Source organism: Echiichthys vipera (genome assembly GCF_963691815.1).
Source record: "Echiichthys vipera genome assembly, chromosome: 22".
In the NCBI taxonomy this organism is placed as follows: Eukaryota; Metazoa; Chordata; class Actinopteri; order Perciformes; family Trachinidae; genus Echiichthys; species Echiichthys vipera.
The window spans coordinates 5,889,399-5,961,487 of NC_139847.1; the positions used below are offsets into that span (position 1 = coordinate 5,889,399).

At 42.5% G+C, this 72,089-nt stretch overlaps 1 protein-coding gene across 1 annotated transcript; it reads right to left on the reverse strand.

Moving 5' to 3' along the window:
- Nucleotides 1-2,882: 2,882 nt before the first annotated feature.
- arhgef40 (Rho guanine nucleotide exchange factor (GEF) 40) lies at nucleotides 2,883-50,704 on the reverse strand. The gene is made up of 27 exons (XM_083937459.1): nucleotides 50,564-50,704; nucleotides 40,664-40,753; nucleotides 39,146-39,253; nucleotides 35,431-35,716; nucleotides 33,893-35,030; nucleotides 33,378-33,616; nucleotides 33,103-33,291; nucleotides 32,904-33,018; nucleotides 32,005-32,098; nucleotides 31,778-31,864; nucleotides 30,333-30,449; nucleotides 29,336-29,434; nucleotides 29,067-29,218; nucleotides 27,097-27,235; nucleotides 24,839-24,958; nucleotides 23,113-23,304; nucleotides 22,484-22,993; nucleotides 21,981-22,378; nucleotides 21,366-21,615; nucleotides 19,829-19,918; nucleotides 17,536-17,742; nucleotides 14,570-14,749; nucleotides 14,303-14,483; nucleotides 12,279-12,389; nucleotides 10,359-10,468; nucleotides 8,093-8,136; nucleotides 2,883-7,373 (listed from the first exon to the last, which is right to left on the reverse strand). Exons 1-26 carry the CDS (start codon nucleotides 50,564-50,566, stop codon nucleotides 8,110-8,112), a joined length of 5,232 nt encoding a protein of 1,743 aa, XP_083793585.1. The 5' UTR covers nucleotides 50,567-50,704; the 3' UTR covers nucleotides 2,883-7,373; nucleotides 8,093-8,109.
- Nucleotides 50,705-72,089: the final 21,385 nt, after the last annotated feature.

The window sequence follows — 72,089 nt, forward strand, 5'->3', positions numbered from 1 at the left end:
AGATGGCACAGAGAGAGGGAAAGAATAGGAGAGATGAAATGAAAGATGAGGAAAGTGTGTATGTGTGTGTGTGTGTGTGTGTGTGTGTTTATGTGAGAGAGAGAGATGGAGTGAGATAAGGGTGGAGGGGAGAGGGGCGTAGATAGAGAGTGGGGGTGAAATCTGATAGATGCTTGAGTAAAAACAAGGGAAAGAGAGAAAGGAAAGAGTGAGGGATGAGGCTGGGGTGGGGGGAGGAGAAGGAGGAGGAGGATCAATATGTACATATTCAGTGAGATATGGTGGGAAATCAATTGAAAAGAGGGGAGGAGGAATTGATTCGGGGGGAGGAAGAGGAGGTGGTGGAGGTGGGTGGGGGGGTCGCAAGGAGAGAGGGAGGGAGGGAGGGAGGGAGGAGACGATGAAGGAGGAGGAGGAGGAGTGCAGAGGTGGAGTGATATGTGGCTACGGCTGCTGTCCTTTTTTGTCGCAGTGTCAGGGTATTGATACTGTAATACACCCCCCCCACCCAACAGACACACCATCACATCACCCCCTTCACCCCCCCATCACAATGCTGCCGTGACAACGGCTGTCGCGGCGACGCCTACTGGCACAATGCAGCCACAATACAGAGGGCACTGAAGCATCACACACACACTCAGAGAGAGAGAGAGAGAGAGAGAGAGAGAGAGAGAGAGAGCAAAGCAGGCCAGAGAGAAAGAAAAGGGGGAACGGAAGAAAGGAGGAGGAGGAGAAATATAAGGAGGGAGAGGTGGAGATTAAGAGGGAGGGAGGAAGATGGATGGAGAGAAAGGGAGAAAGGGATGGAGATGGAGATGGTGATGGAGATGGAGATGGAGAGAGTAAAGAGGGAGGGGAAGGGTTTGGGGGGACGTGGATTGATGGAGAGACAGGAGGGAAGGACGGAAGGAAGGAAGGAGGGAGGTGGAGGAGGGGAGATGTGGCGGGATAATATTACATGTGTAAAATGCCGGAGGGTGTGTGTGCCCATAGAAACATGTTTAATGGCTTTTATTATTGCAGGGACGGTTTGTGTGAGGTGTGCGTGAGTGATGTATGCACTCTGTGTGTGTGTGTGTGTGTGTGTGTGTGTGTTTGCGTGCGTGTGTGTGTGTGTGTGTGTGTAAGGTGATTTGGATCCATTTTAGACGACACACACTTACCTGTGTCTAGACGTTATTTATGTGCAAGCGCGCGCGTATGTTTGTTTTTAAAATAATATTCCGTTATTGGAATTTAGGATGAATTGGATATTATCGGCCTTATGTATTATTTAGTATTTATTTATCTACTTATTAAAAATGCATTCATCTGCTGATCCAATTTTGGTTTACGTAAGTTAAGGAGGGGGATTTTTCTCAGACCGTATGGAAACATCGTCTTCTTTGGACATTATTATGACATTTTATCAGTTTATCATCACATCTGCTCGGCTAACCCCGCCTATATATTTTGATTTATATTCTTTTTATTTCTTATCTAACTACTACTTCAACGCCACTTCATGTTCTGCCACTCCGCAATATTTTTCTGCTTAAAGCGAACGAAAAAATGGGCGATTTCGAGGCAAAACTTTGACGAAGACGCGCCCGAAAAACAAATTTGCGCGAATTCGCCGAAAAACTCTCTTCGTGTTTGCGGTTAAGAGATCATTCGGATGGCGGCGCTTCGAAGTCAGTCTGTCAAAGTTGAATTCAAAGACAAAAAATAAATAATAATTTAAACAAAACAACACACACACACACACACAAACACACACATTGCTCTGACCTCCCTTTGCCAAAAATGTCTGTGCCGGCATATTACTGTATCTCCCTCCAACATGCACTCTCATTTACAAAAGAAACGCTTGGCTGGCTGCCTATAAGTCAGTTTATCCGCGTGAGATGACCAACGTCCCTCTTTTTCTTTTTTCACCCTCTCTCTCTCTCTCTCACTATCTCATACAGTGTGTGTGTGTGTGTGTATGATCTATGGTTCCCTGCCCCCCCGCCCCCTCCCGTCCACCCTCCCTCACCCTAACCCTTCTTAATATGATGTAAAAAGCTAATCGCATGCAAATGTCTGTTGTCCCGGTAACCGGGCCTGAAAAATCCCTTTGATGTTTCCCCCGACTCATTCTCTTCACGTTCTCTTTGTTCGCCACAGTCTCGCTGCTTTGTCAACATCCCCCCTTTTACCCCGCTCGCTCGCTCTCCTTCATCCGTGCTGCAGCTCTCTCGGCCCTCGCTCTTAGTTCTCTCCATTAGAAGGGGGAAAAAAGTTCGAACTCTACTTTGTGTCTCCCTCTTTCTATAAGCCCCCCTCTCTATTCTTCCTCTCCCCCCTCCCTCGTTCTCCTGCTCTCCCCTTGACTGTGCCTCTCTGTCTGTCTGCCCCTTCGCCCTCGCTCATTTCCCATCATTCCCACCTACTGTCTCCTGTCCTTCTCCTCTGTCGCTCCCTTTCTCTCTCCCTCAGTTCTGCCCCTTCCTGTCCCCCCTCCCCACTCGCCACCCTTCCCTTCCTCCTCTTCACCCACCCTTTATCTCTCATTCCTCTCTCTATGTCCCCTCACATGCACAGATGGACACACAGACACACACACACACACACACTCTCTGACCTCCCTCCCTTCAGAGAATTTGATCCCTGGAACTATTTGATATGGCGCTACGCTGTAGTTATCTAATCATTCTGGGTTTCCTTTTTTTTTGTAAAGGCCTGGTGGAAGCAGCAGCACAGCTGGCTTTCAAAGAAGAGACCCCTCTCATTACAGCAAGTTGAAGGTTAGGAGGTTACGAGGCCTCATTTTGAGGTTAGACCTGCGACAAGGGTTCAACCTCTAACCCTCCTTCCTTCTCCCTCGCTTAAATCCTCTCGGAGAGATTTGGAACTTGCATCCAGTTTTAATTCAACACAGAAAAGTAAAAAAAAACAACAACACAAGCACAATTATCAAGTAAGCATAACATGCATTTCATAACAACAGTCCTTCCAAAAAAAATGTAAACATCAGGCAGAGTGCGTCGTAGAAAAAGAGCGAGAGTCTCCGTACATTAATACTGCCTCGCCACGGCGTACATACAAAAGTGAGGGATTCTGCATATGACAATCTATACTGCGGTAAGAATGAAAGATGGTGTTCATTACATTGCTTCCAATATAACGCAATGTACCAAACAGCTCAAGGCTATCAAGTGTTACAGGCCTTCTGCAAGCCAACAAATTACATATTGATTCAGGAACGGCTCAATAGCCATTTGCAATTCTTTGAATTTGAATGCAGATATGAAACGTGCTAAATCTGACAACGGCAACAATCTGCTGCTGCTGTTGTCTGCAGATGCGGGTTTGACCCCCCGCCGCAGCTGCTGACGGCTTCCTCTACCCGATGGCTTCATCTTGTACCTTTTAAGCGTGATGTCGTTTGATAGTGATACACGCGCTATCTAATCAAAGAGGATGGTGATTGGTTTTTACTGACGGTTTGCCTGTTGTGATACAATATGAACTACGTCATCGTATGAAATGTCAATGCCTTTTTGATTTGGCTGCGTCGTAACGTAAAATGGCAAATTCTAGCTGTGTTTTCAGCACTCCTCAGAGAAGTGTAACATGTATTTCTATAATGGACCCACGAGTGAGTCTGCCAGAGTTTATTTAAAATGCATGTTCCACTAATTTTGAGATATCTTTATGGAATAGTTCAACATTTTGGGAAACTTATGCGCTTTCTTTGCAGCACAAAGACTGGAATCAGGGGGAAACAGCTAGCCTTCATCTTTCTGAAGGTCACAAAATGTGTCTCTTAAAGCCCACTAAAAACATGTCATGTCAGCATCTAAATTGCTTAATTCATACAAAGAAAATGTTTTTTAAGGGGTCTCATAACTGCACTTTTTCTTTCAACCTCATGGTGACAAAGACTCCAGCAAGTTACTGCGTCCTGCCAAAAAATAGGGTTATGTTCAGGGGCGTTTCTAGGGGGTGGCCTGGTGGCCCAGTCAGAGACCTGTTGGGTCATCTTAAAGAGGCTGTAACTGTGTCTAGCTTCAAGTTAGAGTGCATATATTTATATCATAAAGGGCCAATTGATCTAAGGAATCCATCAATACCATCCACTTCATGCTAGCTTGTCAGGAAGGAGGCTACATAATGCTCCAAATTTAGGCTAAATGTTGGCGAGGGCAAAAACTGGCATGGCCATTTTCAAAAGGGGTCCCTTGAACTCTGACCTCGATAAATCTGGATGAAACGTTTCTATGGGTACCCACAAGTCTCCCCTTTACAGACATGCCCATTGTATGATAACACAGACAGTTTGGGGCACATGCAGTTTGCCTCGTGCAGTACAAATGTGTTGTTTGTCCTATTCTAAAATGGTGTATTTGAATATTTCTGCATACTGGGGTCCACAAACAGTGTTGGCTGTCATAACGTGGGTCTGACTGGAAAGCTGAGACTCTTGTTTATTCAATGAGCCCAACTGCATTCATGTGTGATGATGTTCATTTCATTGTAGTGAGAGCATTTTTTGAAACTTGAGCTCACTGTATAAACTGAGCTGCTGTGACCTCTAAGATAATCACAGCCTCATGAAACTTTACAACCACAAACTACAGATCTGGGGCATTCAACAAACATCTTCACTCTGGATTTACAACTGAGCTCACTACAGCCTCTGAAAGAGTAAAAGCCGGTGGGTCCGCCAGCGGCCAGTTGGGACGTTTAGAGTTTAATGTTATGCTAACGTGTTTGCACATGCACAAACTACATGCCACCCCTGCATAAGTCAGTGTCCAACTTGGGCCACCCGATTTAAAAAAGTCTAGACACGCCCCTGGTTTTGTCTAGATGGTAACCCTAGATTTGAAAACTCTCACGAGACTCAATGCCAGATGACCTATCCCCATTCATTGTCACAGCCTAACCTCAATCGTTTAACTTTAACCATTCAAGGTCAATACCTAACCTCAATCGTTTAACCTTAACCATTCGAGGTCAGCACCTAACCTTAATTGTTTAAACTTTACCATTCAAGGTCAATACCTAACCTCAATCCCTTAACCTTAACAATTCGAGGTCATGGCCTAACCTCAATTCTTTAACTTTAACCATTCAAGGTCAGCGCCTAACCTCAAATGTTTAACTTTAACCATTCGAGGTCAGCACCTAACCTTAATTGTTTAAACTTTACCATTCAAGGTCAGCGCCAAACCTTAATCGCTTAACCTTAACAATTCAAGGTCATGGCCAAACCTCAATTATTTAACCTTAACAATACGAGGTCATGGCCTAACCTCAATCGTTTAACTTTAACCATTCAAGGTCAGCGCCTAACCTCAATCGCTTAACTTTAACTATTCAAGGTCAGTGCCTGACCTCAATCATTTAACTTTAACCATTCAAGGTCAGCGCCTAACCTCAATCGCTTAACTTTAACTATTCAAGGTCAGCGCCTAACCTCAATCGCTTAACTTTAACTATTCAAGGTCAGCGCCTAACCTCAATCGCTTAACTTTAACTATTCAAGGTCAGCGCCTAACCTCAATCGCTTAACTTTAACTATTCAAGGTCAGCGCCTAACCTCAATCGTTTAACTTTAACCATCCAAGGTCACCGTCTAACCTTATCCATCTCACAAGACTTAAGGAAATCTAGGGTTACCATCTAGACAAAACCAGGATATAGTCTTGCACACCACCCCCATTAAACCACAACTTGTCATTTTTACTCATAGTTTTTTTCCGCAGATAAAACAACGTGACATAAGCTGTTAGAGATCTTCAGAGTTGCTGTACAGGACAGAGCCAGGCTAGCTGTTTACCCCTGTTTCAAACTTTAATGCTAAACTAAGCTAATCAGCTGCTGACAGTAGCTTCATGTTTAACATACAGACATGAGAGTGGTGTCTATCATCTCATCTAACTCCTGTAAAGACAGCAAACAGGTAGCCTACATTTCCCAAAATGTCAAACCTATTCCTTTAAAATTTCACAACTGCATCCAAAAGCTGCAAAGAAACATTTTGGGGCATCGACTGTAGGACACATTTCTCTCTTTGAACAACCTAGAAGTCCGATTTGAGTAAATTATCTGTTTAAGAATAATTAGATGGAGTTCATGTCTTATGGCCCCAAGCACATGAACCAGCAAAACCGGAATATAGCACATCAAACAGACCCACCGTTCTCCATTTTATGGAGATCAGCAAAGCTAAGACTAAACGTAACAACAACACCTCTTTGTACATAAATCAACATTGCACAGACACCCATTTTATACCTTTGGCACAATATGGAACTTAATATTCAAAATAATAGTATTGAATTCATCATCAGTACACTTATAAGGCATGGAGAAGCTCATGTTGCTGACATAAGTTACACTTTAGAGAGGACTAAATACAATTTCGGCCATAAGTCTTTTCCACTGTTAACATAATTAGCTTAGCTATGATGCTGTACGAAGTTCCAGTTAATTATCAAGGCAATGCTTGCTGTTTGTGAGCGGACGTAACCTTGCCTGACGTTGATTTACCCACTGTACCAGGCTCTAAAAAGTCCACAGTGAGTGAGTGAGAGCATGTGAATGTGAATAGAGCTCCGCTGTCTTATAACAATAAGAATGACAGCATGTGTTGAGGGGACAGTGTGTGTATTTGTGTGTATGTGTGTGCATGCTCATACCACCCCTGCCTCATTTGCATAGATGCAATCACACCTAGCCTATGCCACACATTTTTACACAGGCAGAGGGGAGGGGGGGAGGCGACAGTACTCCATTCAGCGTTATGAAAATAACAAAGTACATAATACATTCTAAATCTGCAATCCTACGGTGGATTTACGCCCTGCATATTACTTCCTGTTTATTATCAGATGCTGGAGCATGTGATGCGTACAGTCAGCCAGCCAGGCAGTCAGTGGTTCAGACCAAGTGGTTTGGCCTAGTGGGGAGCCGCGGGGCAGACAATGGCCGCTCTGTGTGGCTGAAGTGCCTTTGGTGTCAATGACTCTGCCAGCAACTGAGAGTGGCAGATCCAAAATGGCGGAGCACAGAGAGCCCTGCTGGTGCTTGTCATGGCTTAAACAGGGCAGTTTTGATCCTTTTTTGGAGGCAGCTTTTCTTCCGAGGTTCCTATCAGAGCTGGGAGGTTTAAATAAACATAAGGAAAGCAGTGCTGCGCTGCTCCGGCTAATCTGCTGGCATTTTATTTGTTTTGAGGAGATGAAGGGGGCAAGGGGGGGGAAGGAAATCAAGCATGTGAGCGAAGTTCAAATAGAGTCTGAGGGTGTCTCTTTTGTCTTCTTGCTCCTCGAAGTCCAGTTTGGCTTGCCCAGAGGGGGGACTAGAGACGTTTGACTCTTCAGTCCCGGGTCCAGTTTCTGATTGTAAAAAGTCAAAGGAAGACACACAAAGAAATTATAATATAAAAAGTAAAATTTTTACATTAAGTTTTTTTTTTTTTACATGAACGTTAAAGGTCCCATATTAAATAAATTATCAGGTATTTGGGGTTTCTACTAGGACACGTTTACATGCTTTGATGTTCAAAAAGCATATTATTTTTCTCATCCTGTCTGTCTGAATATACCTGTATCCACCCTCTGTCTGCGCCTGTCTCTTTAAGACCCCCTCCTGAAAAAGACCAGTCTGCTCTGATTGGTCAGTGTTTCTACATCTGCGCTTTCGTTGTCTCTGCACCGTCATTGCAGTCGGGGAATGACTGTAAAGTCACTGTAGCTGCACTTTCTACCTAGATATAGTAAAGTTGTGACATCACAACCGTGCAGGAAGTCCTGACGGCTTGTTTAAAGACACAGTTTCTGATTAAAGGCTGTGTTTATTTCTCCGTGGAATAGGGTTTTGGTACATTCACAACATTAAGTACCTCAACCTGCTATAGAATAAAAACAGACGTGGAAGTCTCGCTTCTTACAATATGGGAACTTTAAACATTCTTCAGGATATGTTTTGGGATTCATTTTCAGTGGTAAAAGGTGTAGAATCAGAAAGTGAGCGATGCAGGGATGCTGTGACATGAGCAGCAACATGAAAAGAGCAACAACAGAGAGAGAAAAGAGATGAAAGCAACGTAACTTACTCTTACTGAGATGACAGTTACACAGCTGTAGAGGGAGAATGACTCTGAGGAGGAATAAAGAAAAACAGAAACAGTCACATTTTTGTATTCTGGTATGTGTGTGTGAGTGTGTGTGTGTGTGTGTGTGCGTGTGTGTGTGCGTGTGTGTGCCAAAGCAAGCGTGGGCGCAAGCGGCAATCCTCCCTCTGTTGTTGAATATGTGCGTATCGCTGTCTGTGTGTTTGCCCTATCTGTTTGGGCTGCGTGTGTCCGTCTGTCTGTCAATCTGTTCCCAGTGCAGTCTGTTTGCCAATCTGTCATATTCTGTTTGCTAGATAAGGAGATCGGGAGTGTGTGTGTGTGTGTGTGTGTGTGTGTGTGCGCACACAGCGCAAATTCATTTAAACTCTACCATGGAGATGGCAGGCAGGTATCACTGTTGCGTTACAGCTAAGAGGATGCAAACTCACTGTGTTCACTTTACTAACATATAGAAACGTTCATGCTGTTTGACACCTTTTTATATAAATCACCTCAGCGTCGCACTATGACTTCAATAATCTCAGACAGAGGTTACATTCAAATGGCTGCAAAAAAAAATTCCACAGCAGCTGAGGGACTGTCAAGTTTTCGATTTTGCACGATTAACAAATGCCGTCTCTTATGCGTAATATACAAATACTGCATAAAATTGGACGTATTCTCCATGAAGTCACCTACGGATTTCTGAAGCTCAAAGTGGGAATGAAGCCGACAGTCTCCTGTGATGGCACCCACATGTCAATCAAAGCGGCCACGCCTTTAATTATGCATAACTTTAGATCTTCATTTAAAACAGTTCTTACCTTTCTCGCATGTCTCACAGCGCTTCCCTCCAAACTCCCACCCTCTTCCCCCTGCCTGACCTCTGACGCTCCCTCCTCCCCCGGCACATGCGCTGAGAGAGTAATGCTGCGTTCCAGTGCCATGGGAAGCCCGAAGTTTCGGACCTCCAACTCGGTAAAGTCAACCTCCTATGGAATTCAGGGGGGGGGGGGTTGAACTACCCTGAATCCTCTTGTAGGAGATTCCACTTTGACAGGCATTTCAGTGCACTTTGCCTCATTGGAGGTCCGACACATCGGACTCTCCATGACACATGAACGCAGCATGAGCAGCGACGGAGCGACCGACCGAATCAAATGATTGGTCTTTTATCAGAAATATATGAGAATTGAAAATTGATGAGTCTCAACACCTGGAGGATTTCTTTTACATTATAGTGCAATATAAGCTTATTAGCAGCATTTTAAGACTACAAAAGTGTAAAAATGCCAGAAAGGTAAGAATTGATCTAACTAAACTGGTGAGTTACATAACAACTCACCTCCTGTACAGATGTCATAAATGGGAAATTAGCTTAAGAGACCCAAACTGTTTTTTTGTAGCCGGCTATAAACCTGCTTACCTGTGTTGCAGAGACAGTTTATGGTACTTCCGCATGAAGATCAGAGAGACAGACAACAGACAGATTCAAACCGGGGATGTTGTGGTTTTGTGGTCAGCGTTTTTAACCTGGTAGGTGTTTTTCACACATTCGATAAGAAAACAAACAAAAGCACGGCAGAAACACAAATTTCTGCGCATAAGATTGAAGCATGAAGTTAAAATAACCGTGTTCCTGACTTGCCCCAAAGCATCCCAACAGCACGGACTGCTGTGCCGCTGCTACATTACTGACTGAAAGTTGAGTAAAGTTGAAAGTGAAAGTTACTTTTTTATATTTTGTTTCTTTCACTTACTTTCTGTCTCATCAGCCCACTCTTTAAGACTGGTTGGGAAATGCTATCATTTCCTGCTACTGATGGTACCTGTGTTCCCGGTGTTTGGACAATGACAAAGTCAGAGCCAAATATGAACACTGTACATATTCTACATTCACTTAATAATCCATACGTTATGAGCTGGCCCACTGACCCGACACTACTGACAACCAGTGCATGGTTTGAAAGGACACCGTGCTCATTAGAAGTCTCAACAGTCCACTTTGACCATGTTTAGCATTGCAAACTGCACCCTGGTAGTTCCCGGGCCATCAAGAAAAGTCACATCGGGGACTTTTTTGGGAAATCATGAGTTCCTAAAAAAAGATTACTTCTGATAATCTGAAGGGGGGAAAAAGAGCTCGTGGTTCCACTTCACATTCCACACATTTTTAAATCTATATTTAACCACGGTGAAGTGTTGATTCAGTTTCTGTACATAGAAATCCGGCTTGTGTGTCACCACGGGTGCACCGTGACCCCACCTGGGAGTAACTTGTGGATCCGGAGCTTCTCCTGGGGTCCCTCCCCGACGCTGGGGATCCCCCCTCCTTCTGACTGCCGACAGAGGAGGAGTCTGAGCAGCTACTGTGGACTGAGAGAGAGAGAGAGAGAGAGAGAGAGCGAGAGAGAGAGAGAGAGAGACTTGAAATTTTTATTTTCTCTTTTTATTCCAGATCAATAATGCTATCATCCTGCATTCAGGCATGGTGTTCATGCATGGATCCTTTGCCATTAGCATTGTGCGCATGTACTTTAAGAATGCACAAAGAAAACACTGCATCATAATGGTTTCTTGAAATGAAACTGGGGTGTGGGAGAGACAAAGGGAGAGGAGTCAGAGAGAGAGAGAGAGAAGGCATATTTCTCATCCTGTTCAATGAATTTCTAACACAGCGTTCTGTCCCAGAGGACAATTCATGCATTGAAATCCTGAGCTGCTTGCACTCAATGAGACACCTGGTGAGCAGTATGTGCATTACACCAGAGCTATGAATGGGAAACCACTCCGGCTCTAGGGCAAGGGCGGCCTTTTGGAGACTGGATGGTGGGTCTGGAATCTGAAGAATTCTATTACAGATTGTGTGTTTTTATTCCAATGTTAACCCCTCGATTGTTACGTGTCGTGTTGGGATCGTAAAGCTCCGGCGTGCGATGCATCACACTTCGCCCTCTCGTCTCTCGTCGCTCTATCAGGCGGCAGTTTTCTGACTGTGCTCCGTGTATTCTGCAGGGAGCTGTTGTGAACCTGTTGCTGATTGTATGTGTAGGTGGGGAGTACGCTAATGTTGCTGACAGCATTAAGTGTACTAGCAAGAGCAACATAATGATTTTTCACTGTCTCATTCATTTTTTTAAATGGATTTTCATAGAATGGACAGATTTACCTTGATTCATATCTTTCCCTGAACACAGACGTTTTGGGATATCGATGATCAAACCGAATAAAAGTTACTCAGAAAATATCTCAGTATGTTACCCAGGTATGTACAGTGACAGGAGGGCGACATTGCCAAAATCCTTCTTACATTAGTATTAAAATTGTACTATTTTATGGATTTAATATAAAAGTAAAGTACAGTCTGAGGTACTTGCATTTTACTTTGAAATGTTATGCTACTTTCTACCTTTACAGTATGTTTGATACTTTAGAGTGATATTCTGGTGTAAAATCATCTCAGGATCTTTTTTCGGCAAATACACTCGTGTAACACCATGTAACAACTATTAACGGAGAAATCCCGGACAGTCGCTAACAGTAATTAATGTAATGTAATGTGGCTGATTAGCTCGGGGCATCACGGTGAACGCATTTAATGGCTTTTTTAACCACTAATATTGCTCCAAATAACACCAAACCTCTGCAGTAGCATGATAAGAGTCCCTACACAGAAAACGAAGCACCAACAACGTAGTTAGTGAACCCAGAGTTTATTAAAAGAGCGTTTTAAAGACTTACCTACTGGCCCCTGTACCAGCTCCTCTCATAGTAAAGTCCATTCAAGTGGATCACCAAAGTCAATCCAAAAGGAAGGAGCCCTGTTCTCATGCTACTGCAGAGGTTTGGTGTTATTTTGAGAAGTATTAGCGATTAAAAAAGACGGCATGTGAGACCCCTCAATGAGAACCGACACCTTAATGGCGTGTTTTTTTTCTTTGGTTTTGCCGATAACAGAGCTGAATTACCCCCTCACCAAATCGCAGATTTTCTCCTCCAAACACTGCACCATTTCAAAATGTCCGGTCACTATTCTCTTCTTCATCGATTCGTTGTGATTGGTTGGACATCACTCCGGACTCGTAAGCTCTCTGGCGACGCACCCACTAACGGACGAAACGACCTCCGGGACCGTACGAAAAGGGTTCCTATCCGTATTTACCGTGGGGTTGGGAATGGGCCTTACCTCTGTCATTGAGACTGTAGATGGAGTCCAGTTCTGAGCCTTGAGTTCCTGACGCGTCCAGCAGCAGCTTACTGGAAAGTCCCATGCAGAGCGACTCCTTCAGACACAGTTCTGGGAGATAAGATACAAAAAACACAATTTTACACAGGAATCACATAATGTATTCAACTGCTTTTGGAGATGTTCTCATAAAGTACATTACAGTATCATGACTGAATATTTATATTTTTAAGGGACTAGTGTAACATGGTGAGGGGAGAACTCTGTGTTTCTGGGGAAATACTGTTTGTGTATTGTTTGGGTACACGGCGGGAACAATGACGTTTGAACACCAAGTAACGGTGCCTGAAATGTGTCAGCGCCCCCCCCCCCCCCCCCCTTTTTTTTATGTGCCAGCTTCGGAGCATCTTATCCAGTGTGATGCTGTAACCTGAGCCAACTACAGGAAGCCATCCTGAGACTGCGAGGTTTTTATGGATACGCGGTGGAGGTGGATATGACATGTGATAGCCGGCAGTGCCTGGAAAGTTGGGCGTCAACGAACAACGGCAGACTGAACTGAACTGAACTGATGGCGCTCTCTGCTCAGAGGAAAGTAGAGAATCCTGATAAAGTTGCAAAGAGAGGGATCAGATTTGTTGAGGATGAACAAATTGTGAGTCTATGTGGCTTTGGTCCAGTCCCCCCTTTCTCCTTTCAAACAAATATTAAAAACTTCTGACTTAAATAAACTCAGGATCACCGGGTCCTAGACACCGGGTCCTGATGAAGGTCACTAAAACCGAAACGTCGACCAAAGACTAATTAAAAAAAGAGCTTCAAGTGAGTGCGGGATCAAATGTTTATTTTTTATATGTTTAATAAACTCTTGCAAAATGTATTCACCCATAATTTCAATAATAATTGGATTAATTCGGGGATTGTGTCCAGGAACAGACCAAAGATCGAGACAATACCAGTGACAAAATGACGGACAACTTGAAAAAAATGTTAGAAAGTCGATTTGTTAGAACATTCGACTTGACAATTCACTGTCTTTTTAAAATTTTTATTGGAGTGTTTTATTATTTATTTAGTGTTAAAACCTAGGTAGGTCTCGTAGGTTGTGTGGTTGGTGTAGTGGATGTAGTAATGATGGTTGTAGATTGGGGGGTAGTTGTCTGGGGGATGGTGGTTGTAGTTTGTGTGGTTGGTGTAGTTGATGTAGTAATGGTGGTTTTAGATTGTGGGGTAGTCGGCACCTACATTACCCACGATGCAATTTGAATTCCAACATTTCAGCCGGATATTCGAGTGTGTTTTGCTAGTAGCGGCTAATGTAGCCTTACGCTGCTAGCCTTAAGCAAAGATGAGTTAGGTCACATGAAGCAACTTATCAGGCTTTATAACACTTTTTCACGTGTGCAGCAGGACCCCCCCAATATGCTTTTGCCCTTTATAATCAGACCACGGTTGATTAAAGGTCCCATACTGTAAAAAGGTAGATTACCATGTATTTTCTTTTATTATAAAGCAGGTTAAGGTGCTAAATACATACTGTGAAAGGATCTAGCTGACATGCACACAGCTTGTATTCAGAAACTGTGTCTTTATACGATCCGTCAGCACTTCCTGTACAGTTGTGATGTCACAACTATACTATATACAGGTGGAAAGTGACGCTACAGTGGTGTTACAGTCATTCTTTGCCCGCAATGACGGTTCAGAGACACAGAGAGGGCAGATACAGAAGACCCAGAAACACTGACCAATCAGAGCAGACTGGTCTTTTTCAGGAGGGGGTCTTAAAGAGACAGGTGCTAAAATGGAGCGTTTCAGACAGAGGGTGAATACAGGTATATTCAGACAGACAGGATGAGAAAAATAAAGTGTCTTTTGAACATTAAAGGATGTAAACATGTTCTAGTAGTAGCAGAAAAGAAGTACAGACCTGAAAGTGAGTATGATATCGGGACCTTTAAGTTTTTCTAAATATGTCTGAGGGTCCAGGGTTGAGGCCTCTGAGGTCAAAGGTCAGACTGTACCTGTGTTGTTGATGGCGTGCGTCCACAGCAGATGGGCAATGTCACGAGTCCAGGCCGCCTTGTCGTCCCTGTCCTTTGCTTGCAACGTGATGCAGTCTCTGGTTCGAGGAGCCTGTCGGACCCAAACCTCGAACTTCACTCCCTCCCCACCCACGTTCTGAGTCAGACCCATCTCACCGGTCTGCAGGGAGGAGAGGATAGACATGTCAAGTCACGAGCACTGAGTGGCTGAAGGAAGGGATTGTGTGTGTGTGTGTGTGTGTGTACCTTGATGCTGTGTTTGTAGCTGTAGGTGGTGCGTCCCGGGCCGGGGCTCTTCTGTTTGGCGAAGATGACGACGTGCTGGTAGAGGAAAATGTTCCTCACGCCTGCGCGCTTCCTCCGAGCACCCCCGCACACTGTCAGCTCACCCTGACGTACCAGTTCGCCGCGCTCTGCCACGGGGATCTAAACTCACACATAACACACACACACACACACACACACACATAAGTTATAGTAGGATCCACTTATCTTGGCCTGAGGCCCAGGCCCAGGGCTTTAATCTGCAAAAGATATCATCTTAATTTATATCTTGAGAGGCCATTTAGCTTCGAATTGAGTTTTAAATTATGCTTATTCGGGGGGGTGCAGTGGGTGGTAATATTTCACTTCCAGTTTAATGCAAATGTCTTGAAATCAGTAAAATATATATATATAAAAAAAAGGCAGATTACATTTCTGGATTCTGAAAACAAATGGCTTTGGAAACGAATGACTCTTGAGAACATTTTAAAGCTCCAGGGTGGGAGTCACAGAGTCACTCATGTTTCGACATTATCACGATATGTCACCCCCGATGTAACAAGGTTATCGCCATGCAGCAATTCTGCGACACGTATCATGTTAGGCATCTACGATAGATCACAATGTCTGTGTAAGTGCTTTGCGGTGTCAATTTCACAGAATTTGAGATGAAACAACTTACATTGTGTCTTTATAGTTTACAGAAAACTAAAAAAACAAATAAATGAATGCAAAATAATGCACTTTTTTTCCATCTTTAATGAAAAACATCTATATTTAGAGCGTGTGTATCGATACTTTATTGCAAGAGGACATAATATGGTATACTGCCGCATCGATATTTTGTACGTACAAATTTGAATAACTGTTAAATCTGAAGGTTATTGACATCTTTATTAACTGACGGGAGCTCATTTTGGCGCTTTAAACACTCACTGTTCTCTTTCCGAGCAAAATAACCTCTCCCTCACCTACTCCAAGTTTCAATTTGGAGTTGAGACATTTCATCTCCAAAGACTGAAAAGCCTTCACGTCTGGAGTCAATAAAGAAAAAGACAGAGCTTTAATATAATTACAGAGACTTTTGTGGTGACGTGCTGAATTCCCTCTTCACAAAAGATGCTTCTGTCTTTTGGATCTTCGCTCAAATTCGCCATCTGACTCACGTCTTTTGTGGAAATGTGACTTTATTGTTCACGTCAATTACAGGGTTAAAGGGATTGGTGGTGATGTAGTCGCTGCTCCTGTCAGACTCAGATCGAGGTTGATAAAATTCAATCTTACGTAAAGCTTCCTTAAGGGTTTACAACACTAGACTAGACTCGCAACAGGTGGCGAAGCAGTTCTCTCAAAGGTAACCGCTCTGCCAATAAAAGGAAAAGGACTCACAATTTATCAGCAACCGACCGGTCCCGCAGAACCTTTATTTTTAAACCTCTAGAGATGTGAGGGTCATGATATAAGTGATGCTTCACACACAGTATGAACACCCACATACACACTCACCAACACGCACACACCTGCACTTACGGTCTTTTCACTTGGAGAGCTTTTGCGGCGCAATTTGAAGTAGCTCAATGGGAGTGTTTGTGCTGCCGTAATCTCTCTCCTCGCTCAAAGGGGGGGGGTAGAGGACAGTGTGTGTGTGTGTGTGTGTGTGTGTGTGTGTGTGTGTGTGTGTGTGTGTGTGCGTGTGTGCGTGTGTGTGTGTGTGTGTGTGTGTGTTTGTGTGTGGGAGTCAACCGTTTGTTACGACTGGCTCTGAATGGCACTGCTGTATCAGAGTAGCACAATATGGGCCAAGTGGATGGAGTGTTTTCTGATTTATTGTTTTGTTTTCTAAAGGTTGAAGCTTTTTTTTTGTTCATCTAAATCAATAATAACAACAACTTTAAAAAGGGGAGGTGTCTTTCTAGTCGTGTGCCAAAAAATACATCTCCTTTTTCTCCCCCCTTTGTTTTCTAGTATTTGCAGCTATTGAAGATCATTTAAGTGTTTTAAATTCGGACTTGATCGGTTTTTGCCTCACTCAAAAGTTGTTTTATATCGATAAAGTATGTTTCCTGGTCATTTAAAAAATAAATTGTCTATTTATGTATACTCCTGTGTGAATTAAATACTTAACAAATTACATTTTATTAAGAAATATGGCGCAAAATTAAAATAACGTGTAGGCACCGGACCTCAGATAACCGCCACGCACGCCACGCACACCACGCACGCCACACACACCACGCACACCACGCACGCCACGCACACCACGCACGCCAAGCACACCACGCACGCCACGCACGCCACGCACGCCACGCACTCCATGCACGCCACGCACAGGACAGTGAAGAGCGAGAGTTTGTTTTATCCGACTGCGTTGAACCTGTGAGCAAGTGGAGTATGTGCGTGTGTGCGTGTGTGTGTGTGTCTGTAAGGGTAGCCGGGCAGCAAGGCGTGTGAGCAGTTGTAAAATAAATTGTGTTTTTGTGCTGAGGGTAACCCACGGCAACAAGTCTTGCTACACAGGGCTTATCCAGCGATCCAGTTAATATTGTCCACGCGGAACTGTGTGATAATGTAAAGTTTGATTATAAAACCAAAAATGATATTACAGATAACATTTCCTGAGAAATTTGAGTAAATACTCTCGTTACTGTCGATTTACTGTATTAATTTGTATATTATCATATTGCGTTATCACCCAGGCCCACAAGGAGATGTTAAGAGAGTCCATTTTAACCTGAAGAGCATTCATTTTCTAAGAAATACCAATAATTTCCCCTTTCTAACAAACGGGAAACTCTAAATAATTTACTCTAATGATAAAAGCGGTCTCAGTCGCATCTCCTCCGACGGCCTGACCTCATCAGGATGAGTTAGTTTCGTCTCCTCTGAGAACAGAAAAGTGGGACTTGGTTCACAGCGGCTCCGTCATAAACTGGGACAGGCGCTCTCACCGGACATCCGACGATGAGGTCACTGGCCCTGAGGTCCTCGCCGTGCCGCTGGGCGTGTCTCAGGATGGAGAGGGCGGAGTCGGAGGCGGGGTTGATGCCCCCCAGCTCCTCCAGGGCCTCGCAGTACTGCTCCAGTCTGTGCGTGGGAGACTGAAGACAGTGAGGGAAGGAGAGAGGGGAGAGGGGGGAGGCCGGGGGGAGTTTGGACTGCGGGGAGAGGGGAGAGAAGCAGGAAAAGGTTTTTACTTAGTTGTCATAGAATACATGGTCACTAAGCTAGATTGATTAACCATAATGCATTGCACAGACAGAGAAGAGAAGGTGTCGAATGAGAGGAAATGAGTTTGATCTTTGCCCTCTGACGCACTTTATAAGGCTCTTTATTATGAAAAGTGAATAAATAAGTGATGTCAGACACAGCCAAGATGTCTTTTGGACATTCATTCATTCATTCATCTTCAACCACTTGTCCCTGTCGGGGTCGCGGGGGGGCTGGAGCCGATCCCAGCTGACATCGGGCGTGAGGTGGGGTACACCCTGGACAGGACGCCAGTCTATGACAGGACACATAGAGACGAACAGAGACAGACAACCATTCACACCTACGGGTGATTTAGAGTCATCAATGAACCGAACACGTGCACGTCTTTGGACTGTGGGAGGAAACCGGAGAACCCGGAGAAAACCCACGCAGACACGGGGAGAACATGCAAACTCCACACAGAAGGGCCCCAGCGGGGATTCAAACCGGGAACCCTCTTGTTGTGAGGCGACAGTGCTGACCACCTTTTCAAAATGAAGAAAATGTGCATGAGAGACTTACTTTCACATGCACATTTTCTTCATTTACACACATATTATAATGATTTTGTATAACTGGAGGAAGAAATACATAATGTAAATAAATATGTGTTTAAAAAGAAAATGAGGAAGCAAGCCGATGTTGACGTTGTTGGTTTTCTTTTTCACATTAAAAGGTAATGTTAGTTATGTATGAAGAGGAAGAATATAGTCGTTTAAGATGGACGCAGTTGCTCTATGTAATTGATTTATTGATGATAAGATACAAGCTTAGTGCCCATCCCTCCCATCCCTCCTTTCCAAACACCAAATGTCTTGCTTATTGTTTACCGTAATTATTGGCTATTTTGTTTCATTTTTCTGTATAAATATGTAATATAAATTAATTATGATGTCTAATTTCAACTGAAAAGCTGTGAAAATGAAAGAAAGAACAAGTGAAGCTTTGTTTTGTGGTCACTTATTTGACTCTACTTACAAAATAACACTAGTTATGAACATGAAGCTTCTTATTTCACAACATAAATAAAAAAAATTACACATCACAGTGCAGAAAACCCAACAAACCGGAGCTATCCTAAACTCTATTTGTGGTAAAAGAGCTCTTCTGGATGTGTGCAATACGGATATTTACTTTTCTTTGGTTATTATAATTAAAGTGACTTGCTTTTGCACACAAAAAATATGTCAGCTCCGTTTGTTTTCTCTCCCATTCTCCTCCTGGGTTTTCCACCGATCACAGAAACTATGTCACAGTAGCCCCACGTGCTGTTTCCCCATCTTCCTCCTCATAACGATCATCACCGCCATCCCCCTGGAATGATCGCCATCATCACGTCCATCACGATAACCATAACCCCCCCCTCCCTCCAGAAACCATAAATGTGCCCTACAGCTGCTGTGAGACGTGACGTGAACTCACACCGCCTCCTGGTGGCGGTTTCTTCCAACTGCTCCTTTTTTTTTTATGAAACACTTGACAAGTTGAATGAGATCTTAAGCACCGTGATCTCCCCTTGTAAAGTCCTCCTAGTAATCTCGACGTGCCGTAGATGTATTAGTTATAGTTAATTGTAGCTTGCGCGCTCAAATTACTTTCTCCATAATCCGCCTTTAATTGGCTTTTCTAGTGTACATTAAACATGTAATTAGCTTTACTGTATACAGCTCATTTTTAATTGGAGCAACCGTTGAATAAAGCAACTTTAATTGCTTTGTGCTTGTGATGTGATCGCCAAAAGGACTCGTTGTGCTGTTCTCACATTGTGGTTGAACAGCTTTTCTAAAAAAAAAGAAAAGCAGCAAATAAAAATAGTATGACCCTGACGCATTCATCATGTGTATGTGGATACAGGAATGTGATCACTTTCCTGTAATTGAAACATTGAGTTGCAAGAGGAAAGGCAGGATCCAAAAAGACCAGGCTGTGACTCCAAAGAGCTGATGTTTTACAGATTCAAGGCTTTATTTGACAAAATGATTCGACTCTTACCTTAAAGAAGTCGGCAGCCTGCGTGACCAGCGGAGAGTCCATCTCTGGTTTATTCCTGATGTAGTGGGAGTACTGCAGAAACTGCTCCCGCTGTGTGACAACAGAGATGTGGACAGGCCAAATGTAAAAGAGGGGACTACGGGCTTTTACTTGGATAAATGTAAAGGCACAATCTGCAACGTTCTTTTATAAAAATGTCTGATACTAACTCCTGTAAGAAATCCTCTGATGCTCAGGTAGTGATGCATTTGACTGCCATGTTAACATGAATTCTTTGACTCGAAACACGTCTTTATATTAAGACGTTTTCTTGTATCAACTTCTTGACAATGTCTGGAACATCAGGTCCCGAGTTTCCCTTTTACAAGTCAAGTAAAGTTTATCTATATAGCACAGTTCAAAGTGCTTCACACAGAATATTAAAAACATTGGAAAGAAACATATAAAATGACATTTAAATCACACATAATGACCTGCCTAATAAGGCCATTTCTAAAAAAGGTAACTTCCGCCTGTCAATTACATGTAATAAAAGATTAAGGTGCATCATAAGCGGTTGAAATGATTTACTGGAAGGCAACGGCGGAAAAGTCTTCAGTCGTTACTTATTTATTTAGTTATTTTTGGCAGTTTTCGGGCCTTTATTCATTAGGACAGACAGGAAGTGAGGGGAAAGAGGGAGGAGGGGAGACATGCAGCAAAGGGCCGCAGCCGCTTCGTAATTTGGTCACAGAGTCTTTTGTCAACAATTAAATTTGTCTGATGACAAAATTTTGGCATCTCTACAGTTAAAAATTTGACATCTTTGTTGAGATACCCCTCTTCTTCTCCTGTTCGTTGTCTTTTTTCATACTTTTGGGAGAGAAATCTTGTTGGGTAATAAAACTATTTTATTAAGTTTGGTAAAAATCAGGGTTTGGGTTAAATAAGACCCTGAAGTCTCACTCGTCCAATGTGTGTATCACACCAGCCGCATGGTAAAAGCATCATCAATCACACATGGGCTCAATCTGACATTACACAAACTTTGAACTCGGGAGCCGGCAGGGCAACACAGTCCGCTTCTCCGGGTAAATCTAAATAACGTCAGGATTGCAGTGTGAAAGGGGCTTTAGTGTTTCCAACCAAACGCGAAGAAACCTTTTCCTGCCGAGCAGCAGATGACAAAGGAAAGCTTTTTATTACCCTTATTGACTGAAAATGTCAGACAATTAGATTTACGTCAAAGATGCTTTCAATGATAGAGATAACACTGCTTCAAAAGGGATTGCACTGCCCAGACATCCAACCTGAGGGTCAGGGCAACTCAAAGGGCCTCAGGATAAATCTGAGCGTCCACGAGATTTTTAAGGGTATGGGAATTAAAAGACGTAATTTTTGAGAAAAAGCTATATAAGTTTTTGACTGTTCTTTATTCTTTCCTTTATTTCCTCTCAAATACTAAGTAGTTTTGCCTTCCTGGTCTTCTAAAATGTTGTCTTTTGTGGAACTCCTTATACCTTTTACCTGTATTGTGACTGTATTCTTTTGAACTTACATATTTGCTGAAGCAGTCCTGTTGCAACAAGCTCTGCACAAGAGCGCCCTCCATGGCAGGGAGTAAGCTCTGTGAGTGAAACGTGCTGAGGCTGGTCCAGTTGGGGAAAAGGGTGTCCGCCTTCCCCCTGATGGGGGCCGGCGTGTCTGAGAGCTCCAGTAAGGGGAGGTATGTCTCCTCGACCCCCTTCAGGACGGCCACATACTGTCTCTCTGAACTCAGCATCCTACACCAGAGCAGGTACAGCTTACTGCAGGAGATGGTAAGGAGAGGATAAGTAGGAGGCAATAGGAAGTGGGAGTGAGGATAGCAATAAGTTATGGCAGGAGATCAACCAGTTGGGAATGATCGAATTATCTGAGATTGCATGCTGACTGATAAAATCCTTCTGCAACAGACTTAAATGATCCCAAAAAGGATGAAACATGCCTCGCTTTCATCTCAGCCTGGCCTCTTCTTAATGTAATTTATCATGCTGGTCTTGATTTGGAGCTCTGGATGAACTTAGACTTCCTTCCACTTATTTATTATTATAAACGGAAAAGTACACACAAGAAGGGCATTATATAGGAATGAAGAAAAGTCAGAAAAGAAGCAAAAGTGACACAAACGCACCTCTGTGCAGTTGATCCGGCCCTATCTGTCCCCGTCTCCCTCTCAGTCCTCCCTAGCAGCACGTGTTGACGTGGTGACCCTGTGTGGTCCACCACCTCCTTGCTGCTGACCTCCACTCCTCGAATTAACACTCCGCTGCCACTGCCGCCACCACTGACTCCGCTGCCGCCGCCGCTACCCCATCCAGGGATGGCTGCAGCCATGCTAGTGGTAATCACCGGGTCAGCTACCGCCCGTCTCCCCAGCCAGGACATGGGGGAGTTGCGGCTCGCCCCGCCCACCGGCGACTCAGCAGGTTTGGGGTTGGCCGTGCCTCTGCGTGGAGCCAGGAGAGCCTGGAGGTCAAAGCTTGGGTGGCGCTTCCTGGGGGGCTTGGAAGGGAGCGGGGCCTCTGTGGGCTGAGAGTTGAGGGACATTATTATATTACTTAAAGGACTACAATTCTTTCTTGTACATTTGGCCCCTAACATGACACATCAATACAAAATGAAGCCCAAACTCACACTTTTCTTTGCAGGATTTAGAAGGTTGTGCAGGAACTTCCCTCCTCCAGCTCCGCCTGCTCCTCCTCCCCCTGCTCCGTCTTTCTTGTTCCCTTTCTCCTCTCCTATCTTCAGTGTGGAGCAGGTCTGCGGTCTGAATAGTGATGCAAGGGATCCCCAGGACTGCAGCCCCCCATCGCCTCCCCCAGCACCCAATCCCCAGTCGCCCTCTCCCTCAGGACCCATCAGGTCCCACAGGCTGCTGGCGGACGGCGTCTTCGGCTTCCCCTGGCCCTGATTCTGGGCCCTGTCAGGCTGGAGGAAGCGGGGTTTAACCTGTGCTACAGTCCGCTGGTAGCGCTCTACCGTCTGGGTCCAGAGATCCAGAAGCGCCCCGCCGCCCAGCTCTATGGCTAAGGAACGGGCGTCCTGGAAACGGGACGGGGGGATCGGTGGGAGGGAGGCGAGAGGACAGGTGGAGGACGAAGGGGACGAGGAGGTTGAGAACACCACCTCGCACCACTGGGTGGCCTGCACAGGAGATGGGAAAGAAAAGATGACTCTTGCTTGCCCTTCGGAAGATTTGAAACCATTAATGTGAGATCATTGCTTCCTGTGTGCATAACAGATGGCTTCCTGTGCGGCGTTACCTCGGTCAGTGTGGACAGCAGCCTCTGTGTGTTATCCAGGGTTGTCCAGCAGTCAGACAGACAGTGGGACATGTCTCTCAGCTTCTCTCTGACCGGAGGAAGTCTGATCTGGACGACTCTAAGGCCCGCCCAGTCCAGCTCGCACCAGCCCTCCAAATCGCTGAGCACTGACAAAGTCTCGCTGTGCAGCTCCTAAAGGATTCAGGGAGATCCACTGTGAGGTCCTGGAAAAGCCCTGAAGTGTTTACTGTAGAGCCTCAACAAGATACACTTGGGAAATCACATATGGAATAACGGTGAACTGCTTCTGCCGGGAACATGCTGAGAAAACTTCTTCTGACATAAGCCTGCATCCACAAGAACGACACAATAATAGCTGAATAAAGAATAAACCACTGAACAGCAAAGTGGGTTAAAAACACATCTGTTTACATTTTAAACTTTTAGTTTAGTTGTTCAGTGTGTAATTCAGAGTAATGTGTAGCTCCGGGGTTTGCGCGGCTAACATGATTCATAATTGTTGAAGTTAGGATGACAGTCATATTGCTTAAGTGGAGGACATAAGAGCCCAAATGGAAACCAAAACCTCCGTGTTATGTTGCAGAACGGAGAAAAACACATTCAAAATCACATCAGACATCTGAAAATAAAAGAAATTCTATATCAACATTATAGTGCTTGTCACTATGTTGGGCAATTCACTCCATTTGTGTAGACAGGGTTGGTAAATTGTACGTTAGGCGATATTACCAGTGTAACCCTATATAACACATGCTAAACAGCGTCCACTTTGACCACAAGTGGCAACTACAGGATCATGGAAAAGCTTGTAACAGAAATGCAAGTAGGGATTAAAAATTTGCTAATATTAGCTAACATTAGCCACCATAAGCTACGTAAGCTAAGTAGGGCTGTGGCAGCAGAACCACTGAATATATTGGATTGAAGGAAGAACATGTTTATCCTCTTTTAAATGTTACATGGACAAGATTTAAAGCCACTGTGTTCGAGTTTTATTCACTGTTTTGCTAGCCTGGGTATGTATACCCATGCTGCCTAGTGCGCAATTTCATTTCGCCCTGCTCGGCAACCTGGATTCTATGGATCCTATTTTCGCCTCAGTGAGGGAACCAATAACAGTACGGGGCAGGATGGCAAGACGTTGACACTGACACGACACATTGAAGCTTGTAGTTTGTTTACATCTACGGATACGTCCTCTGGTATAATTCAAACAACTGGCTATGCTCTACATACAGACGCATTTGAGAGACATTCCTAGCACCCAATAAACAGTTCCGGGCAATCGCAAACCACGCCTGAAATACGAGAAAATTAATGGGTGGGTCCTTGACCAAATCTTTCTGAAGTTTGGTCGGGTACCCAGGCTACTGTTTTTGCTGTCTTTATGCAAACAGGCTGAACCAGTTTGTCTTTATAACCCATTTTTGGAAATCTGTGCCAACGGAGTTGCAATCTTGCAATAGTAATGAGCAATTTGACAACATCATACACATAATTTTGTCAAATGTTTGTTAATAAACAGACACTAGTCACTAGTGTATAACAGGCACTTTGCAATTCGCTGCTGAGCCGAGGCAACATGAACAAGATCAGATAATACTGACTAGACATGAATACAAACAAACATACACATATGCAGACAATGCTTTGCCATAGAAAAGTTTTGAACAAATTCTGTACCAAGAAAATGAGTAACACTCACATTGGCTGTTTCTTTGAATGTCTTGAATTTTTGCTGTTTGAGTGAAAGTCTGCTGAGGGACAGAGGAGGGTCCTTGTAGTCTTCCAGCTGTGACTGGACTTGCTCAATCTCCTTATCACACTGGGGTATGAGAGAGAGAGAAAGAGGGGGAGAGACGGGTCAGTGAAGGACACAAGGCAATTACTGTACAGAGAGAGACGAGTGAAACGCAGTAGAGGAGCAGAAAGATGGTCATCACATCACATTGAGGTGCATATCTTTTTTATCCACTATACTCTATTGCATTTTTCATGTTGTATCTGTCTTGTTGTGCTGTGTGCGAGCCACACAAGGGCGTAAAGTGAGAAGAAGCGTATCTTAGAGAAAACACAGCCATCAGTAAACACCAGCAAATCAGGGAGTTTCCATCCAATCCCTGATGGGAACAGCGCAGAGAATTGAGGAAGGGTGGAGTCACAGCAGTGGAAATCCTTTATGTGCAACGCAATGCTGGACACTGAAAAGATGCTCAAAGTGGAGCTATTATGCTTTTTCCTCATTTTCTGTCACATATAATGTTACAATGTCGGATCTTCATATCAAACGTGGCCAAAACATCAAATAATGAGGTTAACAGATGTGAAACTAACCTCCATAGCAAAAGTCTCAGATTTCAGACTGTCCTGAAAGCTTCCGACAGTTTTTCTACTCTCTAGTCTGTTTAACTTCAACAACCACCAGTTGGTCGGCAATTTAGTTCTTTAATATGTTGCCAAGAAAATGCGCTTTTAGTTGCGAGGGAATATCAATTTTGCTTTTCCTAAAGAAACGGGCCAACAACAGCCGAGTCTGTATTTGTTCACGCTACTTCAAGGACTCTTTCATGAACTCTAATATAACCCAATATACCTCTGGGTTTTGTCAGCAAAGCTATCGCAAAAAGACGAGACTATCCCATCTATAAAGAGCTGCGTCCATGACTCAGAAGCTGTGACTATCACTGGTTGTTTGTTCTGAATTGATAATCTGACCTGGCTCGTGAATCAATTGGGGGTTAACGGTGATTTGCACTTGAGCTTGCAATTCCACACATCAAGAAGTCAGATATATGGTTTTATTTCAACCATCCGATCACATTCGTGCTGGGACAGGTCTGATTGTGCAGTTTTGGTTAAAACCCTTTATTTTTAATTTCTGACAGTAGGAAAATGCTGCTATATCCCCTCATAGGCCACAGTTTACTACCGCCAGATGGAAGTTATGATATTGATTGCTTATGTTTTCAAATTCACCCCAATTTCAGATCATATATTCATGGAACATATCTGGTTGTGTAGTGTTTGGTTTAGAATAATTTATTTTGGATTTATGATGATAGAAAGTGCTGCAATATTCCCTTACAGTCCACTGCTAGCTACATTATTATTATGGTAGAAAGTGTTGCAATACTCCCAAGCCCTCACCACAGCGACTTCCTGGTTGATCCAATATGGAAGTGCCAAAAATTGCCGTTCTCCAAGTGTCCACTAGGAGTAGTTGGCAATTTCTTATTGACCCCCATGTTAAACAGGCCATTTTCACAGCATAATTAAACCTATTTAAGGCCTGGTTCAAAAAAACATTCAAGTCTGTATGTTTTTATTTTATTGGAGGTTAAAGTTAATGAATAATTAGGGGTGTGACCTCTTGAGTGACAGCTAGCTGCATGCCCTCACCTCTCCTTAGCGGTATAAGTCACCCAGATGGACGTCTCTCCCTCCCCCCAACGTCACATCGATGCCCTTTTTGGTCAGAGGAAATGAGGCGGACAAGATCTGACAAGATGGTGACTCCCGTGGGCGAGTACGATTGGATCAAGTTGAAAGAACGGACCACGACGGGTATGCTACGGGTATTTTTTATACAGTCTATGGATATTCCCTTACAGTCCAGTGCTAACTACATTTAGCTACATGCTAACGAGGGTTTGGTTTAGAAGACTTTATTCGTGAGGGTGGATACAGGTGCAGCAGCCATGGGTAGTAGAGAAAAATAATTTGTTTTTTGAACATTAAAGCATGTAAACATGTTCTAGTAGAAACACAAAATGCATGTATGAACCTGAAGAGAAGTATAATAGGTCCCCTTTAAAACTCAAATTTGAATCTTTCTTTCTTTCTGATTTGGTAGGTTACACAGTAGTTTAGTTCGTCAGATTCAGGCGAGGCGAGAGATAGCAGCACACAGTCCGCCAGGTTTGTGTAATGAGAATACAACCACACTCTTCCTCCCTTACTCACCTTTTCCAGTTTGTCCACCAGCCCAGCTAGCCGTCCCAGAGCTTCCAGGTCGCGACCTCTTTGGTTGGACACTCGGACGAGCCGGTGGAGGGCGTCGTCCACGCTGTCGTAGAGTTTAGAGGTCGCAGCGAGAGCAGCTCTGACAAGGGGAAAAAAGTCTAAAATGACCAGGCATTCTCTCATGAAGTCGTGAGATGTTATTTAATTTAAATTCCACTGACAGTGAAAACTTTTGGCTGGCAGAAATTATGTAATTTTGAAAAACAATAAAAGCCTTGCAGACCAACGACAGAATAAAGTCAGCCTCAACTTGTATTTGGCCTCATTCTTGTGCAGACTGAGCCAAAACTCATTACTGGATGAGAAGAACAGCTACAAATACAGCAGTCTTTAGATCATCTTTAAGCTTTAGTCGGGTACGAACAAACGAGCCGCATCGCTCTGTCCTCCATTTGATGTGAAGCTCACATTCCTTTTCTCCGCCGGCTGGTTTTCATTTTTTGGCTGAAAACAAACAACTTTGTTTTTCACGATGAGGAGTATTTTTAACCTATAACTCATCGTGACAAAAAAAAAATATCCCTCAATCAAATACAAGAACTGGGAAAGGAAAAGGACATGCAGATCCCTTTTCTGCCCCCCCCCCCCGGGACCAAGGGGGTTCCTGCATGTCTATTCGCTCAATTAGAACAATTGTGTTTGCATGACGTCTTTGTATTAAAAATAATTCTACATCAATAGGCCTGTGTCTAATGTATACTCCAGCAGTATACAGCCTCATTAGCATCATAACAAGATCAAGTATATGCACACGTTGCCACAATAAATAATGAGTCTAAATCTGTCTTTTTATTGTACTACTTTCTTGGGAGACACATTCACTGGCTGTAGAAATTTCCAGTATTCAGGGCTTTTCAGTTTTTTGTGAAGTTTGTGCATTTAAATAAGTTAATTCCCACCAACAATGTGTAAGCTTTGCATCAAAAGCAAGAAAAAAAGAAAATATGAAACATAAGGGTCCATAAAGGCACCACATTTCTATTACACTACACTATATGAATAAGCAATATTATGTTCGCTAACAATTCAATTATTTTCAATGTTTTTTCATTTTACACGATTGTTTTTCATAGTGCCAATAAAACATTTTTTTAATATTAACGTGTAGTTAGGCGCAAAATAATCCCATGGTCTATGCTCTTACATACATCAAATAAGCCATCAAGACAGTTTTTTTTCGTAAACAACTATTAACAGAGTATATGTGGGTCTCTAGCAGCCGAATGTGGCTAACACTGATTAGCTTGGGGCAGTACGGTGAAGGCATTAAAACGTATTTTTTAACCACTGATACTGCTGAAAATAACACCAAACCTCTGCAGCAGCATGAGAAGAGTCCCTACACAGAAAACAAAGCACCAACAATGTAGTTAGTGAACCGGAGTTTATTAAAAGAGTGTTTTAAAGACCTACTGGCCCCTGTACCAGCTCCTCTCATAGTAAAGTCCATTCATGTCAATTACCAAAGTCAATCCAAAAGTAAGGAGCCCATTACTGCTTTGTTTTATGTGTAGGGACTCTTCTCATGCTACTGCAGAGGTTTGGTGTTATTTTGAGCAGTATTAGTGGTTAAAAAAGACGTACTGCCTCGAGCTAACCAGTGTTAGCCACATCCTGCTGTTAGCGACTGTACTGGATTTCCCCGTTAATAGTTTATACACAGAAAAACTGTCTGTGATTTGATGTATGTAAATGCCGAAAAATCAAAGACCAATGATTTTGCGCCGGAACTACACTTTAAGTGTTGAATGAACTGCGTTTAAGGCAACTTTATTTACAAACACATTTCATACAGAGGGTAAATCTTACCCCATCATAAACCTAGCAAACCCCGCCCCCTAAACGAGGAGCCCTCCCTTCAAGGAGCCATGAATCCCATCACATCATCGTTAAAATAAAGATTTCGGTACCTGCAGTCTGGCGACTTCTGTGCCAGTCCAGTCGCGCTATTAGTCAGTCCCGCAAGCCAAGCCCCGCCCCTTTGTTGTGGTTCAGTTAAACGCTGATCTGCCAGGACGCTCGCCATGAGCTGTCTGTGTTTTTCGATGCTCAGAGGAACAGCCTGAAGAACAACAAAGTGCTTATTAATGTTTCTATGGAGAATCATCAGATAACAAATGATATCACATCAAATCACTAATACAGGGAGAAAAAAGCACGCCACGTTTGACTTCTGTACCTTGATGTCTTCTGGCATCGGCTCAGTGTCCATGGACTGCAGTGCTTCTCCGAGGAGTGCGAGGGCGCCCTCACAACGCTCTGTCAGACTCTCCAAGCTCTGAAGGGAATAAATAGGAAGAAAGTAGGAGAGGAATCAGTGGTTTGGAGGTTAGCATTTTACTTATACTATCACATTAACTCCAAACACAAACCCTAAGTAAAGCAGGCACAGGTTAGTGTATGAAGTTACACGAAGCCCTGTCTTTTTTGCTGTTTCTTCAATGGGAGAGGTCAGAGAACGTGCAGACAGGAAAATGTTTTCATCTGTTTAGATACGACAATATAAACTGTCTGGGGGGGGGACCATTAAGAGCCCTTAGGATTCTTCTCAGACCTCATTTTCCTTGATTTATCCTCCACACCCTGTTCATCATAAATCTTTGAAATCATCTACCACCACCGGACAACCGCTCTTCCCAGCCAACATCCTCTTATCTGTCCTTCCTCCTCTCCAAACTTCGCTTTCTCCCACTCTACTCAATCACCTCTGTGGTAATATTTTACCAACAATTAATGAGTACTCACAGCAAAATGAAACCAACGGCAGATTTTCACACTAAAATTAACACTTGTATAAGGTCTCCAGCTTTGGTACTGTATATCGAAAGCTATTCTTACCGTCTAAGTGCACCTATATATATATATACATATATATATATATATATATATATATATATATATATATATATATATATATATATATATACTCAGACTGTGAAGCTGCAACAACCATTCTGTGAGGGAATGAGAATAAATCTGAGTAATTTGCAGAAGCATAGATATCAATCTTAAAGGCCTGAAGTGATCATTTCCTGCTCAATTCACTCGAGACCCTCTGTAAATCAGTCCATCGACCATGGAAAATTTTAAAGAAACTATAGAGTATGTGGAAATTTAGAGAGAAAAGGAATAGGAAATGGTTTTATTTAACAAGATAATAAGCAGCAGATGCTCACCAGTCTGAAGGCCAGCCAGTCTGAGTGACAGTGGCTGAAGTCTCCGTCCATCTCTGTGGGCAGCTGCTGCTTGTCGACATATTGCTGAAGGACCCCTGTTCCTCGCACCATGTGGATCTGGAAAAAGCAGGAAAGGATCGAAATCAAGGTCAGGAAAAGAAAATAACAGCATCATACAGTAGAGAAAGGGAACAGTTAAAGATCCCATATAAAAAGTGAGATTTTCATGTATTTTCTTTATTATAAATAACTAATTTTGAAGTATCAGGACGCTCAATCGACAGAAACTGTATCCTTAAACGAGCCGTCAGGACTTCTCTACAGTTGTGATGTCACAACTATACTATATACTGTAAAGGTAGAAAACACTGCTACGGTGCTGTTAAAGTCATGGCTGTAATGACGATGCAGAGATGCTGAGAGCGCAGATGGGGAAGACCCTGAAACATTAACCAATCAGAGCAGAGGAGGGGGTTCTTAAAGAGACAGGCGCTAAACGGAGCGTTTCAGGCAGACGGTAAATACAGGTATTTTCAGGCAAACATTATGAGAAAAGTGTTGTGTAGTGTGTTTTTTGCAATATTAAAGCATGTAATGTTCTAGTAGAAAACCAAAATACAAGTATGAACCTGAAAATGAGAATTTTATGGGACCTTTAAAAAATGACATTTCAGAAAATGTTAAATTTGGAAAAATAAAATGAGGCTGTGCTTAGAAAATCTAGTAAAAGCTTTGCAAATGTCCTGCACTCGTGGCTACAAAGACTATTCCTTCTTTATTTTGAGTGTTTTTTTTAATTACAACCAAACAACAAAATGGGCCGAAGAATGCACGGTGCAGCTCCAGCAACTGTTTCAGTGTTAACATCTTTTGGGTGACATTTCCCTTTTAAATGCAACATTTTAATGCTGCCGAGCTGAATAACCAACCACATGGTGAGAAAAGAAAATTCTCGTGCGTGTGTAAGGGAGACCTCTGCCGAACAATGCAAAGCAATGAGCTGAATTGCCAGTAAAATAAGGGTTATTTGCAAACCCGAGATGTGCCAAATGTATGGAAATAAGGTTAATTTGGATTCAAGCACAATGTGAATGTGCGATCCAACTAAGAGCACCTGACTTTCATCAGATTTCAGCAAGAGACGGAAACAAAGCGTGGTGTATGAAATGTAATTTGCTCTTGAACATTTTGCATTTCATATATGAGCTGTTATTATGGCCAATGGAAGTTCAGAAACTCTCATTTTGCTTGTTTTCCCACACACTCTATCACTGTGGTCTTGACGTGTTATTATAAGTTCCTTGTGGGTGTTCTACCTGTGTATTAACGCTGAGACATGCAAACAAAAGAAAATAAAAACCGCTCAACCAAAAAGGAAATGAACAACAGTACGCCGTCTGTTTGCTGCATTATAAACTGTAAACATGGGGTTTGTATGAGGTCACCTCTGCTCCTTCCACATTATGAGAAAGGGACTCCTGCTGCTCTTCCACCAAAACCAGAACAGATCCAAGACCCCCAGGAACCAACACCTGGAACGCACAAAAAAATACCCACCGAGAAACATGTGTTTGAGCTACTTGATCACATCTGCAGGCAAATTAGAGCAACACAAGCAAACATTTAGTGCATTTGGATAACATTTCTTTTTCTTTTTTTTTTTAAGTCTCACCTGGAACATTTTAAGAGCAGAGAGGCAGAGGGTGGAGGGCGGAGAGCGCCTGCTGTCCATTAACACCGTGAGACCTTTTTCTTTGGCTGCAGGCCTGACGAGGATGAACGGAGTGAGGAGAGGATAAGTTAAACAGGAGCAGGAGTAAGAAAAGAAGAGTTTTATTCTAAAATGAAATGCCTGCAATGTAAAAAAACATATATATATAAGGATAAATGATGTCTACTCAAAATAGTAAAGCATCATAAGGCACTTATGGTACTTTTTAATAATAATAATAATAATAATAATAATACATTGTATTTATATAGTGCTTTTCAGGAACTCAAAGTCGCTTTTTAGGGGACAGTAAGGGGTCGTGTAATTTCTTCCTTAACCCGCTGTGGAATTTTTGTTCAGACTTGCTACGAGCAACAGATGACTGGGGGTTGTGCAAGGAAATCTGGCAAGCTTTAAAACGTTTGTTCATGGTTTCCTGGCACATGATGCACTTTCTTTTTTATTAAGTCAAACATTATTTTAAAGCACATTTGGATGAACAGGTTTGCAAATGAGCAGAGTAACAAGAAAAGTGACACAAGCCCAAATATAAACATCACAGAAGAAGTTATTCATCATTATTCTTAAAGCGACAGGCACAAAAACGGAGCATTTCAGACAGAGGGTGATACAGGTATATTTTAAAGCATGTAAACATGCTCTAGTAGAAACCCAAGATACATGTATGAACCTGAAAAGGAACATGATATGGAACCATTAAGATATACAAGCAGAGACATGTACTGTATGTGTAGAGTGTGAAAGCGACGTGTCATGTCTTGAAGAGATGTCTAACACAAACTATTAAAACTACTGAAACGTATCTCAGTCAGACTGGAGTAGGCAGAACGCAGCCTCACCGAGTGATTCTATGGTAGCAGGCCAGGACCCGGGCCATCTCCTCCTCAGAGAAGCTCTCCTCTGATACATCTGACTCTGTGACAACCAGAGCGCGTCCCAACCTGTCCACTGTGCCTGTGGAAAGCATAAGGTTAAACGCTGAGAGAGGAGGCTTAAAAAAAATATCCTGAGGCTACTGAAAGCCTGAGAGAAACTTGCCTGTCAACTTCAGCTTCCCTGACTCGAGAAGCTCCGTGTCCAGTTCCCTCAGCAGCGGAGGCTCTTTAGATGTAACACCATTTAGTTGCTCAGGACACGTCTCTCCCGACCCTGCCTCCTCATTCGAGTGGTTAAGTAAGGATGTGCCTAATTGGCCATTGCAGACGGGCAAAGATTCGACCTCTGTCTCTGTTGAGGAATGTATAAGTTAAGGAAAATATTCCATGAGGTATTTTAGGACTTTTACTGCATGCAATATTCAATTTCCTTCAGACCTGCACTGCTTTTCCTTGTGTCCTCTGTCCCCTTATCCATCAAAGGTGGCACTCCATCAGGTTCGTCTGCCTGTTTTCTTTGCTCTGCCTGGTTCTCCTCTGTGATTGGCAGCTTTGTCAAAGCAGAGGCGGTGGTGGGACTTGGTTGAGCAGCTTTACCCTGCTGTTTTGATCCCTTCTGATGTGCACGACCACCAGACCTAGCCCTCCCCTTGGCCCCCTTTCCCTTCCGTTTCCTCCTAAAGACAAAGCACAGGAAAGTACTAATGAGGTACAACAGACAGTTAATAATTTGTATCACTTTAGAAATTCTGTTGTTTGGAGATAATATCCTTTAGACTGAATATATCTTGTGTAACATTGATTTAAGGCCGATGCGTGCGATAAATTCGGACAAGGCTGTACTTTGTGTGCAAAGTTTGCACCAAAGTGCAACTGATCTGTACTTTCATATGAAAGTGTGAAAATGAAAAACAAATAAGAAGAAGGAGAGCCCATAAGAAACAAATATGTACCTTGGCGCTCTGAATCCTGCAGTTTTAACTTCCTTTCCTCTGGGACAAACTCTGTCCTCCGTCTTACCGTCTTCCTTTTCCTCTGTCAACTTTGGGTTTGATGAATTTTTCATTTTAGATCCACTGTTATTGGATTCAGTGAACGGTCTCTCTGGTGCGTCTGATGTTGGGGTTGTGGCATCACTGTCTCCGCTCAAAGGTTTATCTGTATCCTCGAAAACAGAGTCTGAATGAGAGCCGTGATCCGAGTGGCCCTCTATGACATGCCCGACTTTGTGGTTTGTCAAGTCCTGTATTTCATTCGCAACGAAACTGTCGCCACTCTCAGAGTCTTTACCTCTGTGGTTGTCTCTGCACGGCTGGGTGAGGCCGTTGCTATCTCTTTCCTTACCCACGCCAGGTCTCCTCTCTTTGAACACGCCATCGAAATAACGACGGTGGCTTTCCAATCCCTCAGAGTCTCTACTTGTTTTATCTCCTTCATCAGAGTCATGGACAGAAGAAGAGTAAGACCGCGTCCCTCTGCCAGGTTCAGGGACTCCTGGTGGAGGTCGAGCTGGTAAAATGTCGCCTTTCGGGGTAACTACCTCTCTTTTGGCAACAGCTCGAAAGCTTCCTGACCCTTCCAGTCGCCCATATCCCCAAGCTCTCCCCTTCCGAAGTTTGATGGCTTTACCTCTCCTGCACAGAGGCAAAGTCTTGGTCTTACAAATCCCATGCATCTCCAGATACCTCTGCCTTGTGTCAACCCCTCCATCAGGACCCAATCTGGGCTCCAACAGCTCCACATAGTCCCCGTCCAGCTGAGGTCGCCTCGCTGTCCGCCCAAGCCCATCTTCGCTGCGTCTTCGACGGGGAAGCGCAGGCTCAGAGTCCAAGCCGTCTGGTGTTAAACCATCATCTTCCTCCTCATCCCAGGAACAGGAGTCCAGTTCTCCGGAGGATGAACCACCCCAGCCTCCGAGGCTGGTGCCCCCCTCACTGGGAAGGCGCTTGGATGTGGGGCCCTCGTGGTTGGACATCAGGCCCAGCTCGTCAGAAGGGTCGTGGATGAACTTTGGGTAGACAATCTCCTTCCACGGAAGTCGAACCACACCATCACATGTGCTGACCAGGCAGGTGTCAAGTCCTCCCCCAACTGTGCAAAAGATGAGACAAGATTGTGTTTATGTCAAGTTTATAAAGGGCAATGTTTGAACTTTTGCTGCCTTTCTTTAGCTCTACTGTCTCACAACCACCACCTGCTGACACCCATATATATCTCCCTTCTCTTGTCACCCTTCCACATGCCCTCCCTTGGTCATAAACTTGCCTCTTCGAGCCATCTGTTTTACTTCCCCCGTTTTAAAAGTCTTCTTCACAGTCATTACTTACCACTAAGCTACCAAGTGTTAACCATTACCTAAACCTAAGCCTAAGAAAAACCTTTTCCTGACTCTTAACCTGAAACACCAGTAACAATAATAGTAAGAATCTATGATCAGAAGTAAAATGAAAGAATTAAACGTCCCCTGAACTGAACGGCATCCTTTCCTTACCTTCTCTCTTGTGGCCTCGTTCTTTGTTGACGCTGTGCAGCCACTCAGTGGTAAACACAAGGGGGTGCTGTGACTCGGGTACCAAGACTTCCTGAACGGTGCGCCCGCCGGGGGCCAGACATTTCAGGGCCAGCCGGGGGCAGCGCGTAGAGAAGGGCACCACCTGCAGGTAAAAGTCATTACTGCGCAGGATCCTCCAGTCCAGGGTGGAGAGCTGTACGACCACTTTCTCGCCTAAACACAGAGGCCAGCCAGAGTGAAGGAACAAGCAGCCCAGGTACTGAGACTGTGGTGACAAGAAGGAAAAGAAAGGGAGTGTGTTGAATGTATAAATAAGAAATTAAACCGTCATCAGCATAAAATTTTATCTTGCGTGTCAAGTCCTCTCTCTGTACTCTTTAGGTTATGTAGTGCACTCCCTGCCCTTAAGAGATCTCACCGTTAGCGTCCCCTCTTGCCCAAAGCTATCCTATTAAATGCTCAACACACAATCTTGCTCTCATTCACAAACCGAAGCCCACATGAGCCAGTCAGAGCCTGCCTGCATGCACGGCTGTTGTTGGCATTCAGATGAGTCGTATTTCTAGAACTGATAACACACCAGTCAACACTATTCAATAGCTAAACTGGCCAAGAGCCAGTGCCACATACAAATGTCAGACATGTGACTCACGCAGCGCTTTCTAAAGAGTAAAACCGCTTAGCTGGCATGGCGCAGTGAGAAGACTCTGGATGGCTGCAGAGAGTCAGTGTGAGTCAAACAGGAACATGCAGACGACCAACTCTTCGGCCACAGTTCAAATGTGAAAAAAGTAGCTCGGCACGACTGAGAAAATCAAGTACATTAAAACAAAAACACGCGTCTAAATATAGAGAATTCCACAACAAAATATTTACTCACAAACTGTGAATTTTAGGAGAAGGGGAGAAGGCCTAATGTGTGATCCCCTGCACTATCCATCATCAACTGATCTGCTTAGAATAAAACACCATATTCCACATGCTATTCCCACCTTAATCGATCCTGTGTCAGACCTCCATCCTCCCTCTCACAATCTGGGGTATAAAACTCCTCCAGAACCTCTCTCTGCTGTTTCCAGTCACATCTAATCGGCCGACTTTGGGCATCTCCCTCCCCCCTCCGTGCCCTCCAGACTCACGAGACGTGATCAAATTATATTCCTTCCTCGACCTCTCCTCTATCTTCCCTTTTCTACCTCAGTCCCTTATTCAATTTATTCCCTCAAAGGCTTTTTTTTTTCTTGCGTGTTCTCTTGCTGTGGCAATGTTTTGGGACTAGCACAAGTCTACCAAATTATCATTAACAAGCATTTGTGACTTTAAAAAGTTTGTCTGTTTTGAGTCAATCCACATTCTGTAACTCCCTGTGTCCTCTGGCCCTCCTCCTACTTCTCCCTCAATGTACCCCAGTGTTTGCTCCTTCTTCTACACCACCCGTTTACAAAAAATTCCTCAATCAGTCTACTATAGTCTGCGACCTCCAGCATCTTCTCTTTTTTCGGACGTGAGTGCAAGCGTGTACGTGTGTGCGTGTGTGCGTGCGCGCAGTGAATGAAAGCCATGTTCATTCTCTCCTTTTCGTCTCCCACCGCTTCTCCGTTGCTCACTCTCTCTTTCTCTCGCAGCGGTAACAGGCTCACATATGGAAGGAATTATTGTCATGACTCACAGTCTAACTCCCGTCCCAGGCAGCTCCACTCAGCGACAATGAAAACATAGTTTGCTCACAATGCCTGCACATGTGTGTGTGTGTGTGTGTGTGTGTGTGTGTGTGTGTGAGAGAATCTAGAAAAACTGTAAAGGGAAATATGAGACAGTTCTCAGCCTTCGAGCTTGTGCTAAACAGTTTTTTGTTTATATGTGTGTGTGTTAGTGTGTGTGCGTGTGTGTGTGTGTGTGTGTGTGTGTGTGTGTGTGTGTGTGTGTGTGCTGGAAAGAAGAATAAAAGGAATGCTCTTAAGTATAAACCTCAGAGCTTTCAGTTAAGTACATGTTGCATCTTATTTACTTATCTTGTTTTTATGTGTGTCAGGCAGAAAATGCAAAGAGAGTGATGTGAAGGCACAGAGTGGGAGTTGCATGTGTTTGCATGGTGTGTCCTACACCGTACCATTTCCATGCATTTGCTTTTTTGCATGTGGGAGTCTGAAGATTGAACTTTTATTCATGCTTCATTCCCCTGTATTTCATTATTCCCTGTCGATTCAGAGTGGAGCTTCCAAGGCAGGAAACCGCTTCTTTTGTCCGCGGGTCACAGCGGCTGGTAAATCTCAAATTTCACCAGCCACTTTCACTAATTTAACCGGCCAGCTTGAGTTTTAGAGCAAACTCGACCCTCCACAGTGCAGCGAGTGACTGCTGCAGGGTCACACGTGTGTCGAATTAGAAAAGCCTTGAACTTTGTTTTTGCACCGATGTCTTCGTGTCACCAGTGTGATACGCTGTGATAGGAAGCCAAAGACTTGACACAAAAAAAAAAACCCTAAGATTAATGTGGACTTGACTGCTGTGAGTCTTAACTCACTTGAGACTTGACTTGACTCGACACTTCATACAAAATCATTCGAGTTTTACCTCCCAAATTCCCGGTAATGATCCCAGTAATAATGCTTCTTACTTAGGAACTTATTTGGACTTGTCCCTTAGTATTTGAGTCTTGACTTAATCTGGACATACTTGAGACTTGCTGTGACAAGATTCGAGACTTGACTTGCCTTCCAAAGATGTATGAAACCATGTGGCCTCATTTGGAGCTGACCTTCAGGACCTGAGACTATCATTGCTTGACCTGAATCTTAACTTGGACTTGGGTCAACTGACTTGCACTTGTGTCAACTGACTTGGACTTGCCCTGAAAGACTTATAAACAAGTTAAGTCTCATAAAGACTTAAGTATTTGAGACTTGACTAGACTAAGGAACTTATTTGGACTTGTCCCTTAGTGTTTGAATCTTCACTTAAGACTAGTCTAGACGGACTTGAGACTTGCTGTGACAAGACTTGACACTTGACTTGGACTTGACCTAAACGACTTCAAAACAAGTAAAGCCTTATAAAAACTGGGGACTTGCATTGGATCTGCACTTAAGGAGACTTAAATACAAGTTAAGTCTTATAAAAACTTGTCCTTTAGTATTTGAGACTTGACTAGACTGACTCGAGACTTGACTTGAACCTTGCTGTGACAAGACTTGAGACTTGACTTGCCCCCCAAACATGTATGGAAACATATGGCCTCACGTGGGTTTTCCCTTTAGGACTCAAGACTTTCATGGCTCAGACCTGAATCTTGACTTGCCCTTGTGTTATCAACTGACTTGGACTTGCCCTGACAGACTTATAAACAAGTTAAGTCTGAGCTTGACTTGTGACTAGGTTTGACAGGACTTTCAACTAGACTTGGACTCGTTTTAACTGACTTGACGATCCATGAAATAACTTCATAAAGTGGCGCTTTTTAAGAACTCGAGACTTGATTTAAAACATGTCTTGACTGAGCTGAAACGAGCCTTGGATCAGTTCCCCTCAAGACTTTAAAACAGCTCTGCCAACACACACAGAAATGAATCAAAAAAGTTCAAACAGTTGACAGATTTCTCACACTATACTTTAAGCACTTGACAGATTATTCTGCTTCTGATTATAACAGCTATGTGTGTGTTCTCATCTGCACCGTGTGCAGTTTGGGACTCACGCAGGCGTGCTGCTGAAGTTTGTGCAGGAGGTGCTTGGCAGGAACAAAGTAGTCCAGGAGGTAGCGAAGACTGTCGTGTTGATAGGTCGACTCCAGGACCGAAAAGACCTGAACAAATGTGCAAAAAGGGGAGAAAAACACTCGAGTGAGCTCAGCTGTATTTAGTGCACTTGGTGATTCGATGCACAAAACTAAATGTTGTAACTATCAAGCCCAGTTCAGACCAAAGATTCGTTATGAGATGAGTTGAAACTTGCAACTATTTGCAATGGTCAGGTCTGCAACGTTCTGAAACCTGCCAGTTCACACCAGCGAGAAGAGGCGAGACGGTGTATTATCTCCATAGCAACGTCCCTCTGTCCTTCCGTTTTAACCTCTGATTTATCTGGCTTTTTCGGCTTTTCAGGCTTGTTTTTTACTTTTCAGGCTTTTTTTTTATTAAGTGGATATAATCTGTAGCATTATAACATAAATGAGGGCAGAGGTAGTGAGATACTCACTAAATTGGCATTTCTAGTAGTGATGAAACGTCATTTCATCCAGCTGTCAGTTTGTCAGTGACTTGACCAGCGGACTTTGCTCAGACTTAATTGGCTGCTAAAACAGATGATGGGCCTCACGTTCTAAAACCAGCTGCTGGTGATTTGACAAGCTGAGTCTAGGGCAACAACATCAGCCGGTTTCCAGAGGAGACAGGTCAGTTCACACCGCCACAACTTTCACCTGCAACCTTCTAAAACAGTTTTGTCTCGTTGCGAATGTTTGGTCTGAACTGGGCTTTACATATCATTCGTGTCTGGGGTAAAAATGTTCAGAATAACAGCTTCTCATGAACTAAGAGCAGCCTCGGTGCATTATAGAGTGTATCAAATGGATTTTGAGGGTTTCATTTGCCTCAAGAGTAGAGGAATTCCTACAACCCAGATGGCATGTAATCAGAAAGGCTGCTTCATTTTATCAACATGACTTCATCAAGTCATCAAGCAGCAACACAGACATTAGTGCGGAAGCTACATGCAGCAACTTGGAGCAAACTGATGACAAAATTCCTATAGATGCTAACAGAGATTGGGCCAAAAGCTTTAACTCCAAGGCCTGATGATTTTTATGGAAACAACGCTAAAATAACTGAAAACAGATAGGACTCTGTAATGCTAAGTTGCAGATATTAGAGCCTACCATAAGTTCCCACAACTGCTCTGTAAATGTTATGACTCCAAATCAGAAATAGTATGCGGTTTTTGGTGAAAACAAGTCATGTGAAGCTCTTGGTAGGATGACGAGGGTTTGACTATAATTGACCAGCTGGCTGGATTTTGTTTGTGTTGGCTTCCAGCAGCAGTTTATACGTAGGGAAAGCAATGTTATCTTCATGCAACATCACCTTCCCCACAAACTCCTACGTCTCCTTATCATTTAATTGAATCCGCATTATTTATATTCCCCTGTTTATTGCTATAAAGATGTGCAATGGAATAAAGGTGTGTGTGTTTGTGTGCGCGTGCTCATGAAATGTACCTGGGAGAGGAGGGGCGGTGCTGTGCTCTCAAAAGGAGGATAAAGCGATGAGAGCGCCCCCTGCACACAATCCTCCATTGCCTCCGAACCCTTAGAAAGAGAGACAAGGATGGTTAGAAAAGGGTTAAAGCGTAACCGGACGCTGAATCAACTCTTGTGTCTGTGTTTGTGTTTAACAGCTGGGTTGTCTCGCTTTTTGCTGACACACACACACACACACACACACACACACAAACACACACGCATACACACACACACACAGACAAATATACACACATATTCTATTTTCAACTTCCTGTTGTAAGGCCTAGGGAGTGTCAAACATTTCCTCCAAGGCCCAGTAAATGTAAGAACCCCCAGAACAAAAGAGCCAAACCACCGCAACATGTTAACTCCCTACACACACACACATGCACGCAACACACACACACACACACACATGCACGCAACACACACACACACACACACACACCATACATGCATGCAAAGCTGCATGCACACACACATCATAATGCTGGGCCAGCCGGTGAGGTGGAGGGTGACAGAACAGAGCACGCAACACTTAGTGTTTATTTTTTCGACATGGGCCGTTGGCATGGCAACCTGTAACTTTTTTCTCTCTCCTTTCCAACTTCTCTTTTTCCCTCTCCCTCCCTTCATATTTCCTCCCAAACCTCCCATCTGCTTCTCTTCCCCAATTTGCTGCCTGCTCTCTCTCTTTCTCTCTTTTTTAAAACCCAAACTTTCTTTGTTTCACCTCCATCCGACTCTCCAAATATCATCTGACAACAATTACGTCGGGATTCTCTTCAACAGACGGCGTATTGTCCTGAATAACTACAACGACCGAGGGGATCGATGGAAAGCCATGAGAGAAAACCCAGAATGGGAGAACACAGTGTACGGAAAAAGAAAAGCGCGGCTAGTGAGAGAGGGGCCAGGAGGGAATGAGCTGGTCATGGTGTGGGGGTTTATGGAAGACCTAGGTTAGGCTGTATTGAAAATGTTTTGGGTTTTTTGTATACACAGAGGGTTTGGGGTTAACCACAGGGGAGGACAGAATGAGGATTACAAACAAGAAAGTGCTGTATTTTTCCGAATCATGAAACACTGCCTGAAATGACCTGACAACATGCATTCTACAAAAATCAGATATTCAAAGGTAAAACAAATGCCACGACTTTTTTGCAATTGTGTTTTGACTGAAGTCGGGAAGAATAGGTGGGGGGAGAATGGGCATTTAGGCAGAGAAGAGAGCAAGCACTTGTTGGGCGGAACAGAACCATAGACTGTATAAAAAGAGGTCCTCTCTCTCAACTTGATCCAATCTTGCTCACCTATGGGAGTCACCATCTTGTCAGACTTTGACTCCGCCTATTTTCCTCTTACCAAAAAAGGGCATGTATGTGACGTTGGGCGGAGGGCGATACGTCCATCTGGCAGACGTGAAGTAAGGGCCAGAGACTAGCTGTCACTCAAGAGGCCGCACATCTAATTATTCATAAACTTGAACCTTCAATAACATAAAAACTAGCCTGGTACAAAAAAATTCACCGCCCTCAGTGTTGTCATGGAGACATGACCTAAACAATTAAATATGTTAAATTATGCTTTCAAAACGGCCTGTTTAACATGGGGGTCAATGAGAAACTGCTCTACCATGAAACCTGCCCCTAGTGGACACTCGGACAACTGCAATTTTTGGCACTTTCTTATTGGATCAACCAAAAAATCGCTGTGGTTCGGGCTTGAACAGAACAGGAAAACAATCCACCCCTGGACTGAAAACTAAGGAGGAGAAAGCCCCTCCTCACCTGCACTGAAAACCTAAACTTTACCCAGACGAGCTGTATGTGAGAATGGAAATGTCTGAATCAGTTGGACCCTACATTAAATTGACTTCATCCTGCCAGTTCCCTAGTACAAAGTCAGTGTGAGAATTCACAGCGAGCAAGTGGGCGTGTTGTGTTTCTATCATGCGGCTGGTGTGAAACCAGTAGTAAACAATCATTCAAGGGTGAAGTTGAAGGGTTATTTACACAAAGACGCCAATGAAAATGTTGAAATGGAGAGACGACGGTAAAGGCCAACAGCAAAATAAGACTTGGTTGTTTATGACCAAACTACAAAGAGCTATGTGACCGGGGTGTAATCCGCGTCATGCCCTGCCCCCTCGCTTAAACCAAACAGACTCTTTCCAGTAAGTGAGAAAGCATCTGACACAGACAATCTCCTGTTGTGTGCTGCATGTGTGAAAGGACTCTTTGGACAATGTCTGGACCTGATTCGTCGGACATTGCCCAGAGTTCATGAGATTATACGGTTATATAAACGCGACAAGACGCTGAAAAAAGCAACACATCAGATCTACAGTATTACTCTGTTTGGAGACCTGCTCTGCTGTGGTTGCTCAGGGTCACTCCAACGATGTCAGGTTCTGTTTCCTAGCCACTCTCTCTTGGCTGTAAAGCAAAATTTTTCAACTGTGACTTCAGCCCTTCTGGCACCAACAGCAGAGTGGCACCGCAGGGCTCAAATTCATGCAGCTTTACTTTCCCATAGTAACCAGAGAATTTTTGATGGGAGCTTTACAGCAACTTACGTAAATAATGCTGAAGGCAGTTCAGTTTTCCAGAAGCAGAAGACCTCTGAGGTCACGTTAGTCCGTTGACGTTTCAGTAAACGAAACCTTCATTTGGAATTCGTCACACATAAAGTACTCTTATTAAAAGGACACAATTGCCCTAATTGTTCTTATTTATCTTGAAACAAGGGAAAACTCTGCCAGATGGTTGGCATGTCATACAAGTTTCCAAATAATTCTTGAGACTCTTAAAACAACGTAGAAAAAAAACCCTAACTGCACCATTCCACATTTGAAACGAATACTAACAGCTTTTTAAGCATTAACGTACCAGTCTGTAAGATTTTCATCCAGGTAATTGTCTGTTAAGCTTCTGTCTATCAGAAAGTGAGTTAAAACAACTGTGATTGATCACATGACCCACTAATGAAAGCACCTGTATTTGCTGCTTTGCCGAGAAATACGTTCTGGCGACTTCCCCGCGCTAAAATGAAATGCGCTGCACAGTTAGTGATGCTTTTTACGTTATTCCCCTTCTCTCTTCTGACCTCCTATCAGTGTAGAGCATGTGAAGGCATCACACCGCATTGCTGCAGGTGAGAGCTGCCGATCTGCTGACGTCACACAATCGACACTGTTCTTTTTCCAAAGAACTCTGGGAGATGAAGTCCCAGAGGCTCGCCCGAAATAACGTCTTACCACCAGAACGGCTGATAGAAACAAAGTATCTCAATTCTTATGGACTACAACTTTAAAGCCTTACGTTAGGCGCGCACTCTATACTCTCTAACTTCTGTAACAGTACACAAATGTTGCTGTGTAAAGACGATTACATTGCACTTATGCAAAAGGGTCTCAGTGCATAGACTTTGGTCAACAACAGTCTGTCAGAGGGTACGTTGTAATAGGTGTCGTGGTCGTAAAAGAGGTTTAAACAGCCTTCTGGCTCACTGACAGAACATATTGAGTCTAGTAAAAGCACTGCAGGGGGTTTAGGGGATTGCAAAGCAAATCAGCAGGAACTTCCTCCAGGACTCTCTAATGTCCTTTAGTTTGCTTTCACAGCTCTTTATGTATCATCAGACTGACTGTAAATGCCAATATAACTGTGTGCAATGCTCTGTACTTTCAACACTGTCTCCAGACGCAAGTTGAATCGGAACAACTCTGCAATTTGAGCCCAACTGGCTCAATAGAGCCCCTCAGGATATATGTGTGCCAGAGAACACAACTCAGTACACCGCTCATTCATTGCTTAAGTGTTGTTACAAAGGCCACTCAGCTTTGGAGAGCTGTCCTACAAAAACATTTGAAATCCAATCAGCATCGTATTATTTAATATTTTGTTGACAATGAGACTGGCAGATAGCTGAACTCAACGTAGTTTACTTAGTGACAAGTTAGCTCGCCTGCAACAATATTTGGTTTGGATGTGTGATGTACAATTGTATGCCACGAGCGCCGTTTCCCCCTGTTTTATTTCCTCGCCATTCCCTCTGTGTTTGCATGCCTGTACGCACAACTTTCAACAGGATATTCCACCGCTACAATCCAAAGAATGGAATTTCAGTCTGGAAGCACAATCACTCAAATACACAAGGAATGATGTCTAGTAGAGCGTGCCGTGGGTTTTGTCTGGGTAAAGGGTCAAGTTGATTCATCTATCCTTCACTTCTGTCTAAAATTACGCTACTTGTGCATCTAATGCAATTAGTCGCTCTTCTTTTCGATCACAGACCCTTACGTGCACATGAAACAAAGCAGCCTTGAGGAAATTTGTAAATTAGATTTCCTTTTGTACTCCAAGACAGAAGGAGCCTCTCACGTAAAAAACCTGGTGCCTCTTCTTGAAGGGACTATAGGTGTAATGCAGTTACTCTTCAATCACTTAATGCTAATGCACTCAGGTGTCCTCCTTATTGCAAGTCCCTTTAGACAAATCTGCACATATGTAGCACGATGTGATGAAATGAATCTGGCATAGAGGCTTTGTTTTCCAGCACAATCGACAATTTCCCTGAAAGAACGAGCTGTTTGCACATTATCACCAAATGAAAACCAAACTAGAAAGATGATGAAGAACACATTGAGTTAGGCGCTTAACAAAAAACACGATAGTTCATTTGAGGCATGCTAAGAAAAGCTTTCGCCAGTTCTGGTTTGTTATACAAGTTGATAGGCTCATTCATTGTTCGGGAGAAAGTGTAGAGAAGTAAAAGTACAGTTTGAAGTCAGATTAGAGTAGAACAGTAGATTGTTGGGGTTTTAACCAAATAACATTGTCTGCTAGCTAAAAAAGTGCTTATGCAAAGTATAGCATTGCACAGTTTTTTCTTTTATAAAGAAAAACAGGTATATCCAAATTTGGTGAATTTAAATGTTTCAGAACAATGGAGAGATTAAGTGTTCCTTGTGAGAAAGTTCTCCTATTTCTTAAGCCAAATACTTTTGCGTGTTATCACTACATATTTTTGCATGTAATTTCCCGCCATTTAGTCTGATTTATACGGTCATGTAGTGAAGAGCAAGAAAGTCCGCGTAGGGATCGGATGTTGCGGATGGACGGGTCAAAGCAAATGCGTAACTTCCACCCAGGAGACAGTTGTTTGGTCCTGTGTGAAACCAAAAGTTATCGCTACATTGACTTCTGACTTACATTACAAAAAAACCAAACCATGCCCTATTCCTAAACTTAACCACATCATTTTGTTGCCTTAACATGACCAAGTAACTGAAGCCCCAATGTTAACATCTTTGAATTAGCGACTGTAATGGAGTGTCATAGTTTGATGCGTAGGGCTACCCAGTGCCTGGCCAAGCACCCGTATGTGACGAGTTGGGAATGGGAATGAGGTGACACATGGAAAGCATGACATACATAGACGCGGAATGTCCTTAAAAGTGGCATGCTTTAAACATCTGGTATCACGTTGAAGAAGTATGATATGTATCGAAAAATGTAATTATAGAGAAATTCCAAGAAGTTATCACATGAGCAAAGTCATAAATAGTTAAATAGTGTTATCGCCATTAAGCTATATCCAAGACAACAGAGCAAACTCCATCAAATGGAGAACAGGCAGTTAAGACCTCTGGAAAAATGTAAAAAAGATTAGGTAGACCTTGAGTAAGACAGAGTTTTCAGCTCTATTACTCACCGGAAAAAGTAACCCGGGAACTTAAGTGTATCCGTGTTCATATGGCACGTGTTGTGTCTGTGAGGACAGTGTGAATGAAAGTGTATCCTCCTGTTTGTCTCAAACATGGACACATTGTACAGAATCAGGGTATGTCGATCTTGCGTCAGACTTCCTGTCTTTCTCTTGTTTACGCAGACTGAAACGGAATAAGCAGAAGTAGTCTTCCGTACAGAAGAGACAAGTCTAAAAATAGACAGACAAAATGGTAATAAAACCGAGGTGGACCGACTCAAGTGGTTTTGCAATACTATATTGTGCTTGAACTGTCTGTTAGGAGACAGAAACGGACTGAAAAAAAGAAGCAGAGTGACAGAGAGACACCGGGAGAACCAGACAGCCCTACGGAGACGGAGGGTTCAGACAGAAAAAGGAAAAGAGAAAAGAAAGGAGGAGGAGGCTGACCGGTGGGAAAGATCGATGGGAAACAAGAGCAGCAGCGGCTGTGATAGAAACCAGATGTAGACCCATACGGTGCATGAAGGACAGGGAGAGAGAGGAAGAGAGTTGGAGGCAGAGAGGAGCTCAGAGTCGATGACATGATTAGGAGCAAAAATGAGAAGGATGCAGACAGTGACAGAGGGAATAGAAAAGCAGAGGGGTAGAAAGGGAAAAGAAAGAGGCAGCCAGACAAAGAAAAAGGGAGGAAGAAAGAGAGGGCTGGGAGTGATTTCCTTTCCTAAATCTTCCTGTATAATCTTACCTGACCTACAGTAGGTCAAACAGCCTATATACAGATTGTTTTAGACTGCTTAAGTGGTACAGTCTGTCTGACTAGAGTGAAGGCAAGTTTCACAGCAGATGAGATTTCACACAAAACTTAGCCTCCATTCATCGTCTATTGCCTGCGACAAATGAGCATGGTGTTTTGTCACATCTATTGGCGTTATTGGTCTTCACAGTGTGTGACAATTCCTGATGCAACACTAGGAAACTTTTAGAGTTTCCTTGACGCAACTTTGAGAGGCTAAGGAGAATGTTAGCCTGCTAGCTTAGCTCTCTCTTGTAGCAAGATGCAGTATCTGGGTGAAGAGTGAAGATTAAATTCAAGTTCATTGCAGCTTGGGGACTATATCTGGAGCTCGGTGTATCAATTCTAATCTTTTTAAAACAAGGCTGTGAACGACAAAGGGTTAGCCATTTTCAACCTGTATCATAAACATGTGTTTCTGGGTCAATTTTTTTGTCAGCCAGTGGACAACATTCATTTGGAGTCCTCTTCCTCGCTCAGGTTCAGTCTAAATTCAGCAACCAAGAGGAAAAACATCTGGTTCTTAAAGTGTAATTCTGGCGCAAAATCATCCCTTGTTTTTTTTTTTTTTATCATTTACATCAAATAAGCCATCAAGGCAGTTTTTTTGTGCAACAACTATTAACGGAGAAATCCTGTAGAGTTGCCAATAGCTGGACGTGGCTAACACTGATTAGCTCGGCGCAGTATGGTGAAGGCATTACAACGGCTTTTTTAACCACTAATACTGCTCAAAATAATTTTAAAAAATACACTTAAAACATGTCTTTTGGATTGCATTTGATTTACAACAAGAGGAGCTGGTACCGGGGCTAGTTGGTAAGTCTTTCAAAACAATAAACTCTGGGTTCACTAACTACATTGTTAGTGTTTATCATGCTACTGCAGAGGTTTGGTGTTATTTTTAGCAGTATTAGTGGTTAAAAAAGCCGCATTGATGCCTTCACCGTACTGCCCTGAGCTAATCAGTGTCCCGTCCAGCTGTTAGCGACTCTCCCGGATTTCTCTGTTAATAGTTGCTAATGGCTTATTGTCGATGGTTTATTCGATGTATATAAGTACCAAAAAAGAACATGGGATTTTGCGCAGTAATTACACTTTAAGCAGCTAAATGTTCCACTCTTTTCACCAGCTAGTTGCTAACTTTGTCTCAGTCTGGCGCTGGGCAGGTAGTGTAGAAAGGGTTTATCGGAGCCGTTTTCCACTAAAAAGAACTTTCTGCTGCAGCCAAAATATTGATTAGAGCACGCTTCGAGTCAAGGTTGGATTATTTCCAGATTATATTTATGGCTTTTTCTGGATTTTAGGGCACTCCTCCAGTGCATGCTTAAAACGGGCAGATAGCTTGGCCTTGCTAGCAGCTTTCTGGAGAACCCCTCATCCACACAACTTGACACTGCGCTTTTCTTGAGTTCTGAGCAATACAACTGCTTTGACATAGTTGTATCCCTAGCCATGCTGAAGTATCATTTGCTAACAAATAGCTATTTGGGATAAGGCTATTTCTGGGAACAAACGTGTTCTTACTGATGGTTGATGTGTTTGAGTTTGCTACAATGTGACAATCTCCGGCCTCTCTTTCTTCTTGAATGTACAGTAACAAGGTGTAATCTTAATATGCTACACAGTTTCTGCAAAACGCACTACCTATAAATATGTCCTTGGCTGGGTTCCTCAAGTGTGTCGTGCATCAGATGAATCAGTTATCAAGATGAAAAGCAAAGTAAAAAAAACGAAGCTGCACGGATGGCCAAATATAGATGCCAATGAAACAGCCATAATCAGCAAATAGCTGCGTCAGAAGTACCCATTGGTCTGCGTGCTCTGTTTATGTCGGCGAGTCTTGACAATGACAGGAAACTCAGTTGAAGAAAGATTCCTGAGATTGACAGCATCGCCGACCCTGTCTGGATTGTTCTCCTGCCGTTATCTCCACGCGCCTGGTACTCCAGGCAGGTTAAGAGACCCGTTTGCTATAACTTTCATCTGATTTTTTATTTTTTTTCCCCCCTTGGCCAGACATGAGAGCTGGTACATCCCATTAGGAGTTTCAAAACCAGAGCTCACCAGGCAGAGGGAATGGAAATACCCTCTGCCACATATTCTTGGCAAAGGTCTCTGTGTGTGTCACTGGACTGTATGATGCATTTTCACACCTATGTGCATGTGTTTAGCAGCCATGCTTGTGTATTAACGAGTATGCAGGCACACATTCCTCGTGTGTTAAGTGTTTTTACTTCTTGGACACATGCTGGAGAACTGTTTGTTGGTTCCTGCAGCGTATACAGGTCTTGAATTCACTCTTTTGACCCGGGTGTTATAGGAAATGTTGCATTTCTTTACTTCGCTGCGACTATTCCCTTGTGTACATCTGTTACTGTTTTCCACCCTAAAACTGATCTGCACATGTTCTTCCTTCCCCTGAAGTCCATGCCATCCCTTGTTCCCCCCTTTTCTGCCCCCCCTTTTCTCCCAGGTCCAATGTGGAAAATGCGGCATCACCGAAACCACTGTTGCTGCCGTCCAAGTCTCCTAAAATAAAAAGTAACCCTACCCTCCTCCTTTATTCCGCTACTTTCCCACTCTCCCTTTCTCTCTACTTCTTTCTCTTGCTCTCCCTGCCAAATTGCTCCACCCTGCTATGACACACAGAAGCAGGAATATCTATCTTTCTTTGTTAATATCTGTCTTTCCTATTGCATCTACTTACTGTATGTGCATGTGTCTGTCTGACTCATCTCTCACTCTCTCTCTCGCCTCTGTATGTCACTGATCAGACCATAAGTGGGTGGGGATGGTAAACAAAGTCCCTGGAGATGCAACAGAGAGCCCTTGATTCTCTCTGCAAGTCAACCACAAAAATCACCATCGTCACACTGACTTAAATCATGTCATTAGAATTTGCTGCCATTTGGGATTTGACAACTTTGTAAGCTGGGAGTAATAACCGCTGACTTCAACTTGCCTCCAAATTGAAAGCATGCCTTTACGACAATGATTAAAGGTAAAATTATACTGTATATATAGATTTTTAACAAGTGATGCTGAGTTTTTGAAGCACATATGGAAGTCTGGGGGTTTGTAATATGTAAAAGAAGCCCTTTGTGTATTAAGTAAGTATTCACATCTTTCTTTTTTAAATCAATCTAAAGTAATTTTAAGGACAAAAATCTTATAAAGCCATGTTGCCATGGACCCCAAACAGAACACACTATCATATCAGCCTTTCATAGGACTTAAACTTGGGGGGGAAAGTTTGTTGAGCTCCTGAGGAGTTTTTGGGGACATGTGTATCCTCCTTTATGCGAAATATACATTACTTTTAGTATTTTTCCCAACTAACAAACCCAAGAAAAGGGGGGACTTACCATGACTTCAGTCAGGAATTCCTACATAGTCCTTAGCTCCTTTTCCTGCATTTGGTTCCCCTCCGCATACTCCGCAAAAAAACTGTCTCCTCTCAGTTGTTGTCAAACAGGCTCCATTACCTCCTTCCCAGCGACTTTCACCCTTCTTTATGTAAGATTTCAGCGCGTGAAAACAGTCCTCCTCTCTCTTCCCTCTCTCACTCTCCCCTATGTTTCCCAGCCTGGGAATGTCCAAGCATTTTTTTCTTCTTCCTCCCCTCTCTCAGTCCCACGCACTCCCACCTCCCTCCCCCTTCTCTCACCTAACAAGAGCACCACAGTCCCTCTCTTCACTCAAACTTTCCATTTATCCCCCCAGAGTAACTCAAATGAATAGACAATGAAAAAAAACGAGCTGTTACTCCACCCAGGCGTAATTGCACAAATAAACCTCTGATGTTTTATTGTTTCATTTGCACTTTCTTGATTCACTTAATTAAGTCTTAATTTGAAGAAAAATGTGCGGGTTTGCGTGTCACACCCATGCCAAATTGTATCTGCAAGCTTATTTTTAGCAGAATGGATTTCAAGGTTGTAAACTGTCTCAATGAAGTATTCCTACATTCCTTCCCTGGGTCACTGAAATTGCCCTTTTGCCACCCACCTGACATTAAAGAAGGGTTAAAGGGCCACTCTGGCGAAATAGCATTGCACTTTCATAATGTTGGTAGACATGCAGGAGGCACAGTTTTAAAAGAACGGTCAGAATTAAAGCAGCAGAAGTTTAGTCATCATGACTATTAGTTCCAGTATGGGTCAAGCCTCAAAGGCAGGCTCCTACATTTCCCATGATGCAACTCAATATCATCTTTTTTCGGTGGTGGAAGAGGTAGACCAATATTTACTCCGTAAGATGTGTATCTATTTAATTGTCGAAAGTAAAGAGGTGAATTTGTGTCGATAAAGTTTACAAAATAGCAGAAAATAAAAATAATACTCGTCTACGCACACACAATGAATTTGAACGTTACAAGATGGAGACTCTGGGACAGGATCGTCACATCTTACTGCCAAAGAGGCTGCTAGAAACAACATTTCTCAATTCTTATGGAGAACAACTTTAAGTAAAAGTGGCACTTCACTACAAGCAGAGTCGGTTCTAGAGTTGGTTGGGCCCTGGGCAAAGATTCACAGGAGGGCCCCTTGGACCAGCATTTATCACCATTTTAAACTGAATCATACACGGCACTTGTAGTGGGAGTAAAACCACTTGCAACTTGGGTGGAGTCGGGTGGGCTCCCTTAGGAACGTCAGGTCTCCGGCTGTCATCGCAAACTTTGCACATTGTCACTGCTGTAGTTTAAAGTTTTCAGCCCTCGGGGGCCCTCTACTGGCCTGGGGCCCCAAGCATCTGCCTGCCTTGCTCAATGGCAAGCAGTTGCCCCTGACTACAAGCAAAGGTCCTGCATTAAAAGTGTCACCTAAGTAAAAGTACAGCATTCACAAAAAAAAGGAACTTAAAGCACTAAAGTAAAAGTAGTTACTGACAGATGCATATTACATTGTTATTATTGATGTAATATGGAAGGGTGGAAGAAGTATTTAAATTGGTAAGATAAAGGCACATTATGTCGTTTTCTGCCACCAGGGGGTCTCTCAATCAAGACGGAGTTTGGGGACATTGTGTAGTAACGTGGGATCATGGGAGTTGTTGTCCTCGCCACCACTGCGGTCACTGTAATTTCTCCCTGTTAGGGTTCCTTCAGTGTTCGTCATTCAGGAGGTTTTTACCGCAGAGGTCCCCTCCTCTTCAGAACAAATGACCAGTGTGGTAAAAACACTGGTGTTTCTCCGACGTTGTTCGATGGACAAAGGACATCCTGGAGGGGCTGCAAGCCAAGCTGCCACATTTGCTCAGCTTGTTTCACTGATAACTTAGATCCAGGCGTTCAGAGGGTTTTCACCAGAATTTCCGATGACTAACATCCTTCCTCCGGTCAAAATATATATTAATAGGAACAACCAAGATCTAAAAAGAACTGCTCATAGGGGATGTGACACAACTGACAGGCAACCAAATGTAACAGACTGTAACAATGTCATCATATTTTGTACACTGATTAAGTGTATGTGAGTAAGTAACATTTTGGACAAAAATTAGTTATATATATATATATCAATATAGAGCTCTTGATGAGCTTTTACTGCTGCCAAAATGGTTCATGTGAATTCGAAACCAATCCAGAGTTATAAACCGAGAGCCAAAAGACCAGACCCTGAACACACTTTGTTCACATTTGGGGCCAAAAGGGCACTTTCACATAAATGTCAAAATAGTGTTTATTTAAGGTTGAATATATAAAATCTTTATTAAAGCTTTTTTTCTAATATTTTCTTTTCAAAGATTATTTTTTGGCAAATTTCAACCCTTTTATTAGATAGGACAGACAGGAAATAGGGTGAGAGAGAGGGGGGGGGCATACAGCAAAGGGCACGGCCACTGCCTCGAGGACCTTTAGCCTCTTTACATGAGACGACTGCTCTAACCACTCAGCCATCGGCCGCCCCATAACAGCTATATCAAAAATAAAAAATACACCCACGGGCGTTTTATGCGGTACAGAATGAAAGAATAGCTTTCTCCATAAAAAATATTTAGTCGTATTTAATATGTTTAATCTTTTTTTGGCAGGTTTGACAATTACTTTAAGTCACGTTCTGTTTACATTGTACCAGACAATAGCGTTGGGAATCGCCAGGGTTGCCAGAGTTGTCCGTTGTTCACAGAAACAAGGAAACATGTTGGGTTGAGAGCTAGCTAATCGATTACACAGCATTCAGAGAGAGACTTCCAGTTGAAGACTGGAACGGTAAATACTGTTGTCAAATTAATTGATTAGTCAAAATGAGTTGTTACCCTGAATGACTCATCACTTGACTTGGAGAAGGCTGATCGTTTGACACACTGGGCAACGAACCTGGCAACCCGACTGCTGAAATTATTTTTTGTTGTTATGACAAGGATCTTGAGACAGCTGGTGTTGTTCTGCTCCTTCTCCATATTCGACCTTTAAGTACAGTATATTGTCACCCACAATATGTTTGTTAAGTTATACTTAAGTTATAATATTAAAGACTGATTTTAGTAAACAAAGTTAGGACAAAGGGTGACAGCCTGTAAAGATAAATAACATTCCTAGTTCCGTTAAACTTCCTTAAACGCCTGTGTCATTCACACTACGACCCAGTTTGTTACACACACTTTCTGTCCCAAACTGGGATTACCCTGATGACATCATCAGGGAGCTACTTCCTCAGACTTTAATTTAAACAGCTCCCCCGGGCAGGAGTCACATAATAACCACTTGCTGAAGTAGTGCTCGCCGTGACAAATAAACTGATGCGGGCGGCCTCTTTAAAGCTACTTGCTAATAACATGTTAAACATGTTTGGTGGGTTCATAAATGTGACTGTCCCCTCAGTTTAACCTCCCAAAAGTCTGATATAAAACAGGACGTACAGTTCATTATTTAGGGGATTTATAAATAGTGTCCGAGGATACGGTCTACGTCATGCAGCCTCTTAAATGTAAAGTGTTATATTCCATTCAGTAACAAACCTTTACAAAGGTATTTGAACCTTTTAAAGCAATGTAATCACTCACCTATAGTTGCTATCTATCCACTCAGGAGGGGGGGGGGGGGGGTATCCTCAGGCTCACCAGCTTTCCATAACAGCTGTCATTTTGTAATTAAATGACTTCACCTCAGATGGAACATAACGTACTGTGTTTAAAATTCACATTGCACTGTTTTCCTATGTAAGCCTTGTGTTAACGCCATCCGGTAGAGCTGCAGTGGAGAAATGTTTATATCTTATGTTTTATAAACGTATAAAGCCACATTTTACGATTACCATAACTCACTATTTCTTCTGTCTTTTATTTGTCCCATAATTGTGCCAAGCTGGTTGCCATAGCATTGCTAAATTTAACCTCTATGGTTTGTGTTTGGACTGAAGGCATGGAACAGTTTTGGAACATACCGCAACAGTCCAACAGCACCGCCTTGTGTTTATTGTGTGATGTTGCAATGATGGAAAAGTAAAGGGAGGGGAGGGAAGGTGCTCGCTTCAGAAGAAGTAGTAGCCTATACCTGTCTGGTGCTCCGTCACACTTTCGACATTTTGACTTGTCATTGCAGGAAAAGCTGAGTGAGCGTGACGGCGAGCGAGCGTGCCTGACACCAGGGCTGTGGTTGTGAAATCTTTTCAGCTTAGAAAGGTTCCTGAATGAAGTGACCCAGAGTATCTGAGTGGCAGCGAGGGATAAAAGCAGGAATTCTCTAAAAGCTAAGGAAGGGGGCTTCGGCACACCGGCCCAACCTTCACCAATTTAAAGCAGATCATAACCCACCAAACACCACACCTAACCCATCAGCATAACATGGTCCGTTGCATAATGACGCAGCAGAATGTCGCTTTTCTTGAATGCTTTTATTACGAGTTCTCCTTCTTTCTTGACCTCAGGACATTTTCCATCGAGGTCGAGGAGAAGTGTTGAAAAACCTAATTCTGCTGAGTATTCGACGGCAGCCCTGGGCCCTCAAATTAAAACAAACTACATGGAATTCAGACGTTAATTATATTTTATTTACACATGATCTTTACTACAATAGATGGAGGCAAAACACTTCCCTCTTTAAAATCATATAATATAATGTATTATAATCTCTGACTATATTTTATAACAAAATAGTTTAATTGTTTATATTTATAGCATATTTGGTTGTATATAAAACAGGGATATTTGGTTATATATAAAGCATGGGTTGTATATAAAACAGGGATAAGTGTTTATATTTATAGCATATTGGGTTAAAACAGGGATAAGTGTTTTTATTTATAGCATATTGGGTTATATATAAAACAGGGATAAGTGTTTATATTTATAGCATATTTGGTTAAAACAGGGATTAGTGTTTATATTTATAGCATATTGGGTTGTATATAAAACAAGGATAAGTGTTTATATTTATAGCATATTGGGTTAAAACAGGGATAAGTGTTTCTATTTATAACATATTGGGTTAAAACAGGGATAAGTATTCATATTTATAGCATATTGGGTTGTATATAAAACAGGGATAAGCGTTTATATTTATAGCATATTAAGTTGTATATAAAACAGGGATAAGTGTTTATATTTATAGCACATTGGGTTATATATAAAACAGGGATAAGCATTTATATTTATAGCATATTGGGTTGTATATAAAACAGGGATAAGTGTTTATATTTCTAACATATTGGGTTATATATAAAACAGGGATAAGCATTTATATTTATAGCATATTGGGTTGTATATAAAACAGGGATAAGTGTTTATATTTCTAGCATATTGGGTTAAAACAAGGATAAGTGTTTATATTTATAACATATATGGTTGTATATAAAACAAGGATAAGTGTTTATATTTCTAACATATTGGGTTAAAACAGGGATATGTATTTATATTTATAGCATATTGGGTTGTATATAAAACAGGGATAAGTGTTTATATTTATAGCACATTGGGTTGTATATAAAACAGGGATAAGTGTTTATATTTATAGCATATTGGGTTATATATAAAACAGGGATAAGTGTTTATATTTATAGCATATTGGGTTAAAACAGGGATAAGTGTTTATTTCTAACATATTGGGGTATATAAGTGTTTAAATATGAATTATGATGAATAGTGAATAAAGGGGTAGGAACAAACAAGTGCAAACTTCTTCCTGCTCCTTCTCGAACATGTAATATATTTGAATACTTAATTTTGTGTTGCTTGTATATTGTTTTGCAATGTATTGTACACATTGAATATATTCATGTTGAGGTTTATTGCCTTTGGTGCTTCATCTATATTCTATGTTCAAAGTTGAGTCAGTTCATTCACTCATTCACTCATTCGTTCGTAGATATTGTTTGATAAAATACACATTTGTCTCCGGCTCAGCTACAGAGCGGAGCACAGGGATGACATCATTTCTTACTGTGTGCCGAAACTACATGACTTTGTTTTTTTTAGTTTACACATTTGGTTTTGAAAGCACTCTATCCTGTTGAACTGTTACTGAATGTTGCTGCTCAAGATGTTTCAGTGTCGGGTAAAAATTACGACTCTCAGCACACACACACACACACACACACACACACACACACACACACACACACACACACACACACACACACACACACACACACACACACACACACACACACACACACACACACACACACACCTACACACACACAAACACACACCTACACACCTGGTAAAGACATCAATTGTCAATAAGGACAAGAAAAACCAGGTAGTTTCCCAGCTAAGGGTGTGTTGGTCTGTCCTTCATCTCAGGCTTAGTCCATATAGTGAATTGATTGCATTTCACAGTTCACATTCCTTCACGCCCACAGGATTGTGGCGGATCTCATGGCAGACAACATATGATTGAGTGATGCTTGTCCCAGGTCAACCACGCTGGAGAATGTGTTGTGAGTGATTCAACTGAGCCGACCGATCGTAAACTTCCACTGTTCAACATTCCTGACACTATAACTGCTTGACTAATGTTTATTTCCATATTCTTTCTTTTTTTCTGTTTGATTAGTATTAACTTTACTCAGTTCAGCAGTTCAGTTATGCAGCTTTATTAACCCCCGTCTAAAATGAGACACCTTGGATATTTATTGATTTATTTTTTTCCTTCCTAAAGGACAATTTCAAAATTAAATATGACACAGGATCCAGTTTTTTTCCAGGAATAATGCAAATCCAACTACTTTTGATGTGGTGAACATTGCTATTGATATAGTATAGTGCTGCAATTCACATCTCCAAGGTCTTTCACACATAGCATACAGAATATTCAAATATTTAGGCAAGGCACTGCTACTCTACATCTTACTGAGGGATAAAAATATGTCACGCTCAAAACATTTCTAGTATCCTGATATCGTTATTAGTATATATCATAAACATTAACTCGGTGGTTCATGTGGGACTTCAACTCAGTGTAATATGTGTATTGTTAACAGAGACCACGCAAGGAGCCCCACAGCAGAAATGCAATAACATGGTTACATGAGCTTACAGTGACTCTAACCAACATATGAAGAAATAAAATGAAAATATGAATGCATCCAGGAGTATGAGACTGATCTAGATATAACTCTAGTAGTGCACACATTTCAAAATAACTATTTCTAAATTATAATATATATATACAGGTTCCAATCACAGACTGTATAAAAGCAGTGGACGTAGCTTTTGGATCTGAAAGGTGAAGCCAGAAGTGCTTTAAACCTGCATTCTTTCTAATGTCGGGCATGGGGCGACTCCACTGGTTGCAAAAAGGAGTCTGATTGTATATAAGTCTATAGATGTATAGACCACAGACCCTATAGATTATAATATACTGTTTATTTTCCACATTATGGTTGTATTAGCTGTTAGCTTTAGGGCGTGGCTACATTGTGATCGACAAGTTACCATGGTAGCAGTTTGGCTTACTGGATGGAGGGTACGAAGCCTGGTATAGAGGCTCCATCTGCTATCTGGGGCTTAGCGCTGCCTAAGACCAATGTGATGGGTTTAAAGAAATATAAACAGGCCTTTTTCTATACCAGGATGTTACCGGCATTCTGGCAATGCAAGACTACCAGGGTTACGACAGGATAGAGGCAATTTGTAGCCATAACCCTGTAAAAAAGCTGTGAACTTGTTTTTTGGCGTTGTATGTTATTACTTCGTAGAGCTTTGACTCTCTCACAAGTTAATTGTAACAATGTATTTGCCTAAAAATGCCTTTGTCAGCATTCAGTTGCACCTTGCTAACCAAGCTAGGTGGCGTTAGCTGGTGACGTGAGGGAAACTTTGATTTTCAACCAGCTTCGAGTCACTGCAGCACAGGCAGCACATGCAGATGGATCTGCAAAGTTTCCCCCCAATTCAGCGTTTAGCTTAGCACAGTGCTATTGAACCAACACTGGGTTAGCACTTCCCCAGCTCCTCCTTCTGCTTACTCCTGGCTCAAAAAAACTACCATGGCTCTGGCCAAGCTCATCCTCAAACCAATTGGTGGTGGCTACGTCTACTTCGTTTATACACTCTACGGTTCCAATATTGTGAACCCTTACTAAGGACTTGTGGCTTCGTTGGTGCTGTAGAAAGACACTCTCTGTGCTCCCGCCATACCACCTAAGGGACAGAAAGAGCTTGTGAAGGTATTGTGGTGAAGTCAAATCCGTGCAGGATGTGAGATTTAACCCCTACTGTACCTGATTGGCAGATGAAGTTGAGGGGCTCCTCACAAGGCTGGTCCTCCCACAGGTAGAGCTCCCCTCTGGCCATGCCTCCGCAGGGGTTGGAGTAACGGTGAGGGGCAGAATTTTGCAGCCATTTGGTGAATTTCATGGAGTCGCTGGACATCCAGAACCACCTGTCGCTCATTATGTATCTGCCAAATAGATTTATTAACAGATTTACGCTTTGATAAAATGTTGCTTCTTGTGAACTATACAGTGGTTTCTGGCTGCACAAACCCCCTCAGCAACAGGCATCAAGCATAAATACTGTTATGTATTTCAGTCGATGCAATGTCAAAGACACAGTAAAAGCTCTCCACAAGCTCAAGGTGACAGCTCAGAATGCTTTGTTTTGTCCGACCACAGTCTAAACCCCAGAGATACTCAATTCAAAATATATAAGCAAACCCCCACACTTGGAAAGATGAAACCAGAAAATGTTTTTGCTTTATTGAACAACTGAAACCAACTCCTATGAGATTAAGTTGCTGACAGTTCACAAAACAAGTCTCTCTGAGTAGATTTAGATTTAGGGTGTGGCTTCAGTAAGATCAGTTAGCAAAGCATCCATGCACATCTGCTCTGGAATGAAATCAATGCAAACTAGCAAATATGAGGACACAAATATTTGACTCAAAGACCTGTGTCTTATACATTTGCAAAATTCAAATCCTGTAAACATATGCAAAGAGGACAGGGCATGGAAACTTGGACCTTCACCACGAAGGCAACCTTCTTCATTTTTAAAAGAAATCCATGGTGTAATGCAGGAGACTGGTAGCATACAAAACATAAACATAGAAATTCAGGGTGTTTATTGAAGGTTAGTTTAATAAATTCTAAGCTTTTGAATTGTATATTGAAGCAACAGCTCAAAACAGGGGGGTCAAACAATGCCCCTTAGCAACTGATCATCAAGTATGGCAATATGAAAGTTATAGACACATATTTTAAAATAGTTAATAATGTTGATCATAAAATAGGTCTTCCTGGTCCGACTATCTGCACATACCGAGGCGGTTACTATGGAACATAGCCACTGACATTCACCAAAGAAACACAATAACACAAACTCCTGCAACCCCAGTGTTCTGCAGGGTAAGGTTTTTGTTGATGGAGTCTGATGGCTTTGAAAAGATATACATTGACGCAGATGATTGTCACATAGGCCATCATGTACATGTGAAATCTGGCACTAAATATTATGTGATGTTCACTTGTGCTTGAGTGAGACTTTGAGTGCCTACCTGCTTTTTCATACAGCTTCATCAACTTAATCTCTAAAGTGTCAATGTCAGTGTAGAGTACCTGCGCAATCCCAGCCAGACGTAGTCTGTGAGGGGGAAGTGATTGCGGCTCAGGAGCTGCTCCACCTCGCTCTGCTCTTCCTGGCTGCGAAGGCTTAGCAGGTCCCAGTGGTGACGTCTACAGAAGAGCAGAGCATCGGACCAACAGAGCCTCGCTCCCACCACCGTCACATGCCTGCCACTCAGCAGCATGCTCACAGAAGGAGGAGAAGGAGGAGAGATAGAAGGAGAAGGAATGGTAGTTTCTGGCACTGCAGAAGAGAAGGAATCTTGTTAAGTTTCAGTTGACGGAAATCATTTTTGATACATTTATTTGGTGCGAGCTCCTTTTGAAACTTAAGTTGCTTGAGGAGTTTTGGTTCTAAACTGAAAAATGAACATTGAAAGGCCAGAGAATCAACACCTGTCAGGGCTGTTGCCACAAAGTATTTTAGTGCTAAATCAATCAATATCCTTTATTTAACGAGATAAAAAAAACTCAATGAGATTTAAAACCTCTTTTCCATGAGTAACCTGGCCAAGACGGCAGTACAAAACCCAAATGGTTACACCAAACACACAAGACACCAATAAAATACGATCACACACTACAGGAAAACAAAAGTGGCTTAAATTCCCCCAGAGCTACGAGATGTTTCAATTTCAAGTCCTTCTGCACATCGATCCAGGGGGTCGGGGTAGAAAATGTAAAAGCCTTCATTCACAGTTCTGTTCTGACTCTGGGGACCTGATCTGTATGATGTAGGTCGTAATGGCTGAGGTTTCTACACATGTGCAACACAAATATGTAGGAAGAAGTCCAAGAACAGATTTATAAAGTCAACCAGTGAGAGAGTCTACCGACATACAAAGATGGCATATAAGGAACAGTGATGCACATGATAGCTGCAACCAGTAATAAAACACAAATCACAGTGGTTTACAGTATCCAACTTCTTTAAAAACTGATCAGTACTGTTCATAAAAAGCAGGTCTCCATAGTCCAACAAGGGTAGAAAGGTTATCATGATCAAGTGTTTTCTGACTTGCAATGAAAAACATGATTTATTTCTTTACAAAAAAACGAAAGAAACACAATTTCAGTTTCAATTTCTCATCAATTAGAAAGCCTAAGTATTTATTAGATGTGATAATTTCAATTTCAACCACATGAACAGTTGACAACCTAGGAAGGTGAGATGGAAGCTGCTTTTCAAGGGACAATCTCAATCAGGAACGTTCGGTCCTCCTAGGAAGATCGAATTATTTGGGAATATAGGCCCTGGCCTTGTGACCAAAGAGCCAATGGACTCAAGCCACACCTTATCAAGCTATTACATTATCTGATGTAATAAACTTTAAGTGAAACTTGAAATAAAATTTTACTTGATGTTCATCAGCTAAAGTCTTAGCAAAAACAAAATAACATATATCAAATATAACAGCTTTAGAACCCAATAATATTAATACTAAAACAGCTTCAGACCTAATCGACTATTTATAGGTAGTTTTTCTGTTTGTTTTTTGTTCGATTCCCATCTACTGCTCAAGGACCATACCTGTCAGAGAAGCAAACACCTCCACTTCACACAGTGTCAAGTACTTAGGATATCCTGGAATGGACACTGCGACGTAGCGACCTTTCATGCCTGCACAATCTAAGGTGTATGTTGAGGTACCTGCTGTTGATGAGATAGTACCACATCTGATGGAGAGAGAGATACATGATGGAAGATTAGTGGTGCAATTTTATCTTTACTAACCCCTGTGAGAATATTAAACTTATATTTTAGGGAACATTTCTCTAAAATGTAAAAGGCAGCGCTTTATTGTGTTGTTGTGCAGCTAAATCAAAATAAACTCATAATCTGTAGTTATTCATTGACAAATATTCCAATTGTAGACATTATTCCTCACCTGGGGTTTTTGGTAGAGTACGATGATGTATTCCCAATTCGTATCTCTGCCCCCGTAATCCTATTAGCGCAACAGTCTTGTCTATTGGTGATGGTGACAGCACTAACCTTGTGCACAGCTGACAAGTCTACTATCCACCAGGGACTGTTTCGAAAAAAAGTATTGCTACAGCATCCATCATTAATGTTTCCACCTCTACACCCACTGACAGCCTTATGCGCCGAATACATTGAGGTCGATGACTGTGATGCTGACTTCTTTAATGCCACGTTAAGTAGAGGTTCCACTAAAGTGAAAAAAAGAGAAATGCATCTACATCAGACTGTTGTTTCGTCAATAAATTAAAGCCAGTCAGTTACAGTTGTACCTGCTGGGGTGGCATACACCTCCACTTCGCACAGGGTGAGGATCTTCCCATTTCCAGGGATAATTACATTCACAAAGCGACCCTCCATGCTGCCTCCATCACAGTGGTATGTGTTGGTTTTACCCGCTTCGATGTGAGAGATGGTAACACACCTGAGTGAAGGGAGTGGGGGGAATAGATGTGTTTATCCTGTGGGTTTCTCATTAAAAGAGAACAACATGAAGTCCTGAAACCCGGACACAAGTCTGCATTTTAAAGTTCTCTTTAATTACATTTAAAAATGGTTGCCGACAGGAGGAGAGTTTCACATTTTTTGTTAACAAGTTGCTATGCCCAAACTATAAGAATATCACAATAATTATACACTAGGAAAGGCTAGTATGGGATCCCCAAGTTAGAGCTGGGTTATGTGGCCAGGGAAAGGGAAATTTGGGTTCCCCTGCTAGAGCTGTTGCCCCCACGACCCGATTCCGGATAAGCGGTAGAAGATGAGAAAATGAGATGAGAGGGGATTTAAATGGATTCTCTAGCAGTAGCTAACTAGGTCAAAGGTTGCCTTGTAACCCTGTTAATGGGAAGCTATTTTTTTTTTCATGCCACTACTCGTTATGATGGAATGCGGCATGTCCTGAAATTCTCGTCAGTACCTGGAGTTTTTGTTTCCGTTGTTCTCCAATGAATTCCCAATTCGGATCTCAGCTCCATCCAGTCTCTCAGCACAGCAGTCTCCCCTATTTGTGACTTTGACAGATGTGACAATGAATGTTCGTTGCAGGTCCACCCTCCACCAGGGGTTGGTCTCATACTCTGCAGTGTGGCTACAGGACCCACTGCTGTAGTCTGAGTTCCGTCTCCCATCGATGGCTTTGAAGGCAGCAGCGAAAGAGAGCGTTGATGACTGTGTGGCATCTCCTTTCAATGCCACATTGGAGAAAGGATATGCTTGAAACAAAAATATACAGATAGGTAGATTTATCATTCCTTGTGGTTGGTCTTGCATGTTATCATAATAACAGTGCATAAAGTGCATGAACATTGAAAGTAGTGAAAGGGTATTTTCAGGAAAAACAATTCAAGCCAACGCGTTGTTGCAAATACGGGAGAAGATAATAATCATTTAGGAGGACAGGTAGTCTGGTTCAACACCACTAAATTGTCAGCCACATCTCTGATTTATTTAACTATTCAATTAGGTCTGGTGCTCACTGGCTGCTGTTTCTTTCTGGAGAGACAATTGACCAATCATGCAGGAAGGAATGCAGGATTAAAAGGTAAGTCATCTTGCTGTGCCACAGCCAGAGAAATAGCTATGTCTATAAGAAGTAGCAACACATATATGTGGATAAATATCAAAAGCTGTACTGGTTGTTTTAAATGGTCTTGAAGAAATTACTCTTGCATTTCAAAAAATGACACTACTTGCTACTTTTGGGCAAAATAACCCTAACTCATGAATAGAAATGAGTTAACATCGACTACAAAAAGACACTGGATTGATTCACATGATACGCATTTGCTCAGCATATCTATCTGGGAACTCTCGTTTGGAGATCTTTTGGGAAGGGGCGAAAATAAAGGTGACGTACGAATAGAGCGTTGAGGCAAAGCTTAGAAAGTAAACAACATGTCGATAATGGATATTTGTGTTTGTGCAACTCAAATTTATGAAAAAAAGGCACAATTTCAGGTGTCCGGTCCATATTTCAACAGAAGGATTCAAGAAAAAAAAAGCGTTAGCGAGCAGTTAACAGAATTAGGGCTACTGCTGTCTAAAAATGTGTCTAGATCAGATCGGATTTGCATGTGTTGCGTCACACTTAAACTGATTTACGAGTAGAATACATGGAGCTTACACACTTAAACTGATACACGAGTAGAATACATGGAGCTTACAAGATCAGAATGGTCTCACGAGGCTATCTTGCTAATGCCTCTAACCCAAATGTCTAGAAGTGATCGAATGTTTTGGGCCCCAGGCTTCAGAGTTCTTGAGCTACTAGACATATTTTGTATCATTACCATGGTTTACAGAGAAGACCTCAACTTCGCAGAGGCTTAGGATCTTCTTGCTTCCTGGAAGAAGCACGGTGACGTACCGTCCCTCTGTGGCGCTGCATGAAAGGTAGACTGTGTGTCCTTTTGGGATGTGAGAGATGACCGCACACCTTTTGTGTGAGAAAAACAGAGAAGATGAGGAGGACAAAAGGCTGTTATTATCATGGGGACTGCATTACACAGGTCTGAATCAAGCTGTTTCACCTGATGTTTTTGGTGTCAATGATCTCATTTATTGAGTTTCCAATCCAGATTTCCACCCCATCCATCCTGTTGTCAGGTTGATCTGAGTTGGTTATCGTCACAGCACTAATTTTATACACATTCTGCAAGTCTACCCTCCACCAGGGATCAGTCTCTTCTTCAGTAAGAGTACAGGATTGCCTATAAAATCTCTCGTCTTTCTTCCCGTCAACTGCCCCATCAGCAGCACCATAGGCGTGGCCTTGTGAGGACTGCACAGCTTTTCGATTCAGTGCCACATTTTGGAGAAGAGTACCTCATTGGCAAAAAAAATGTATTATTAGTCCAGAAAATCACAGAATGTGCTGATCATATTGGTGGACAGTTAGTAAAAACAGTAGTACCTGCCAGAGCTCCAGATATCTGCATGAGGGAAATGCCTGTTAAATAATTAGTTAACATATAGTTTGAGATGTGCGCTCATTTATTAAATGATATTGAAAGTAGTTTTCATATACAGTATGTTAGTTATACTTTGGACTAATCCATTTTAATAGAGAACAGAGAAGAGGTATCCTGATTCAGCAGTTGATGAAAAGCTCATATTCAAAGGTGTGAGCAAAGGATGACAAAATAAATCATAACACAAGAAATGAGTTGTGCCTTATATGTGTCTAAAAACAACCCGTTTGCTATAAAAGCTTGTCATATTCAACTTGCATTGACAAATATTTCCGATTAACGCTTTTTCAAAAGACACATAGTGGCGACATGCCAAGAATAAACACTCACTTTGCAGGTTTTGGAGCCTCTTTTAGGTAATTGTTTTGTTTTAAGGCTGAAAATTGCTGCCTGGTTAGGTCTGCATCAATTTTATCCGACAAAAGTGCTCTAATAAACCCATAATGTAGCAGCCAAAGAAATCCAGTATATGTTTCTCCGGAGTTTGTGTAAAAAAAAAGACTGACAATACTCACACAAAACGACAATTAACTTGAAGCAATGTCTCCCAGTTTTTAAAAATAGTTTCCTACCCCGTATTGGCAAAATTAAAAAAAAACCAGTATATATCACATTCTCATGTAATAGGGCTTTTGAGAAGCCATATAAAAAGATTTGAACAGATTAAAGAGGAAAAGTTTAAAAAGTTATTAAATAGCAATAATATATTACATTAAAAAATTTAAAAAATAATAGTTAAAATAATAAAATGTGTATTTTAAGACGACTTACCCCTGAGAATCCAAATGTACTGACTCCAATTCATGGCTTTGGAGGCAATACCAGAGTCAAGGCTTTAACAATCTTAATATAAAATACAATTATGACCGATACACCCCAACTTACTTAATATATCTGACTGAGCATTACCAATCACATACTGTACTGGATAATTTGCTTTGGTACATGAGAAAATGTAAATTTGCAGTCAGTGATGTTTGCATAAATGACAACACACCCTGACATCTGCTTACCACAAACAACTCTTGCCCCTTCATTTTAAACATCTACATTCTACATTTTTATTATTTTGTCTCTAAACTATTTGCTTTTGTCTTATCGTGTATCATTGACAAATAATTCAAATTTTCATATTTCAAATGTGTCCCAAAACCTAATATAAATGTCAAAGAATGAGCAGTAGAAATGTTCATTATTGTAAATTCCACTCCACTGCGTTTCAACAATACTGTACATATAAATAAAAATGGATGATGACTTAAAACTGATTATAATTCTTGAGTGTTGCCTTCTTAAAGTTAAAAAATGTTACAACATATTGCAACATATTGTTTTAAAGTTATAACTGGTTATAAAAATCTGCCTATGCCAATGCTCTTCTGCCCTGAAAGCACATCAGGACTGTAAATCCAATAGTTTATTTTGGCAAGGTAAGTGATGCATAATGACGTTAAGGAACCTAGAAACTAGTTTGACTGCTGGCTTAAGGGGATTTACTATGTTTACCTTCATGAACCACCCAATCTGGGTAGAAAATCCATTTGGAACGAAGAATCTCACACATCTTACTAAGATAGGTACACTGGTTTGATTTATGCCTCAGTATGTTCATAGTCCAAGAGAATTTTGAAAGACACATACATTTTTGACAATTACTAGGCCTATGTGGCCTCCAATATCATTGTCATTTCAATATTTTTGAAAGAGGTCATCCCAAAATAACTATTAAAGAGAAAGATGAGGGGCAGCCGGTGGCACATTGGTATGAGCAGTTGCCCCATGTAAAGAGGCTGAAGGTCCTCGAGGCAGCAGCCGTGGGTTGAACCCCCCCTATTTCGTGGGTGCTGAGTGCAGTCGGGCTAGTTTCGTTGCGATCGGACGTCAGGAACCCTGTGATCTTAAAAAATTGTGTGCCTCTTTTTTTTTCCTTAGGTGCTCATTTGTTGAGACTTCGCCTACCCCCCTATTTATGGCTCTTTCCATTGGTACCAGGATGGAGTCTCTACGACGTTCCTATCAAAAGTTATGGCCTATTTAAAATAGGGTTAAGGTTTGAGATTAGGGTTAGGGTTAGGGTTAGGGTTTGAGATTAGGGTTAGGGTTAGGGTTTGAGATTAGGGTTAGGGTTAGGGTTTGAGATTAGGGTTAGGGTTAGGGTTTGAGATTAGGGTCAGGGTTAGGGTTAGGGTTTGAGATTAGGGTTAGGGTTAGGGTTTGAGATTAGGGTTAGGGTTAGGGTTTAAGATTAGGGTTAGGGTTAGGGTTTGAGATTAGGGTTAGGGTTAGGGTTTAAGATGAGGGTTAGGGTTAGGGTTTGAGATTAGGGTTTAGGGTTAGGGTTTAGGGGTTAGCGTTAGTTTAGAGACTTGAAACTTGGGCTACCCCCCCTATTTCGTGGGTGCTGAGTGCAGTCTGGCTAGTTTAGTTGCAATCGGACGTCGGGAACCCTGTGATCTTAAACAATTGTGTGACTTTTTTTTTTCCTTAGGTGCTCACTTGTTGAGACTTCGCCTACCCCCCTATTTATGGCCCTGCGCTTTCCATTGGTACCAAGATGGAGTCTCTACGACGTTCCTATTAAAAGTTATGGCCTATTTAAAATAGGGTTAAGGTTTGAGATTAGGGTTAGGGTTAGGGTCGGGGTTTGAGATTAGGGTTAGGGTTAGGGTTTAAGATTAGGGTTAGGGTTAGGGTTTGAGATTAGGGTTAGGGTTAGGGTTTGAGATTAGGGTTAGGGTTAGGGTTAGGGTTTGAGATTAGGGTTAGGGTTAGGGTTTGAGATTAGGGTTAGGGTTAGGGTTTGAGATTAGGGTTAGGGTTAGGGTTTAAGATTAGGGTTAGGGTTTAAGATTAGGGTTAGGGTTAGGGTTTGAGATTAGGTTTAGGTTTAGGGTTAGGGTTTGAGATTAGGGTTAGGGTTTAAGATTAGGGTTAGGGTTAGGGTTAGGGTTTAAGATTAGGGTTAGGGTTAGGGTTTAAGATTAGGGTTAGGGTTAGTTTTTGAGATTAGGGTTAGGGTTAGGGTTTGAGATTAGGGTTAGGGTTAGGGTTAGGGTTAGGGTTTGAGATTAGGGTTAGGGTTAGGGTTTGAGATTAGGGTTAGGGTTAGGGTTTAAGATTGGGGTTAGGGTTTGAGATTAGGGTTAGGGTTAGGGTTAGGGTTAGGGTTTGAGATTAGGGTTAGGGTTAAGGTTTGAGATTAGGGTTAGGGTTAGGGTTAGGGTTAGGGTTTGAGATTAGGGTTAGGGTTAGGGTTTGAGATTAGGGTAAGGGTTAGGGTTTGAGATTAGGGTTAGGGTTAGGGTTTGAGATTAGGGTTAGGGTTAGGGTTTAAGATTAGGGTTAGGGTTAGGGTTTGAGATTAGGGTTAGGGTTAGGGTTTGAGATTAGGGTTAGGGTTAGGGTTAGGGTTTGAGATTAGGGTTAGGGTTAGGGTTTGAGATTAGGGTTAGGGTTAGGGTTTGAGATTAGGGTTAGGGTTAGGGTTAGGGTTAGGGTTTAAGATGAGGGTTAGGGTTTGATATTAGGGTTTAGGGTTAGGGTTTAGGGGTTAGCGTTAGTTTAGAGACTTGAAACTTGGGCTACCCCCCCCCCCCCTATTTCGTGGGTGCTGAGTGCAGTCGGGCTAGTTTCGTTGCGATCGGACGTCGGGAACCCTGTGATCTTAAACAATTGTTTGCCTTTTTTTTTTCCTTATGTGCTCACTTGTTGAGACTTCGCCTACCCCCCTATTTATGGCCCTGCGCTTTCCATTGGTACCAAGATGGATTCTCTACGACGTTCCTATCAAAAGTTATGGCCTATTTAAAATAGGGTTAGGGTTTGAGATTAGGGTTAGGGTTAGGGTTTGAGATTAGGGTTAGGGTTAGGGTTTGAGATTAGGGTTAGGGTAAGTGTTTAAGATTAGGGTTAGGGTTAGGGTTAGGGTTTGAGATTAGGGTTAGGGTTAGGCTTTGAGATTAGGGTTAGGGTTAGGGTTTAAGATTAGGGTTAGGGTTTGAGATTAGGGTTAGGGTTAGGGTTTAAGATGAGGGTTAGGGTTAGGGTTTGGGATTAGGGTTTAGGGTTAGGGTTTAGGGGTTAGCGTTAGTTTAGAGACTTGAAACTTGGGCTAGCCCCCCTATTTCATGGGTGCTGAGTGCAGTCGGGCTAGTTTCGTTGCAATCGGACGTCGGGAACCCTGTGATCTTAAACAATTGTGTGCCTTTTTTTTTTCCTTATGTGCTCACTTGTTGAGACTTCGCCTACCCCCCTATTTATGGCCCTGCGCTTTCCATTGGTACCAAGATGGAGTCTCTACGACGTTCCTATCAAAAGTTATGGCCTATTTAAAATAGGGTTAAGGTTTGAGATTAGGGTTAGGGTTTGAGATTAGGGTTAGGGTTAGGGTTTGAGATTAGGGTTAGGGTTAGGGTTTAAGATTAGGGTTAGGGTTATGGTTTGAGATTAGGGTTAGGGTTAGGGTTTGAGATTAGGGTTAGGGTTAGGGTTTGAGATTAGGGTTAGGATTAGGGTTTAAGATTAGGGTTAGGGTTAGGGTTAGGGTTAGGGTTTAAGATGAGGGTTAGGGTTAGGGTTTGAGATTAGAGTTTAGGGTTAGGGTTTAGGGGTTAGCGTTAGTTTAGAGACTTGAAACTTGGGCTACCCCCCCTATTTCGTGGGTGCTGAGTGCAGTCGGGCTAGTTTCGTTGCAATTGGACTTCGGGAACCCTGTGATCTTAATCAATTGTGTGCCTTTTTTTTTTCCTTAGGTGCTCACTTGTTGAGACTTCGCCTACCCCCCTATTTATGGCCCTGCGCTTTCCATTGGTACCAAGATGGAGTCTCTACGACGTTCCTATCAAAAGTTATGGCCTATTTAAAATAGGGTTAAGGTTTGAGATTAGGGTTAGGGTTTGAGATTAGGGTTAGGGTTAGGGTCAGGGTTTGAGATTAGGGTTAGGGTTAGGGTTTAAGATTAGGGTTAGGGTTTGAGATTAGGGTTAGGGTTAGGGTTTGAGATTAGGGTTAGGGTTAGGGTTTGAGATTAGGGTTAGGGTTAGGGTTTGAGATTAGGGTTAGGGTTTGAGATTAGGGTTAGGGTTAAGGTTTGAGATTAGGGTTAGGGTTAGGGTTTAAGATTAGGGTTAGGGTTTGAGATTAGGGTTAGGGTTAGGGTTTAAGATGAGGGTTAGGGTTAGGGTTTGAGATTAGGGTTAGGGTTAGGGTTAGGGTTAGGGTTAGGGTTAGGGTTAGGGTTAAGGTTTGAGATTAGGGTTAGGGTTAAGGTTTGAGATTAGGGTTAGGGTTAGGGTTAGGGTTAGGGTTTGAGATTAGGGTTAGGGTTAGGGTTTGAGATTAGGGTAAGGGTTAGGGTTTGAGATTAGGGTTAGGGTTAGGGTTTGAGATTAGGGTTAGGGTTAGGGTTTAAGATTAGGGTTAGGGTTAGGGTTTGAGATTAGGGTTAGGGTTAGGGTTTGAGATTAGGGTTAGGGTTAGGGTTTGAGATTAGGGTTAGGGTTAGGGTTTGAGATTAGGGTTAGGGTTAGGGTTTGAGATTAGGGTTAGGGTTAGGGTTAGGGTTAGGGTTTAAGATGAGGGTTAGGGTTTGATATTAGGGTTTAGGGTTAGGGTTTAGGGGTTAGCGTTAGTTTAGAGACTTGAAACTTGGGCTACCCCCCCCCCCCCTATTTCGTGGGTGCTGAGTGCAGTCGGGCTAGTTTCGTTGCGATCGGACGTCGGGAACCCTGTGATCTTAAACAATTGTTTGCCTTTTTTTTTTCCTTATGTGCTCACTTGTTGAGACTTCGCCTACCCCCCTATTTATGGCCCTGCGCTTTCCATTGGTACCAAGATGGATTCTCTACGACGTTCCTATCAAAAGTTATGGCCTATTTAAAATAGGGTTAGGGTTTGAGATTAGGGTTAGGGTTAGGGTTTGAGATTAGGGTTAGGGTTAGGGTTTGAGATTAGGGTTAGGGTAAGTGTTTAAGATTAGGGTTAGGGTTAGGGTTAGGGTTTGAGATTAGGGTTAGGGTTAGGCTTTGAGATTAGGGTTAGGGTTAGGGTTTAAGATTAGGGTTAGGGTTTGAGATTAGGGTTAGGGTTAGGGTTTAAGATGAGGGTTAGGGTTAGGGTTTGGGATTAGGGTTTAGGGTTAGGGTTTAGGGGTTAGCGTTAGTTTAGAGACTTGAAACTTGGGCTAGCCCCCCTATTTCATGGGTGCTGAGTGCAGTCGGGCTAGTTTCGTTGCAATCGGACGTCGGGAACCCTGTGATCTTAAACAATTGTGTGCCTTTTTTTTTTCCTTATGTGCTCACTTGTTGAGACTTCGCCTACCCCCCTATTTATGGCCCTGCGCTTTCCATTGGTACCAAGATGGAGTCTCTACGACGTTCCTATCAAAAGTTATGGCCTATTTAAAATAGGGTTAAGGTTTGAGATTAGGGTTAGGGTTTGAGATTAGGGTTAGGGTTAGGGTTTGAGATTAGGGTTAGGGTTAGGGTTTAAGATTAGGGTTAGGGTTATGGTTTGAGATTAGGGTTAGGGTTAGGGTTTGAGATTAGGGTTAGGGTTAGGGTTTGAGATTAGGGTTAGGATTAGGGTTTAAGATTAGGGTTAGGGTTAGGGTTAGGGTTAGGGTTTAAGATGAGGGTTAGGGTTAGGGTTTGAGATTAGAGTTTAGGGTTAGGGTTTAGGGGTTAGCGTTAGTTTAGAGACTTGAAACTTGGGCTACCCCCCCTATTTCGTGGGTGCTGAGTGCAGTCGGGCTAGTTTCGTTGCAATTGGACTTCGGGAACCCTGTGATCTTAATCAATTGTGTGCCTTTTTTTTTTCCTTAGGTGCTCACTTGTTGAGACTTCGCCTACCCCCCTATTTATGGCCCTGCGCTTTCCATTGGTACCAAGATGGAGTCTCTACGACGTTCCTATCAAAAGTTATGGCC

What these genes read in the sequence shown, in the direction of transcription:
- arhgef40 (XM_083937459.1), bottom strand. An exon ending in ACGAGGCCACAAGAGAGAAG is followed by an intron (nt 35,031 to 35,430) that starts GTAAGGAAAGGA and finishes TCTTTTGCACAG; the next exon opens with TTGGGGGAGGACTTGACACC. An exon ending in ACTGGCTGGCCTTCAGACTG is followed by an intron (nt 29,435 to 30,332) that starts GTGAGCATCTGC and finishes TATTCCCTTCAG; the next exon opens with AGCTTGGAGAGTCTGACAGA.